Source organism: Herpailurus yagouaroundi, unplaced genomic scaffold (genome assembly GCF_014898765.1).
Source record: "Herpailurus yagouaroundi ecotype Mexico unplaced genomic scaffold, PumYag 503, whole genome shotgun sequence".
Classification (NCBI taxonomy): domain Eukaryota; kingdom Metazoa; phylum Chordata; class Mammalia; order Carnivora; family Felidae; genus Herpailurus; species Herpailurus yagouaroundi.
This window is the reverse complement of record NW_024412720.1, coordinates 6118-77838: the sequence shown is the minus strand read 5'-3', so window position 1 is coordinate 77838 and position 71721 is coordinate 6118. Positions and strand designations below refer to the sequence as shown.

General features: G+C 44.5%; 1 protein-coding gene across 25 annotated transcripts; it reads left to right on the top strand.

Annotated features, from left to right (window-relative positions):
- The first annotated feature begins 19682 nt into the window (after nt 1-19682).
- On the top strand, nt 19683-65934 carry LOC121023071 (protein FAM156A/FAM156B-like). Of its 25 annotated transcripts, XR_005787231.1 has the most exons (8): nt 19683-20001; nt 28558-28711; nt 50394-54114; nt 61074-61279; nt 61490-61575; nt 61852-61972; nt 64804-64963; nt 65476-65934. XR_005787231.1 is itself a non-coding variant. In XM_040464739.1 (5 exons), exon 5 carries the CDS (start codon nt 59697-59699, stop codon nt 60351-60353), a length of 657 nt encoding a protein of 218 aa, XP_040320673.1. In that variant the 5' UTR covers nt 25384-27225; nt 27372-27611; nt 28558-28643; nt 53851-54114; nt 59593-59696; the 3' UTR covers nt 60354-61027. The 25 variants fall into 25 exon arrangements, 16 of the variants coding, with proteins under 16 accessions (XP_040320671.1, XP_040320666.1, XP_040320667.1 ...); XR_005787232.1 differs by lacking the exon at nt 64804-64963 and having other exon boundaries at nt 19684-20001; XR_005787230.1 differs by lacking the exon at nt 65476-65934 and having other exon boundaries at nt 19684-20001; nt 64804-65120.
- The last annotated feature ends 5787 nt before the right edge of the window (nt 65935-71721 follow it).

Below are 71721 nucleotides of genomic sequence, written 5' to 3'. Positions count from 1 at the left end.
TGAAGAACAAAGTTGTTTATATTATACTATCAGTTATCAAGCATAAGTATAATTCTGTAGTAATTCAGATAGTTGTCTATCAACATAGGAATAAACAAATAGGACAGTGCAACAGAATGAAAAGTCCAGAAACACTTCTTTTTTTAAAGTATTTGAATTCCAGTTAGGTAACATACAGTGTAATATTACTTTCAGGTATACAATATATTCATTCAACAATTCCATACAACACCCAATGTTCATCACAAGTGAACTCCTTAATCCCCATCACCTATTTAACCTATCCCCCCCACCCTTCTCCCCTCTAGAAACCATCCCATTGTCCTGTATAATTAACAGTCTGTTTCTTGATTTGTCTCTCAATTTTCTTCTCTGTCCCCATTTCTTTCTTTCTTAATTCTACATTTGAATGAAATCATATGGTATTTGTTTCTCTGACTGACTTATTTCACTTAGCATGATACTCTCTACTTCCATCCACATAACTGCAAATGGCAAGATTTCATTCCTTTTTACAGCAGTGCAATATTCCATTCTCTCTATATATACCACATGTTCTTTATGCACTTATCAGTTGATAGACATTACACCTGTTTCTATTATTTGGCTAGTGTAGATAATGCTGCTATAAACATCAAAGAGCATGTACACATTTCAGTTAGTATTTTTATATTCTTGGGGTAAATACCTAGTAGTGTGATTGCTGGATCATAGGGTAGTTCTATTTTTAGTTTCTTTAGGAACCTCCATACCATTCTCCAGAGTGGCTGTACCAGTTTGCATTCCCACCAACAGGGTTGCCCTTTCCCCAAATCCTCACCAACACCTGCTGTTTCTTGTGTTGTTGCTTTTAGCCATTCTGACAGGTGTGAGGTGATACCTCATTGTGCTTTTGATTTGCATTTCCCTTATAATGAGTAATGTTGAGCATCTTTTCATGTGTTTGTTGGCTCTCTGGATCTTCTTCAGAAAAATATCTATTCATGTCTTCTGCCTATTTTTCATTGGATTATTCCTTTTTTGGGTGTTGAGTTTTAAAAGTAATTTATATATATTGTGGATATTAAACCTTTATCAGTTATGTCATTTGCAAATATGTTCTCACATTCCATAGGTTTCCCTTGAGTTTTATTGATTGTTTCCTTGACTGTGCAGAATTTTTTTGTTTTGATTTAGTCCCAAAAGTTTATTTTTCCATTTGTTTCCCTAAGGAGACATCTAGAAATACGTTGCTATGACCAATTTCAAAGAGGTTACTGCCTGTGTTCTCTTCTAGGATTTTTATGGTTTCGGGTCTCACATTTAAGTCTTTAATCCACTTTGAGTTTGTTTTTATGTATGGTGTAAGAAAGCGGTATAGTTTCATTCTTTTGTATGTAGCTGTCTAGTTTTCTCAACGCCATTTGTTGAAAAGACTGTCTTTTTCCCATCAGATATTCTTTCCTGCTTTTTCGAAGATTAATTCACCATATAATTGTGGGCTCATTGCTGGGACTTCTGTTCTATTGACCCATGTGTATATTTTTGTGCCAGTACAACACTCTTTTGCTTATTACAGCTTTGTAATGTAACTTGAAGTCCAGAATTGTGATGCCTCCAGGTTTGCGTTTCTTTTTCAAGATTGGTTTGGCTGTTCATGGTCTTTTGTGGTTGCATACAAATTTTAGGATTGTTTGTACTAACTCTGAAAAATGCTGTTTGTATTTTGATAGGGATTACACTGAATGTGTAGATTGATTTAGGTAATATAGACATTTTAACAATATTTGTTCTTCCAATCCATGATCATGGAATGTCTATTTCTTTATGTCCTCTTTGATTTCTTTAATCAGCATTTAATAGTTTTCAGAGTACAGGTCTTTCACCTTTTTGGATAGGTTTATTCCTAATTATATTATTGTTCTTGGTGCAATTCTAAATGGAATTGATTCCTTAATTTCTGTTTCTGTTGCTCCGTTATTGGTGTATAGAAATACAACAGATTTTTGTGCTTTGATTTTGTATTCTGCAATATTACTGAATTCATTTATCAGTGCTAGGAGATTTTTGGTGGACTCTTTCAGGGTTTCCACATATAGTATCATATTATATGCATATACTGAAAGCTTGACTTCTTCCTTGCTGATTTGGAAGTTTTACTTATATTTTTGTCTGATTTCTGTGGCTAGGGCTTCCTGTAATATGTTAAATAGCACTGGTAACAATGGAAATCCCTGTCTTGTTCTTGACGATGAAGGAAAATGCTCTCAGTTTTTCCTAAATGAGGATATTAGTCCTGAGTTTTTCACAAATGGCCTCTATTATGTTGAGGTATGTTCCCTCTAAACCTACTTTGTTGAGGGTTTTTATCATGAATGGATGTTGTACTTTGTCAAATGTTTTCCATGCACCTATTGAAAAGATCATATGGTTCTTATGCTTTCTTTATTAATATGATGGATCATTTTTTTTTAATTTTTTAAATGTTTATTTATTTTTGAAGGAGAGACAGTGTGAGTTGGGGAGGAGCAGAGAGAGGGGGAGACACAGAATCTGAAGCAGGCTCCAGGCTCTGAGCTGTCAGCACAGAGCATGACACAGGGCTGGAACTCACAAGCTGTGAGATCACGACCTGAGCTGAAGTCAGGTGCTTAACCGATTGAGGGACCCCAATATGGTGCATCATTTTGACTGACTGATTTAATATTGAACCACCCTTTCAACCCAGGAATAAATCCCACTTGATTGTGGTAAGTGATTCTTGTAATATACTGTTGGATTTGATTTGCTAGGATTTTATTGAGAATTTTTGCATCCATTTTCATCAAGAATACTGGCCTATTGTTTCCTTTTTTATTTTCTTTAAATATGAAATTTATTGTCAAATTGGTTTCCATACAACACCCAGTGCTCATTCCAACAGGTGCCCTCCTCAATACCCATCACCCACCCTCTCCTCCCTCCCACCCCCCATCAACCCTCAGTTTGTTCTGAGTTTTTAAGAGTCTCTTCTGCTTTGGCTTTCTCTCTCTCTAACTTTTTTTTTCCCTTCCCCTCCCCCAGGGTCTTCTGTTAAGTTTCTCAGGATCCACATAAGAGTGAAAACATATGGTATCTTTCTCTCTATGACTTAATTCACTTAGCATAACACTCTCCAGTTCCATCCACATTGCTACAAAAGACCAGATATCATTCTTTCTAATTGCCACATAGCATTGCATTGTGTATACAAACCACAGTTTCTTTATCCATTCATCAGTTGCTGGACATTTAACCTCTTTGCATAATTTGGCTATTGTTGAAAGTGCTGCTACAAACATGGGGGTCCAAGTGCCCCTCTGCATCAGCACTCCTGTATCCCTTGGGTAAATTCCTAGCAGTGCTATTGCTGGGTCATAGGGTAGATCTATTTTTAATTTTTTGAGGAACCTCCACACTATTTTCCAGAGAGGCTGCACCAATTTGCATTCCCACCAACAGTGCAAGAGGGTTTCCGTTTCTCCACATCCTCACCAGCATGTATAGTCTCCTGATTCGTTCATTTTAGCCACTCTGACAGGCGTGAGGTGGTATCTGAGTGTGGTTTTGATTTGTATTTCCCTGATGAGGAGCGACGTTGAGCATCTTTTCATGTGCCTGTTGGCCATCCAGATGTCTTCTTTAGAGAAGTGTCTATTCATGTTTTCTACCCATTTCTTCACTGGATTATTTGTTTTTCGGGTGTGGAGTTTGGTGAGCTCTTTATAGATTTCGGATACTAGCCCTTTATCCGATATGTCATTTGCAAATATCTTTTCCCAATCCATTTGTTGCCTTTTACTTTTGTTGATTATTTCTTTGGCAGTGCAGAAGCTTTTTATCTTCATGAGGTCCCAATAGTTCATTTTTGCTTTTAATTCCCTTACCTTTGGGGATATGTCAAGTAAGAAATTGCTGCAGCTGAGGTCAGAGAGGTTTTTTCCTGCTTTCTCCTCTAGGATTTTGATGGTTTCCTGTCTGACATTCAGGTCCTTTATCCATTTTGAGTTTATTTTTGTGAATGGTGTGAGAAAGTGGTCTAGTTTCATTCTTCTGCATGTTGCTGTCCAGTTCTCCCAGCACCATTTGTTAAAGAGACTGTCTTTTTTCCATTGGATATTCTTTCCTGATTTGTCAAAGATTAGTTGACCATACGTTTGTGGGTCTAGTTCTGGGGTTTCTATTCTATTGCACTAGTCTATGTGTCTGTTTTTGTGCCAATCCCATGCTGTCTTGATGATGACAGCTTTGTAGTAGAGGCTAAAGTCTGGGATTGTGATGCCTCCTGCTTTGGTCTTCTTCTTCAAAATTACTTTGGCTACTCAGGGCCTTTTGTGGTTCCATATGAATTTTAGGATTGCTTGTTCTAGTTTCGAGAAGAATGCTGGTGCAATTTTGATTGGGATTGCATTGAATGTGTAGATACCTTTGGGTAGTATTGACATTTTAACAATATTTATTCTTCCAATCCATGAGCACAGAATGTTTTTCCATTTGTTTGTATCTTCTTCAATTTCCTTCATAAACTTTCTATAGTTTTCAGCATACATATCTTTTACATCCTTGGTTAGGTTTATTCCTAGATATTTTATGCTCCTTGGTGCAATTGTGAATGGGATCAATTTCTTTATTTGTCTTTCTGTTGCTTCATTATTAGTGTATAAGAATGCAACTGATTTCTGTACATTGGTTTGTATCCTACAACTTTGCTGAATTCATGTATCAGTTCTAGCAGACTTTTGGTGGAGTCTATCGGATTTTCCATGTAAAATATCATGTCATCTGCAAAAAGTGAAAGCTTCACTTCATCTTTGCCAGTTTTGATGCCTTTTGATTTTGATGTCTGATTGCTGATGCTAGAACTTCCAGCACTATGTTAAACAACAGCGGTGAGAGTGGACATCCCTGTCGTGTTCCTGATCTCAGGGAGAAAGCTCTCAGTTTTTCCCCATTGAAGATGACATTAGCTGTGGGCTTTTCATAAATGGCTTTTGTGATGTTTAAGTATGTTCCTTCTATCCTGACTTTCTCGAGGGTTTTTATGAAGAAAGGATGCTGAATTTTGCAATTGCTTTTTCTGCATCGATCAATGGGATCATATGGTTCTTTTCTTTTCTTTTATTAATGTGATGTATCACATTGATTGATTTGAGAATGTGGAACCAGCCTGCAGCCCAGGAATGAATCCCACTTGATCATGGTGAATAATTCTTTTTATATGTTGTTGAATTCGACTTGCTAGTACCTTATTGAGAATTTTTGCATCCATATTCATCAGGGATATTGGCCTGTAGTTCTCTTTTTTTGCTGGGTCTCTGTCTGGTTTAGGAATCAAAGTACTACTGGCTTCATAGAATGAGTCTGGAAGTTTTTCTTCCCTTTCTATTTTTTGGAACAGCTTGAGAAGGATAGGTATTATCTCTGCTTTAGATGTCTGGTAGAATTCCTCTGGGAAGCCATGTGGTCCTGGACTCTTATTTGTTGGGAGATTTTTGATAACTGATTCAATTTCTTCGCTGGTTATGGGTCTGTTCAAGTTTTCTATTTCTTCCTGTTTGAGTTTTGGAAGTGCATGGGTGCTTAGGAATTTGTCCATTTCTTCCAGGTTGTCCAGTTTGTTGGCATATACTTTTTCATAGTATTCCCTGAAAATTGCTTGTATTTCTGAGGGATTGGTTGTAATAATTCCATTTTCATTCATTATTTTATCTATTTGGGTCATCTCCATTTTCTTTTTGAGAAGCCTGGCTAGAGGTTTATCAATTGTGTTTATTTTTTCAAAAAACCAACTCTTGGTTTCATTGATCAGCTCTACAGTTTTTTTAGATTCTCTATTGTTTATTTCTGCTCTGAACTTTATTATTTCTCTTCTTCTGCTGGGTTTGGGGTGCCTTTGCTGTCCTGCTTTTATTTCCTTTAGGTGTGCTGTTAGATTTTGTATTTGGGATTTTTCTTATTTCTTGAGATAGGCCTGAATTGCAAAGTATTTTCCTTTAGGACTGCCTTCGCTGCATCCCAAAGCGTTTGGATTGTTGTCTTTTCATTTTCACTTGTTTCCATATATTTCTTAATTTTTTTCTCTAATGCCTGGTTGACCCATTCATTCTTTAGTAGGGTGTTCTTTAACCTCCATGCTTTTGGAGGTTTTCCAGACTTTTTCCTGTGGTTGATTTCAAGCTTCATAGCATTGTGGTCTGAAAGTATGCATGGTATGATCTCAATTCTTGTATACTTATGAAGGGCTGTTTTGTGACCTAGTATGTGATCTATCTTGGAGAATGTTTCATGTATACTCGAGAAGAAACTATATTATGCTGCTTTGGAATGCAGAGTTCTAAATAGATCTGTCAAGTCCATCTGATCCAATGTCTCATTCAGGGCCCTTGTTTCTTTATTGATCCTGTGTCTAGATGATCTATCCATTGTTGTAAGTGGAGTATTAAAGTCCCCTGCAATTACCACATTCTTATCAATAAGGTTGCTTATGTTTGTGATCACTTGTTTTATATATTTGGGGGCTCCCATATTCGGTGCATAGACATTTATAATTGTTAGCTCTTCCTGATGGATAGACCTTGTAATTATTATATAATGCCCTTCTTCATTTCTCGTTACAGCCTTTAATTTAAAGTCTAGTTTGTCTGATATAAGTATGGCTACTCCAGCTTTCTTTTGACTTCCAGTAGCATGATAGATAGTTCTCCATCCCCTCACTTTCAATCTGAAGGTGTCTTCAGGTCTAAAATGAATCTCTTGTAGACAGCAAATAGATGGGTCTTGTTTTTTACCCATTCTGATACCCTATGTCTTTTGTTTGGAGCATTTTGTCCATTTAATATCCGTGTTGTTATAGAAAGACATGGGTTTAGAGTCATTATGATGTCTGTAATTTTCATACTTGTAGTGATGTCTCTGGTACTTGGTGGTCCTTGCAACATTTCACTCACAGGATCACCCTTAGAATCTCTTGTAGGGCTGGGTTAGTGGTGATGAATCCCTTCAGTTTTTGTTTCTTTGGGAAGACCTTTATCTCTCCTTCTATTCTGAATGACAGATTTGCTGGATAAAGGATTCTCAGCTGCATATTTTTTCTGTTCATCACACTGAAGATTTCCTGCCATTCCTTTCTGGCCTGCCAAGTTTCAGTTGATAGGTCTGTCACTAGTCTTATGGGTCTCCCTTTATATGTTAGAGCCTGTTTATCCCTAGCTGCTTTCGGAATTTTCTCTTTATCCTTGTATTTTGCCAGTTTCACTATGATATGTTGTGCAGAAGATTGATTCAAGTGACGTCTGAAGGGAGTTCTCTGTGCCTCTTGGATTTCAATGCCTGTTTCCTTCCCCAGATGAGGGAAGTTCTCAGCTATGATTTTTTCAAGTACACCTTCAGCCCCTTTCTCTCTCTCTTCCTCTTCTGGAATCCCTATTATACGGATATTGTTGCGCTTGATTGCATCACTTAGTTCTCTAATTCTCCCCTCATACTCCTGGATTTTTTTATCTCTCTTTTTCTCAGCTTCCTCTTTTTCCATAATTTTATCTTCTAATTCACCTATTCTCTCCTCTGCCTCTTCAATCTGAGCTGTGGTCACCTCCATTTTATTTTGCACCTCATTTATAGCATTTTTTAACTCCTCCTGTTTCTTAGTCCTTTGATCTCTGTAGTGATAGATTCTCTGCTGTCCTCTATACTTTTTTCAAGCCCAGCGATTAATTTTATGACTATTATTCTATATTCATGGTCTGTTATATTGCTTAAATTCGTTAGCTGTTGCTACTTCCTGGACTGTCTTTTGAAGAGAATTCTTCCGTTTCATCATTTGGGATCGTCCCTGGAGTTGCACGGAACTGCGGGGCACTTCCCCTTTGCTGTCTGGAGTAACTTGTGTTGGTGGGCGGGGCTGCAGTCAGACCTGATGTCTGTCCCCAGCCCACCACTGGGGCCACAGTCAGACTGGTGTGTACCTTATCTCCCCCTCTCCCAGGGGCAGTGCTCACTGCGGAGTGGTGTGGCCCCTGTCCTGGCTACTTGCACACTGCCAGGCTTGTGGTGCTGCTTCAATGGGATCTGGCGTATTAGCTGGGGTGGATCCGCAAGGTTCACAGGGGTGGGAGGGGCATGCTTAGCTTGCTTTGCTGTCAGTGGTCCCCTGTGGGAGGGGCCCTGCAGCACCAGGAGGGAAGCAGACCCATCGAAGGGATGGATCCACAGAAGAACAACGTTGGGTGTTTGCGCGGTGCAAGCATGTTTAGTGACAGGAACTGGTTCCCTTTGGGATTTCGGCTGGGGGATGGGCGAGGGAGATGGCACTTGCCAGCGCCTTTGTTCCCCTCCGATCTGAGCTATGTCTTCCAGGGCCCAACACCTCTCCCTCCCATTGTCGTCTCTCCCTCCCGCTCTCCGAGCAGAGCTGTTGACTTGTAACATTCCAGATGTTAAGTCCTGCTGGCTGTCAGAACTCATGCAGTCCAGCCCCTCCGCTTTTGCAAGCCAGACTCAGGGGCTCTGCCTTGTCAGGCGGGCTGCCCCTCCAGTGCCCTGGATCCCTCAAGACAGCCTGTGTAGCACACACCACCTCTGTTTCCTTTTTTATGCTGTCTTTATCTGGCTTTGGTATCAGGGTAATGCTGGCCTCCTAAAATGAATTTGGAAGTTTCCCTTCCTTTTCAATTTTTTGGAATAGTTTGAGAAGACTAGATATTAACTCTTCTTTAAATGTCTGGTGGAATTCCCCATGAAGCCATCTGTCCCTGGACTTTTGTTTGTTGGGAGTTTTTTAAATTTTTTTCTATTTCTTCTTGTTCCACTTTTGGTGGTTTATATGTTTCAAGGAATTTTTTCATTCCTACAGGTTGTCCAATTTGCTGGCATATTGTTTATCATAATATTCTCTTATAATTGTTTGTATTTCTGTGGTGTTAGTTGTTATTTCTCCTCTCTCATTTATGATTTTATTATTTTGGTTCCTCTCTCTTTTCTTTTTGATATGTCTGGCTAGAGGTTTATCAATTTTATTAATTTTTCAAAGAACCATCTCCTGATTTCATTGATCTGTTCTATTGTTTTTTAGTTTCTACATCATTTCTTTCTGCTCTAATCTTCATCGTTTCCCTCTTTCTGCTGTTCTAGGCTTTTCTATTGTTCTTTTTCTAGCTCCTTTAGGTGTAAGATTAGGTAGTTTATTTGAGATTTTTCTTGCTTTTTCAGGTAGGCCAGAACTGCTATATACTTCCTCTTTGGACCACTTTTGCTTCACTTTAACAGATTTGAACTGTTGTGTTTTCATTTTTATTTGTTTCCATGTATTTTTTATTTCTTCTTTGATCTCCTGGTTGGCCCATTACTTGCTTGGGACCATGTTGTTTAACCTCCATTTATTTGTGTTCTTTCCACATTTTTTCTTATGATTCACTTCTAGTTTCATAGCATTGTGGTCAGAAAAGTTGCATGGTATGACTTCAGAGTTTTTATATTTGTTGACACCTGATCTGTGAACTCATATGTGATTTATTCTGGAGAATGTCCTGTGTGCACTTGAAAAGAATGTGTATTCTGCTATTTTAGGATGGAATGTTCTGAATATGTCTGTTAACTCCATCTGTTCTAGTGTGTCCATCAAAGCCATTGTTTCCTTCCTTATTTCTGTTTAGATGATCTGTCCATTGAAGTAAGTAGGATATTAAAGTCCTTTACTATGATTGCATTATTATCGATTACTTCCTTTATGTTTGTTACTAAATATGTGGGCGCCTTCATGTTGGGTGCATAAATATTTACAATTGTTAGATCTTCCTGTTGGATTGTCCTTTTTATTATGATATAGTGCCCTTCTTTGACTTTTGTTACACGTTTATTATTTTTAATTTTTATTTACATTCTACTTATGTAACAAACAATACAATATTGATTTCAGGAGTAGAATTAAGTGATTCTTCCTATACATACAGTACCTCGTGCACCTCATAACAAGTGCCCTCCTTAATACCCATCACCCATCTAACCCATCCCCCACCCACCTCCCTCCATCACCCTCAGTTTGTTCTCTATCATTAAGAGTCTCTTATGGTTTGTTTCCCTCTCTCTTTTTTTCCCCCTTCCCATGTGTTCATCTGTTTTGTTTCTTAAATTCCACATATGAGTGAAATCATATGTTATTTGTCTTTCTCTGACTGACTTACTTCATGTAGCATAATACCCTCTAGCTCCATCCACATGATTGCAAATGGCAAGATTTCACTCTTTGGATGGCTACTCTGAGTAATAGTCTATTGTATATACACAACATCTTCTTTATCCATTCATCAGTTGATGGACATTTGAGCTCTTTCAATAATTTCGCTATTGTTGATAATGCTGCTTTAAACATCGGAGTGCATGTACCCCTTTGAATCTGTATTTTTGTATTCTTTGGGTAAATACCTAGTAGTGCAATTGCTGGGTTGTAAGGTAGGTCTATTTTTAACTTTTTGAGGAAACTCCATTCTGTTCTCCGGAGTGGCTGCACTAATTTGCATTCCCACCAGCAGTGCAAGAGGGTCCCCCTTTCTCCACATCCTCACCAACACCTCGTTTTCTCTGTTGTTAATTTTAGCCATTCTGACAGGTGTGAGGTGGTATCTCATTGTGCTTTTGATTTGTATTTCCCTGATGATGAGTGATGTTGAGCATCGTTTCATGTGTCTGTTAGCCATCTGGATGCCTTCTTTGGAAAAGTGTCTATTCATATCTTCACCCCATTTTTAAACTATATGTTTTTTGAGTATTGAGTTTTGTAAGTTCTTTATAGATTTTAGATATTAACCCTTAATCACATGTGCCATTTGCAAATATTTTCTCCCATTCCATAGGCTGCCTTTTAGTTTCATTGATCATTTCCCTCACTGTTCAGAAGTTTTTTATCTTGATGAAGTCCCAATAGTTCATTTTTGCTCTTATTTCCCTTGCCTCTGGCAACGTAAGAAGTTGCCGCAGCCAAGGTCAAAGAGGTTGCTGCCTGTGTTCTCCTCTGGGATTTTGATGGCTTCTTGTCAAACATTTAGGTCTTTTATCCATTTTGAATTTATTTTCCTGTATGGTGCAAGAAGTGGTCCAGTTTGGGGGCACCTGGGTGGATCAGTCGGTTAAGCATCCGACTTTGGTTCAGGTCATGATCTCACAGTTCGTGAGTTCAGGCCCCGTGTCGGGCTCTGCGCTGACAGCTCAGAGCCTGGAGCCTGCTTGGGATTCTGTGTCTCCCTCTCTCTCTGCCCCTCCCCCGCTCATTTTCTCTCTCTCTCTCTCTCTCTCTCTCTCTCTCTCCCCCTCTGTCTCTCTCTCAGAAATAAACATTAAAAAAATAAGTGGTCCAGTTTCATTCTTCTGCATGTTGCTGTCCAGTTTTCCCAACACCATTTGTTGAAGACCCTGTCCTTTTTCCATTGGATATTCTTTCCTGCTTTGTCAAAGATTAGTTGACCATATAGTTGTGAGTCTATTTCTGAGTTTTCTATCCTGTTCCGTTGATCTATTTGTCTGTTTTTGTGCCAGTACCATACTGCCTTGATGACTACAGCTTTGTAATATGGCTTGAAGTCTGGAATCATGATGCCTCCAACTTTGTTTTGCTTTTCAGGATTGCTTTGGCTTTTCTGGGTCTTTTGTGGTTCCATACAAAATTTTGGATTGTTCTAACTCTGTGAAACTGCGGGTGGTATTTTGATACAGATTGCATTAAATGTGTACATTGCTTTGGGTAGTATACATATTTTAACAATGTTTGCTCTTCCAATCCATAAGCATCAAATGTCTTTCCATTTCTTTGTGTCCTATTCTATTTTTTTCATAAGCATTCCATAGTTTTCAGAGTACAGATATTTTATATCTTTGATTAGGTTTATTCCTAGGTATCTTATGGGTTTTGGCGCAATTGTAAATGGGATCAATTCCTTGATTTATTTTTCTGCTGCTTCATTATTGGCATATGGCAATGCAACAGATTACTGTATGCTGCTTTTATATCCTGCAACTTTGCTGAATCCCTGTATCAGTTCTAGTAATTCTTGGTGGAGTATTTTGGGTTTTCTTAATAGAGTATCATGTTGTCTGCAAATAGTGGAGGTTTGACTTCTTCCTTGCTGATTTGGATGCCTTTTATTTCTTTTTGTTCTCTGATTGCTGAAGCTAAGTCTTCTTATACTATATTAAATAATAATGCTGAGAGTAGATATCCCTGTGTTATTCCTGACCATAGAGGAAAAGCTCTCAGGTTGCCTCATTGAGGATGATATTAGCTGTGGGTCTTCTGTATATGGACTTTATGATGTTGAGGTATGTTCCATCGATCCCTACTTTCTTAAGGGCTTTTATCAAGAAAGGATACTGTATTTTGTCAAATGCTTTTTCTGCATCTATTGAGAGGATCATGTGATTCTTATCCTTTCTTTTATTAATGTGGTGTATCTCGTTGGTTGATTTGCGAATATTGAACCACACCTACAGCCCAGGAATTAATCCCACTTGATTGTGGTGAATAATTCTTTTAATGTACTGTTGGATTCGATGTGCTAGCCTCTCAATGAGAAATTGTGTATCCATGCTTATTAGGGATATTCACCTGTAATTATTTTTTTTAGTGGGGTCTTAGTCTGATTTGGGGATCAAACCAAATGCTGGCCTCAGAAGGAGTTTGGAAGTTTTCCTTCCATTTCTATTGTTCGGCACAATTGAAGAAGACTAAGTATTAACTCTTCTTTAAAAAAATTTTTTTTAATGTTTATTTATTTCTGTGAGACAGGGAGAGACAGAGTGTGAGAAGGGGAGGGGCAGAGAGAGACAGGAAGACACAGACTCCGAAGCTCGCTCCAGGCACTGAGCTGTCAGCACAGAGCCCAACACGAGGCTCAAACTCACGGACAGTGATACCATGACCTGAGCTGAAGTAGAAGGCTTAACCGAATGAGCTGCCCAGGCGCCCCCCCCCCCAATAGTTTTTTATTGGATGCCAGACATTGTGAATTTTACCTGTGGGGTTCCGGTTTTTATAATAACAGTAATAATTCCTTTAAGTGATTTTGAGCTTTGTGCTGGGATGCAGATAAGTTACCTGGAAACCGTTTTACCCTTTTAAGGCTTGCTTTTAAGCATTATTATATGTGACCAGAACAGCCTTTAGTCCATGGTAAATTTTCCCAACTACTGAGGTAACAACTAGCTGTGAGATCTACCCAACCCCCTGCATATTTTGAGGTTTTCTTACCTCTGGCAGGTGAGAAGATGAACTATTTCCGTCCCTCTGTGAACTCTGGGGTTGCTCCACACATTCTTTTTTGGTGGTCCTTTTCCCTTGCTTGGGCAATTTCCTCACACATATGCACTGATCAGAATTCAGCTGGAGACTCTAGGGGAGCCCTATGCAGATCTCCAGAGCGTTCTCTCTCTCTCTCTCTCTCTCTCTCTCTCTCTCTCTCTCTCTCTCCTCTCTGCAGTTCTCTCACCCTCCACGCAACTCTCTTTTCTCTGGTCCTCTAATCTCGGAATTTTCCTTGTCTTGGCCTCCCTGAATTCTCAACTGCTTCCTCAACTCTGGGGAGACCATGGGCCTCTGTTTTGGGTTTCCTCTCCCTGCACTGATGCCTGAAAACCCTCTCCAGGCAGTAAGATGGGGGAAATTATACTACTCACCTCATTTCCCCCCTTCTGTCAGGTATCAGTGACCTGAACTGCCTGTTGTACCGGATCCAAGAATTGTCTGTTCCAGTTTTTTTAGTTATTTTAAGTGGGAGGATAAATCCAGGCCTGTTTCTCCATCATGGCCAGATCCAAATCCTAAGTCAGTCTTTAAAAAAAAAAAAAATTACTTATTTATTCTTGAGACAGAGGTGGGGGGCAGAGAGAGAGAGAGACAGAGAATGCCAAGCAGGCTTTGTGCTATAAGCGCAGAGCCCAATGTGGGGCTCAAATGCACAAACGCTGAGATCATGACCTGAGCCAAAATTAAGAGTCAGACGCCTAACTGACTGAGCCACCCAGGTGCCCCCAAATCCTAAGTCAGTCTTGAACTAATCCTTGAATGCTGTGTTAATAGGATCGGCTGTCTTTCTCATATGACCTGTGTGTGTCCTGTGATGAAGAGGTTCAAGGAAGCTCCCAGAGTTCTGTCAGTGTAAGGGTGTAACAGTTGTTGCTATCCTAACAATTACCACTATTTATGATAATGAGGATGTTACAGAATTGTGTGTAAAGCATGAGGCATGTGGGCACCATTAAAGAACATCTGCTACTAGAGGCAGAAAGGAATACTGTTTTAGGTCAGTACACCTAGAGTCACAAGGTGCAGGCTTTGCTGTGGACTAGCAAGGGGATCTAACCCGTTGGTATAGCAAGGGGATCTAACCCCTTGGTACTTAACTGGTATCAACTGGTCTACTAACAGAATCGGGGTGAATGTGGGCTACTGCACCCACTCAAAGGGGAGAGTGCCAGGAAGGAGGCTGTGAATGTTCAGCTGGGTCCAGAGGCAGAGAGTCCATAGAACACGGGGCCTCAGCATGTCCCACTCAGCAGTGCAGGGAGAGGTGCATGTTGCTTGCATCATCCCTGGGCATATCCTGCAAGTGGCTAAGAAGTCCCTGGAAAACAAGCCCACGGGACATGTATAGGGAGGAGTGACTCACTGAGATTGAGAGTACTCTGGATATCTAGTCTTTCCACTTCATGTTGTGGGGACCATATTTGTTTCAGGGTCTTTGCTCAGCTTTGGCTACTTTTATAATGCCAGCAGCTACTGCTGTCACTGACACTGCTGTGGAATAAGGCACAGCCAGGGGTTATGGGCAGGAGCTCTGGGGCCAGACATACCTGGGAGTGGGTGCTGGTATCTCCCCTCCTGGCTCTGGTGAGCTTCAGTAAGATAGTTAGCTGATACATAGTATAAGTTACTCATCTGTGAAACAGTGATTAATAATGATAACCACCTCCCAAAGATGTTATGGCTATTAACGGAGTTAACTGATGGTTAAAACAGGGCATCTGTGGAAACAATACTGACAAAAACAATAATGATCCTGGTTAATGTTTATCACAAATTTATTCTGCATCAGGCGCTATGAAAACTCCTGCTAGGGTCATCTCATTTGCTTTTCACTACAACCTATGAGGATTGACACTATTTCATGGTGGAGAAGACTGAGGCACAGAGACAGTAAGGGAAAATCCCCAGTCACACAGCTGATATGAAGAGAACAAGCTGAGATTGGCACTCAGGAAAACACCAGAACCCAAATTCCCGACCACTGCTGGGGATGGGGTATGGCATGGGGTGGTCCATTCCAGAGGGGCCTCGGCTGGGGCTGAAAACTCAGAGAAGGAATCAGAGAGGGCTGCTGTGGGCAGTGAATACTGGGAACACACACGAAGAGGGCAAAGGGGCCAGAAGGAAGGCAAGTGATGATGCCCTCCAGATGGTGGGAATCAAAAACTCCTAAGAAGTGCTCCAGTGGCTGTCCTTATGGGCTTTGGCCTCTGCTTGGGCTGTCCAGTAGCCTTGGGACACAGCTGGCCAGAGGCCAAATCCCATGAGGACAGCCACTGGAGCACTCCTGCGATCATGCTCCCCCAGTCCCCCCGAGGGTCCCTTCTCTGGGCTCACAGACCCAGACCTGCACAGTGTCATCCCACCTCCTGATGGGACACTCATCCCAGCTCCTCTTCTCAGAAAACCTTCCCTTTACCTCCAGCCCTGGGGGACTGCCCTGGATCCCCAGTCCAGGGCTGGAGTTTCACCTGAATCCTGGAGAATTTTCTGTTCCTCCCTAACAGGGACATTATTACAGACCCTTACATGGTGGCAGGAAGACCTCTGTCCTGCACAATGTTGTGCGTTTGCAGGGAGCAGGAAAGGCTCTGGGTGGGTCCTCTGAGGTAGAACTGGGGTGCTGGTTAACAGGACAAAAACAGGAGGGACAGGGTGTAACTGAGGCCCAAGACTAGGGCTGGAGGAGGGGGCTAAAGAGGCTCCTGGGGGAGAAGGGGACACCTGGTGGCTGGCAAGGGGAGCAGAGAGATTTCAGCAGAGGGAAGGGGTGAAGCAGCTGCCACCAGGAGAGGGGGTTTAGGGAAAGGACAGGGATGATCAGAGGGATTTAAGGGGGTTGCCAGAGGCAGTGATACAGTATCCCTCTCTCCGGGATACAGTATCCCACAGTGGGCGCGGAGAGATGGCAGAGATGACAGGATCCACGACCTCCATTTGTGGATCTGGGATTCACCTTAACACCCCGTGGGGCAGGATGCAGAAGTCGCTATGATCAGAGGTGACCAGGGTGGGTCAGACGATGGTCATTCCCAGGATCCAGACGTGAGATGTCTCTCAGAATCCTTCAGTCTAAGAGACCTCCGCATCCCTGGGGTGAACCTGCCTTCCCGATGACGTGGTGGTGACTGCAGACAGCGAGGGCTGCAAGAGCCCAGGCCTCTCCCCCATAGGGTGGACTGAACAGAGACTCACTGTCACGGCCCACACAGCAGCCCTGAGCTGAAGATTTGTGGCTCTGTGTCACAGGGTGCAGCCTGTAGTCTCTGTGAGTGGGTGTGTGAGGCCTCTGAGCTGAAAGGGAGCCATTACCTCAACTAGGAATCCTCTCAGCTGGCTGGAGTCTAGTTGTCACATGTGACATCTTTGAGCTGTTTGTGGTTGGGGTCTAGGATGAGAGGCCTCTGAATGATTTGTGAGCCTCTATCCCAGGGTATGAGGTCTCTGAACTATTTGGGGGAGTCTTTGTCCAGAGGGGTGGGTCTCTGAAATGTTCATGTATCTGCATCTGAGAATGATTTTGAGAGGAAGGCAGGATGCACCTTACCCTCACAGGGCTTAGCACTAGGTCTGAGATTTCACATTTGCTGTGCTTTCCCCCATGCCTGCCCTGCTAGGGATGAGGGCTTAGGGCCCCCATCCTCAGGGAGGGCCTTTCCTCAGCCATACACAGCCCCTAGGAGCCCATGGTAACAATACAGATCAAAGGAATATCTGTTTAGCATTACTCCCATCCTTGCTAGGGGCCAACCACTGTGACAAACCTATGGACATGTACTAACTCAGCTGATCTGCCCAATCCTCAAGGAGAAGGTCGCTATTTGCAGGTGAGGAGCCTGAGGCCCAGCAAGGGAGGCCAATCTAAGCTCCTGAGGAGGGAGGAACTGGATGTAACTTAAGCTTTTTGAAGGAGGCAGGGAGACGTCAGCACAGCAAGGCCAGGTAGGAGGTGACCAGGAAGGGGGAAAGCTGAGGTTAGTGCATGGCCACAAGGACCCTGTAACTGACTCACTTTCAGGATGTCTGTCCCTCTCTGGCGCTCACTCACATGCCCCGTTCCCGGGCACAATACTTGATGCACAAATGTAGAGGTGGTGGTAGAAGGGTAGACAGGTGAGGGAAGCACCTCAAATGCACCAATTTTCACAAAGCCTCAAGCAAACCTAGAGATTCCTGCCTCCACTTCCCTCCTTGCAGCATTTTTGGGCACTGAGATCGGAAGGAGGGCAGTCAAGGTCATGAGGGGGTGTGGGCAACCCTGTGTACAGCATAAGCCTCCCCATACCTGAAATGTGTCCTTGTCCTTATAGGCAGAGGGCCCTGATGTATGTCAAAGCAGTGGGACTGAGACCAAGACCACAGGCTGCTGAGGTATTTCCTAGATACCCCTGGGGAGGGGCGTCTTTTCCTCTGGAGAGACAGGCACATCATCCAGTAGCAGAGCTGGGAGCCCATAGGTGGGTACTAATTCAGTGGGGACAGTGGTGCTGCCAGATGGTCTCTCTGTCTCAGTCTCTCTAATGCTATCTTCCTTTCTGTCTTCTCTGTGCCTGAAACTTTGTCTCTGTTGCCCACCCACGTGGGTGGGACCTCACTCACCCAAGAGGACCCTTGCTTGGCCTCTCCTGAGGCTATCATCCTTTGACATGGATACTCATGGGGAACTGTTAGGGGGTTGCTCACGAGTCTATGGAACCGTCCAAGAAGGCATGTTCAGCTGCAGATGGGTAGAAAAAAGGTTCTCCCTTAGGGCAAGCAAGGAGCTGATCCCCATGTATTGGGTGGCCTGGGCCTCTGGCCTCTGAAAGGGGGCTTCTGAAATAGGGGCTTCTCTGCTAAAAAACCGACCGACCGACCGACCAACCAACCAACCAACCAACCAACAAAAAGCCTCCATGGCTCAAACACGATAGTCAAACTCCTCACCATGGCCCTGAAGGTGCTTCACTATCTGGCCCCCATTACCTCTCTCACCTTGTCTCCTACCTCTCTCCCTCAACCATACTTAGCCAGCCACAGTGGCCTCCTCACTGTACCTCATACACCCTGCACTGAGTTCCACTCCTGCGTTTTTCTACTGGCTCCTACCTCTGTCTGGGATTGTTTTCTAGCAGATATTCATCTCCAGGTGTCTGCTCAAGGATCACATTCTTTGAAAGACCTTCCTTGACCTGATTCTAAAAATTGTCCCCCTCTATTTCATTATTCCGATTTAATTTTAATCGCAATTGCCAAATTACTTACATTTTTGTGCTGTATGATCCCAATAGAATGTAAGCTCCATGAGAGCAAGGGGTTTTTTTGTTGTTGTCGTTTCCACGCGGTCGTATTCCTAACACCCATAATAGTGCCTGACACATAATTTGGAGGGAATTAATGAATGAATGAGAGAATGAATAAGTAAGTACAAGGCTGTGGTGAGACGCATAGCTACGCAGGCCAAAGGATTCTCCTAGGGAACATGTTCACGGGTGACAGGATGCTGACAAAGTCCGCAGTCTTTATATCACTTTCTCAGTGTCCTTGGGGCCCCTGGAAGATGGCCCTTTCCCTAACAGAAACAAATGACTTATTACTGACAGTCAATCACAAAGGCCTGACACACAGCAGACCTCTAACACCATCCCCGTGCTCTACCCCTCCTGCCCCTGTTCCCCCACTAGACCTAGTTTGCATTGCCCACGGAGGCATAAGCCAGCACAACGCCTACCACATAAAAAAAAAAAAAAAATCACTTTTAACGCTCCCTATTACACTGGCGGCCACCGGAGAGAGGTAAATTTCAGCTCAGGAAGACTTTCTCCCGAGTCCACCACTGCAGCAAGCTGGGGTTTACACCCTGGCTTTGCCCTCCCTCCCTTTGGGACCAGCCTGGAATGGTCCGTGGGCATCTGCATCGACCAGCCATTCCAGGTACGCGCCACTAAGGGGCGCGCGAGCTGGAACGGTAAGCGTCACTGGACACACCTCTCAGGGCCACGGAGGCAGGACCGTCCACTCCGGGAGGTACCACTAGAGAGGGGACTCCGATTTTGGAATAATCCATTGTGTATGTGACAGTACTAAGGGTCTGCTTATACAGCGTGTGGCATCAGCCACAGGTCGCAGCGGAGGCGCTAATGGCGCCGCCAGGTCCTTCCCCACTCGCTCCACTCCGTTCTTCCTGCCCATGTGAGCCTATGTGAACACCGGGTCTCAGGCCGCTTTATTCAGTTGCACTTCGCCGACTCCACCCCTCCGTTTCTACATGGTTACGTCCAGCTGGGCAGCAACGAGGTGAGAGATTGGCTCTCCGATATATAGGGGGCGAGGTCAGAGGCTTTCTGGGTGATGATTGGTCCGGGAGAGAGTGTGCCAGAGTAAGCCCTTCCCGGGGCGCAAAATGGCTCCGGAAAGACTCCCTACTCCCCGCCCCTGTCTTCGTCTACCGCGTTCCCATTGGCTATCTAGCGGGGTCAGGCACAACGAGGGCAGGAGCTCTGGGCGAGGGGTGTGTGTGTGTGTGTGTGTTTGTGTGGGTGTGGGTGTGGGTGTGTTTGTTTGTGTGTGTGGCTTTTCAGAGGGCACAGTTTTTCTCCGAGTTGAACTGCTCACCGACTGACTGCCCCGAGGGGCTGAAGATGCTGCCCCAGTCGGTGGCGAGGTTCGGCGCAACAGCTCGCTTGTAGCCAGAGTCTGGCACTGGACGCGCGCCGTGACTGTGCAACTGTCTTCACGTGAGCTCTTTCAGTCTTGTTCAGCCCTAACTCGGTCACAAGCCTAGTCGGGCGCATTTGGCACGGCGCCATCAATTAAGTCCAGGGCGAGGTCTGTGCGCTTGTTTGGCGTCCCTGCCTGGGAAGTAGAGTGTGTCAAGCAGTTTGGGGATGTGTGTGGCTAGAGAGGACATCACAGGCACAGTTTGAGTATATTTGATCTTTCTGAGCCTTTTAGGAGATTGTGAGTGAATGGGATATTTTATCTGAGTGGATTTTGTACGGCACGGGATAAGGACTTTAGGCCGTGCGTGTCTGTCTATCTGGGGGTGCATTTTCTGAGCTTTTTGCGCATTTATGTCCGTGGGGTTGAGATCTGTGTGGGCGTCTGCACCCCAGGTGTGAGGTCTCTGAGCTGTTTGTGATTCTGTTTCAAGTTGTGATATCTCTGAGCTACGTGGGGTGGGGGGGTATTATCTTAAGGTGTAAAGGATCTGTGCTGTTTGGGAGTCCAAGGTGTGGGTTCTCTGAAATGTCTGGGGACTTTAAAGATAAAGGTTATGTGATGTTTCTGAGTGATTTGAGCTTCTGTCTTTCCCTTTTTATTTTGAGGTCCTTGTAATAGCTTGGGAGGTGTCTGCAGGGTTTGGGAGTCTTCTCTAGGATGTGAGGTCTCTGAGCAGATTAAATTTGTTTCCTGGAGTGAACACGTTGATCTGTTGCGGGGGGGGGGGGCCAGGAGTTGTTTCAGTGTGTATGGTCTCTGTTGTTTTTTTTGTATTCTGTGACTCAAGTTGCAAGCTCTTTGTGCAGAGATTTTTGGAATCTTTTTTAGGGTGTGTTCAGGGATCTGTTTTTGGTGTCCCTGGGTATCTGAGCTGTTTGGGGTCTGTGTCTGAGAAGTAAAATCTTTTATCTTTGTGGTTGTGAGGTCTCTTTCCAGGAACTGAGGGGTTTGGAAGCTGGCAGATATGATTCCAAAGTCCGGACCCCCAAATCCTGGTTGTGTGTCATCGGGAAAGTCATTTGTTTCCTGAGGATTAAATATGTGTCAGCATCAATAAAATGGGGCCAGTGCGTGTCTTGGAGGGTACCTGTGCAACTTAGAAGTGTGTGTAAAGGTCCTGACTCCCAGCCATCCTTCCACAAGAATTTTCTGATCACCGGCTGTGTGCCTGAGTACTTTCCTTGGAAGTTGGAAGTACAACACAGGATAAAACTGACAAAGTGTCTTATTCCCTAGAGTTAGCCAGTAAATGTATTGACTGTCGGAGGATGTCAAGTGCTACATAGAAAGAGAAGGCGGGTTGGAGGAAGGAGTATGTGGGGATCATGTTGGTATTTATGCAGGGTGATGAGGGAATGACTCCCTCAGAAGGTAATGACTGAGCAGATTCCTGAGGAAGTGAAGGAGCAGGCTGTGGAACTACCTGCAATTGTTAGAACGTTACAGGCAGAAGGTACAGCAGGTGCAACAGTACTGAGGGGAAATCCACTGAGTGTGTTCCTGGATATCAAGGAGTCCTGTAATGCTGGCAAAAGCCCTCAAAACTGGTTTGACACATAGAGCGCAGTGAAAGGTGTCTGGTGTTGCTGTCTCTATTTTTCCCACAACCTGTGAGGGAGGTGGTCTTCATCCCCATTTCATAGAGGACCCGAGGCTCCAAGAAGTGCCCAGAATCTTCTCTCCTGTTTACACCTGAAATTGCTAAGAGGAGTGAAACCTTGTGCTCCATCATGAAAGACTTGAGACATGAGAGGCTTGAGTGTCAGAGCTGCAGGGCCCACACCATCCAGTTTGGATGTCAGCCAGCCAGCAGATATAAGCGATAATATGGGAATCATGCCCCTCATTACATTTCTACACTTGATGGAGGTCCGGACTGAGAAAGAAATGGGGCAGAGAAGAGAGGCAGGAAGGGGAAGCTGGAGAGCAATGAGAAAAAAAAAAACAAAAACAAAAACCCAACACACTGGCTTCATGATGTTGCCTGGATTTGCCCCAATTCCCTTTAATTAATTGATTGTATTGAGATATATTCACCTCTCCCCCTCCCTTTTCTTTCCCTTCCCTTCCCCCCTGTTGTGCCTGAGCAGTTCAGCCCTAAAGCCATTAGGTGCTACAGAGCAAGGCAAGTGTGTGCATGTAGGGGCATCCCACACTTGGAGTCAGAGCCCAGGCACAGTGAGAAGGGCATCCATACATAGGGGCAGACTGCATTGGGGACAGAGCCCAAGGTAGTAAGGAGGATGTCCCTGGGGGTTGGATGGGGAGAAGGCTAACTGGCTCAAGGGTTCAAACTTCAGTGGAGTGTGGAGGTCAAGGTCAGGGATTGGTTCAGCAGAGCATGTGAGGGTGGGCCTCTGTGTGCAACTGGGATGCCTTATATACTTTAGGATTCGTCAACTCACTAAATGTGGAAGACCCGACTCTCACTTTTGGAAGAGGAAATTTCAAATACAGAAAGGAAGAAAACAAATTCTGAGGTGTTCTATTGGGATTGGAGGTCTCCATGTGAACTCATGCTTTATGATATGTATGTGTGCGTATGTGCATATGTTGATAGATACAGATGTACATATGTATGCGTGTGTGTTTGAATGTGTACATACATGTATTCCAAACTTTCTGGAAACAGCAACATCCCAATAGTAATAAGTACACCTAGCCCCGATGTCCTGGCTTCTAAATAGTATTCTGCATTCAGTGATGGGTTCCCAGGCTGGGAGAGCGAAAGGACAAATGAGCCTGGCTCAACTTGTGGTACCAATCATAAGGGACAGTTCAAGGAAACTTGTGGTACCAACAATAAGGGACAGTTCAAAGACTGATTTGGTGATGTCAGAAGGACACAGAAAATAGCCTGAAGGGGCTCCCACTGGACATTCTGGGGATGATTTTATTTTTTCAGCTTTAATGAGATACTATTGATATATAACATAAGTAAGCTTAAGGTATACACGGTGATGATATATCTATATCTATATCTATATCTATATCTATATCTATATATAAATTGTGTGTGTGTGTGTGTGTGTGTGTGTGTGAGATCCCCATAACTTACTCTTCTTATGGCTGGAAATTTGTACCCAAGACCACCGTTTTCCCCAACCCCTGGCAAACACCATTCTAATCTCTTTTTCTATGAGTTTGGCTTTTTAAATTTCCACATATGTGAGAACATACAGTATTTGTCTTTCTCTGTCTTCTTTCAGTGTAAAGCATTCAGGGTCCATCCATTTAGTTGCAAAAAGTCAGGATTTTCTTTTTATGGCCAATTAATATTCCGTTGTGTATTTATAGCACATTTTCTTGATCCATTCATCCCTCCATGGACACTTACATTGTTTCCATATCTTGGCTGTTGCTGCACAGTAAATCATAAAATCGGTGTTACTCCTCCAATTTTGTTTTTCATTTTCAAAATTATTTGACTATTCTAGTTCCTTTACCTTTCCACATAAACTTCATAATCAGTCTATATGTCCAAAAAGTCCTACTGGGATTTTTTATTGGAATTGTATTAAAATGTTGCATTCCTTTGAGGCCTATTGACGCCTACATTATTTTGATTTGATCAACCCAAGAACACAGTATGTGTCTCCATTCATTTAGGTCTTCTATTTCTTTCCTCAGCTTTTTGTGGTTTTGAGCATATACATCCTGTGTATGTTTCGATAGACTGGAACGGGGGAAGCGATTGTAAATGGTACCTGCGGGTGGTTTCTGTATTTTGTCCTGTTATGTAATTGTTCATTGCTAGCATGCAGAAAGTTGCTTGATTTCTTTGTGTTCAGCTTCTATGTTGTGACAACATTGAATTCACGTATTGGTTCTAGGAGGTTTTTTTCTGTAATTTCATGGGATTTTCTACATACATAATCATGTCATTGTGAATTGGAAGTTTTATTTCCTCCTTCCTGACCTTTCTTTTTTCTTTCCTTACTGGAGTGACTAGGACTTCTAGCAAAATACTGACTAACAGAGGGGAGAGTGGATATCGTAGCCTCATTCCTGGTCTTAGGGAGAAAGCATGTAGTCTTTCCTCATTAAGCAGGATGGAGGGTGTAGGTATTTTTGTAAGATGCTCTGTATTGTGGAGTTGTTTCTAGAGAAAGTATTGTAAGTCCTGGAGGGTGAACGGGGCAATAACGTCAGCAGTGTTCTGGTCTCAAGGCTGTCGAACGTGGTAGCATTATGAGCTACAGAGCCCCATGATCCCCCAGAGGACAGTTAAGATACAAAACCTGCCGTAATTCCCTGACGCTCCTTAAAACTTCACGTACTCCTGCATGCCTTCACGTAGCCACCAAATGTATGTCTGGCTAATGTCTAAAGGTCCATTGTGCTCTCTATCCATGCTTTGATATTCTTTGATCCTCTATCTAATGAAATATGAAATAAGGGCTATATGCAGTCTGCTGCTCTCTCACAGAGGCAGCCCTGCACACCCGCTCGGTCTGGTGTCTGAGAACTTCTTCAGTGCGTGGCCACGCTATATCCAGGTTAGGAAAGTTCCCTTCTGGTTATAGTTTGCTGAATGTTTTTTATCATGAATGGCTGTTGAATTTGGTCAGATGCTTTCTCTGCATCAATTGATATGATCATGTGGGTCTTTTTTTTTTTTTTGATACACTAATATGATTTCTTAACTGATTTTTGAATTCTGCACCAGCTTTGTATTTCCAGGGTAAATCCAACTTGCTCATGTTGTATTATTCTTTTTATATATTATTGAATGATTTGCTAGTAGTGTCTTTGTCTGATTTTGATATCAGGGTAATGCCAGTCTGATGAAATGATTCAAGAAGTGGTCCCTCTCTTCTATTTCTTTGAAGAGGTTGTAGAATTGCTGTTATTTCTTATTATATTTCTACTACTTTTGTAGAATTGTTTAAAATTTAAATTCAAGTTAGTGTATAGTGTAGTAATGGTTTCAGGAGTAGAATTTAGTGATTCATCACTTACATATAACACCCAGTGCTCATCCCAACAAGTGTCCTCCTTAATGCCCATGATGCATTTAAGCTCACTCCCCCCCCCCCCCCCCACACACAAAACACCTCTCCAGCAACCTTCCGTTTGTTCTCTGTATTTAAGAATCTCTTATGGTTTGCCTCCCTCTCTGTTCTTATCTTATTTTTGCTTCCCTTCCTCTGTGTTCATCTGTTATGTTTTTTAAATTTGACATAGGGGTGAAATTGTATGGTATTTGTCTTTCTCTGACTGACTTATTTTGCTTAGGATAATACGATCTACTTCCATCCACATTGTTGCAAATGGCAAGATTTCATTCTTTTTAATCCCCGAGTAGTATTCCATTGTATATATATGTACCACTTCTTCTTTATCCATTCATCAGTCAATGGACATATGGGCTTTTCCCATAATTTGGCTGTTGTTGATAGCACACTGTTACTTGTTCATAAGTGTGTGGTACAGTTTTCCAGAGAAACCGTCTGGGCCTGGAGACTTCTTTCCTGAAAGTTTTTAACAATGATATTTTAGAAATATATGTATGTTTTTCAGATTACCTGGGTGGTGGTTTTTTGGTTTTTTGGTTTTGTTTGGTTTTGTTTTGTTTGGGTTGAGCTTTAATAGTTTGTGTCTTTCAAGCAATTGTTCTGTTCCATCTCAATTACCAAATGTAAGTGCATAGATTATTTGTTAGAATCCATTCAGATTCTCTGGATTCTGTAACCTATTTCATTCTGGATATTGGTAAGTTGTGTCTTTATTTTACTTATCTTTCTTTTTGTGTCAGTCTGGATAGAAATTTATGAATTTTATTGACCTTTTCGAAGAACCAGCTTTTGGTTTCATTGACTATCTCTATTCTTTTCCTGATATTTGCTCTAAATCCTGTTTTTCTTATTTGCTTGCTTTATTTTTATGTCCTGTTTCTAGTTTCTTAAGGTGGAAGCTTTCATTATTAACGTGGGTCCTTTCTTCTTTCTAATACAAACATTTGATGCGGTACATTTAACACTAAGTACTGCTGTAGCTGCATCCTGCAAATTTGGATATGTTGTATTTTCATTTGCATTCAGTTCATCTGATAAAGGGTTAGTATCCAAAATATTTTCTAATTTCCCTTGAGCCTTGCCATTTGCACCATGGGATTATTTAGACATGTATCGTGTAATTTCCTTGTGTTTGGAGATTTTCCTCTTCACATTTTCTTACATATTGGGTTTTTTTTTTTCTTTTGCTCAGGCAACATTCTCTGTATGATTTCAACTATTTTATAACTTCTAATATGTGTTTCGTGACCCAAGATGCAGTCCACCTTGGTGAAACTTCCATATGTGAAGGGTTCTATACTTGTCAGTTACATCCAGGTAGTTCACAGTGTTCAGTTCATCCGCATATTGCTAATTTTCCTTCTATTCCTTCTGCATATGACTGAGAGAGTGTTGACTTCTATAACTGTTACTTGTAGATTTGTTCATTTATCCTTCAGTTCTGTCTGACTTGGTTATATATTTCGAAGCTTTGTTATTGGGTGTTGTGCAGAGAAGAGTTAACATAGTAGGCCTGAAACTACTGTGCTTACAAACATCAGCATGTTGGCCCTTATCTTGCATCCGGGAACTTGAATTTCAGAAGGTTTCCCACCATTCCCTACCTGAGCAGGGTGCTTTATTCTTCCTAAACTGTCCAAACAATATGTTTCATGTTAAACATCTATGAAACATCTCAACACATAGACATCTATGAAAATACCTTTCCTTCTGGGAATCTGAAATCTTGGTCTGTGCTGGGCAGACAGTGCCTACGTGACCAGCCTCCATCCCAAACCTCTGACGCTGTGTTACTCACGAGGTACCCTTGGTAGACAGCATTTCACATGAGTTATCATGATTTGTTGCTGAAGGCACAAATTGTGTGACTCTCCTGGGAAAGGACTCTTGGAAGCTTGCACTGGTTTCCTCCAGATGTTACCCAGGGCACCATTTCCCCTGGGCAATTTTGCTTTCTGTCCTTTTGCTGTAATAAATCTTAGCCCTGAGGATGACCTTCACGTCCTCCTGGGGATGCAGCAGAAGCAAGGGTGGTCTTGGGACCTCCGAAACCATGGTGGCAGCCATGGGACTCACTAGCAGGAAAACCCTGACTCACTAAAATATGGTGGAAGACTTTGCGTAAAGAAAGGATGGCACGGTAGAGATGATAAGCTGCTTGTGCCTCAGTGACTATGGATGTGCCCACGATATGAAAGAGCAGCTGAGCTGTTCTGAAAGGTAAATGTTACACACGGAATGCAAAAATAAAAGGTCCAAGTCCAAGAGTGTTGGCTCACTGCATGCCTTGGCTGCTTTAGCCATGCTGGATGATACGAGGTGAACAAGTGTAGCCAACTTATGACTTGGGTCTTTATTCTCTGGAGGCCAGGGAAAAGGATCCAGACCTTCCCAAAGGTGAACAAAAATGTTGAAAGTTTAACTTGCTGTCTCCTGCACGTGGGAGAAGACAAATTTAATTGGTTGCCTGGGCTAGAAAAAGCTTTACATAAACTAGAGGCAAAGACGGAGGGGAAGGCATTCCAGCCTTTTCTTCAGCTGGCTTACTGCTGCTGTGGCTGTGCCTCCCAGCATTCCAACCAGGATGTCCCCTGTATGGTCACCCGGTAAGTGTCCACTTACTGCTAGGAGTTTCAGTAAACTTGCAGTGAGAGCGAAAAGGGAGGATTTAAAAGTGGCTTTGTACGTTGTGGCTGTTGGTGCCTGGATGTCTGAGAAAGCTGATGTAAGATGTTAGGCAGGGCCACTGTTCAAAGCAGCTGCCCCCAGCAAGGGTATGACCTGTTCTAGCCTGGCTGCTGGATAAAGGAGAGAGACAAAAGGGACAGGAGGTGATGTAAACCCGTTTTGAAAATTTTGAAAATTCAGAATTTCATCCTGAACAATTCCTAATGATCATGAGTCTTTCTCGTTATGTAATAGAGTTTTCTATGAAAATATTTTGGTCCCTTTTGCTAACAGGCCCTCCTTACAAAAGGTTTGGAGGAGAGCAGGGGATAAATAAAGACACGGAAAGGTTCAGTTTCAGAATTGTACGCACTGATTTTGTAACAGTGGAGAAAACAAACCTGGCACCTGGGGAGAAGCAGAGGGAAGAGGCGAGGACATTAATGGCCTGTGTCTGTCCAGACTATTCTTGGAAATTTTCTATTTTTTGTTAAGGAAACACTCTCAGTGCAGCCTTTGCAAGCCTTTGTGAGCACTGCGAATGCAAATTGACTCCTGAGCCTCGAGCCATACCTGCCAGAGCTCTGACTGTGGGACAGCAGGGGTGGCCCCAGCTCCTGGGCGTTGCACGCATGGCACCTCCACGTGACCTCCACCCTCAGAGAGAGGATGAACTGGTGTCATGGACAGACACAACTTTGGGAAATAACTGCCTCCAGGCATCCCTCTAAAACCAAGGGCTCAAATGAATATTCCAAGTGGACAGGGAGTCCTAGAGGGGAAGGCCTGTGGCGGGAGGCCACATTGAGGCCCCGGTGAGCCGTGTTGCCGGATTCGGTGTATGTCCAGCTCTGGGCTCCCTAACGATTGTAAACTCTGTTTCAGGAGAATCACGTGTGCCTGCTAGGATTACCCTTCCTGTGTGTGTGCCCTGACCAGCCCGACACTGCCTCAGCCTGGAAGACTTTCAGGTCAGGTTCTGCTTCTCGACCGGTGTGTGCTGTGCCTGAATTTGTGCGTCAGGCCAGCTAAAAAGAAGGTTCGTACAAAAAACTAAGCAGTAAGTTACCTGTTTTTCTACATTAGACCTTTGTGGTTAGTGCAAATTGTTTTAACTGGTTAAATCTAGGACCCCTGAGGGATGTGATGGAGATCAGTCCTGCAGGCTGGTCTTACCCTACCGCATTGGTCCTAAGACCTCTGAGACCTGTGGCACGTCCCTCCTGCCCTCTGCAGACCGGCATCTGTGTGGTTCATCATCATGACACTAGGTCCGTTCATTCCCATTTGACTTCGATTCCACAAGTGTGGACTGGCCTTCTGCCGAGTGTCAGGTCCTCTGGCCTGAAGACACCAAGAGGTGTGTTTCCAACCTTCCACGAGGCAGACACGAGGGAGACAGATACGGAAACAAAGTGGCAATGTTCAGTGACCGCTGGCAGATCACATTGTGAACATCTCCCACTTAATTCCTCCGGTCCTTTCACAGCATAACCTGGAGAAGACCCATCCGGTCAGTACACTTGGGTTCCCCTCATTCTATTTCCTGCACGCACAGCCACAGATATCAAGTGATACTGGCATGTTGTATGAGACGCAAAGCCATGAACAGAATTGCTTTCATTGATGTATTTTACAAAACAGTCAAGGATTATTGGTACCTTCCCAGGTAAAACAACATGCAAGTATCCCTCAATTTACAGGGAAGTTAACATTTATGGAAAATCCACCTTATGTAAGTCTCTGTCAAAAAGATTTGCCTCCCTGAAACTTTCCCTTTTTAAATACTGATACTTCCCTTTAATCACTTCAGCAATCACAGTCTCCCTCTGAAATTTTCAAAATGTGCCATTGTGGTTATAACCCACATAATATGCTGGTCCTTGCCTGGATTTGGTGAGAGGAAATACCATGGCAGCATGGTACTCCCAGGAAGTACTCCCTGGGAAGGATTCCGGGCACCCTCATCCTCTGCCTGCTTTCTGTGATAAGAACGTGTTTCAGGGACAGCTGAGATGTGAGGTAAAGCTTCATTTCAGAGGTCACCACTGCCGTGGAATGTCCACGCCCGGATGGTTTTGTGCTCGTCTTGGCTCTTAGCTCCTGGGACTGGGGTTCTCCTCCTCATTGATGACAAGCCTTTCTAGGTATGGGCACCAGAGTAAGGGGCTGGGCAAGGGCTTTAAGCTTCCGTCCTGTTCGGGACAGCAGATGATGTCACAGGACAGCTGAAAGGACAAGAGGGAGATGGTCTCCTAAGGTCAAAGGCAGGTTTTTGATAGGTGAAGGGAAGACATGCGCCCAAGTTCTGGTTGCGCCAGGCTGACGTGGAGTGGAGTGTGGGTGTAAGAATGAACCAAAGGCTGCGAGGACATGGGGAGAATAGATTGCATAACCTCACATCATATGGTTTACGTGGTCCTCAAAAAAAGCCCGTGCCATCATGAGAACTTAATGTCATCTTCTGTCACCAACCCTACCCACTGGCCACGAAGAGAATGGATTTGAGATAGACCGAAGCTTTCATGGAGAACGTCCAGTGGGGTCGTGATGTCCTCTCAGAAAATCTGCCCTGCCCTTGGTTTGAGTCTCAGGCTGTGCTCATTATGTTCTGCTTTCTGTGTGCTTTCAGATTGGTCTCTCATGTGTGTGTTTGTCTGGAAAGAGTCAGTACATTGAAGTCAGGCTTGCTGCCACAGGGATTTAATAAAGTTCTTGAGAGTTTCCTAGGCAGAGTTAAAAATCACAGATTCTAGGGTGCGTGGGTGGCTCAGTTGGTTAAGTATCCGACTCTTGATTTCGGCTCAGGACATGATCTCACAGTTCATGAGAATGAGCTCCGCATTGGGCTCCATGCTAACAGTGCAGAGCCTACTTGGGATTCTCTCTCTTCCTCTGTCTCTGCTGCTACCCGATTCACGTGCATGTTCGCTCTCGTGCGCGCGCTCTCTCTCTCTCGATAAATAAACATTTTTTTAAAAATCACAGATTCTTAACATTGTGACCACGCTAAATGAGATTCACTGGGTATGGATCATAGCATGTGCATTTTTAAAAACTTCTTGGGTTCTGACTTAGGAGGACTCCTTGTCTGGGAACTACTGGAGCAGGGCAGTCAGTGGTCCCGTTTTTCTGCTGCCTGGCTTCTCTCTCCATTGTTGTGAGGGTGCAGAAGTGACAACAGTTTGGTGCCTTCTCTGATGCACAAACCCAAGAACTTCAGCTAGGAGACTGATGTGCTGTCTGCTGTACTAACAAGGCTCGGAGAGTATTGTTTCCACAGAGTATCCTGAATCCAGTCCCTGTCAAGCTTCCATCTAAGTGATTGCTGTTGAAATCAAATTTCTGTATACCATGCAGTTCCGTGCTATAAAATCAGTTTGTGTTATATGTTAGGTGTAACTCTAAATATTTTGCAGTGGCCCTTGGATCCTAATATTGACTGAACAAGTACACAGTACAGTGACTTTTCTGCAACGTGGGCCTGCACCACTTACGGCCCGATGCCACTGAGCAAGTTACTTAACATCTGTGTGCCTCGTTTCCATTAGCAACGTGGAAACACTAGTTAGTAGTAAGTGTAGCTACTTCTTGGGGGCAGTTTAGAGTACTGACTGTGTTAAGACGAAAAAAGTCATCAGGACAGTGCCCGGCATGTGGCAAATTGCCGATCAATTCTAGCCGTTGTTGTTACTGTTGTTGTTCCCACATTTCCGGGAAGCATGTTCTGGACAGATGGTGTCAAGACTACCTTTGACTCACTGGAAGGACTTAGCACTATCACTTCGGCTCCTTGGGGACTCAGGAATTGAGTCTGTGGGGCATGGTGGAGGGCGTGTTTTTATTAGCATAACGAGTATTCAGCTCTCCTTATGGGCCATTGGGAAGCCTAAATGCAATGCTTGGTTCCGTCATCGTGGGCTCCTATGGAAAACTTGAATGGACACTTCTCTAGGAAATTAGAACGAATGACCTGTTTGCACATTTTGTACAGTGTTTGGAAAATGAAGTGGTCACTGGATGATGATAGAACACGAGTGTATAAATTTGCGTAAACATTTCAAAGAGTGAAATGTAAAGGCCAAGGACCTCATCATGTGGTGGCTTCTACAGCCATTAGTTGTATTGAACTCCTATTGGGAGTTCAGTCTGTTGGGAAGATGTGAGTCTGGTAAAGATACGAAGCTGTTAACAGTCCAGTTTTCATCAGTAACATTTGTTTTTCTTCCACTCATATTCATTATTCATTTAACAAAAGGCTGGTGTATTAGTATCTTCTGAACTGAGTCATGAGGAGGTGGTAAACAGTGTGTTTGGAGAGTCTTAGGAAAGGTGCAGTGAGGAGAGAATGGGAGTGGAGGATGAGGTGAAAGTGTGCAGGGGGCAGGCAGAGAGAAGGAGTAGCAAACAGGAGGGAAGGATAATGGATACAAGCAGAAGGAAAGAGACAGGAATACAAGCTCACACTTCAGGAGGCTTACTACAGGCCTGGATTTGTTTTTAGCTCTTTCCCTACAGCAATGACTTTAAAATTCATGGAGTATCCACTGCAGCACTGTGAGGTAAGTGTTTTTAAGGGTATCGTCCCTTGTTCCATCCAGATGAGGAAACTGAGACCCGTAGAGGTTAAGGGGTGAAGTAACTTACCCAGAGCCACCTACTCAGCAAGGGCAAGGTCAGGGTTAAATCCAGGTCAGAGAAAAACATACAGAGACATGGGATTTGGCCATAAACTGCAGTGCACCGCAGTGTCCAGTGTCCTTTGGTTCAAAAGACAGGTGAATGTGTAAGACAGCTTATCCTGATTACACTGGATCAGTGCTTGGATAGAACATGATGTCTCAGGTGCACGAGAGACTGTGAGGTGACGAGTCAATACAGGCACATCACTAAGTCGGGATCTGGTTCATATCAAGGTCTATACACGCGTTTGCTGCGGCAGATTTCAGCGTTGGTATCCTCATCATGATCATTATGGACAGTAGTTTATGGTATATATAATGTTTGGAAACAAAACAACAGATAAAATCCTATAGATTTTAAAGTCGTTTTTCTAAAGACTCGATCTCTTTGGCATCTTGACATTTCAAGATAATGAATTGCTTTGATATCCTTGCCAGCTGAAAACCCAGTCAGTGCATTTAAAGTGGAGGAGAGCTATGTGGGACAGTAGAGCAGAGCAGTGAGGGAAGCAGAGAGGTTTGGATGGAAGGTTAGCTAAGTCTGCAAGGGCTATGAAAATGCCACAGACGATGCAGGCCAAAACCAAACCAAATCAGACAGCAACTTGCTTGTCCCTAAGAAGAGACAGTTGTGCTATTGAGATAAGTATCTCTATTAAAATTTCTTAGACTTTTGCTCTCTTTTGGCCCCCAGGGTGCAGTGTGTGGTTCTTACAAGGTAGCACTGCTTTGGTCACGCTGTGGGTGAGAGTGGCAGCCTCACCTGAAGCATTCTCCGTTTGTGGGCCACCCGGAGCACGTTACTTGAAGTCTGGAGGCCTACGGATTCATAAGAGAAAACAGAAAGCAAATGCATAGTACAATAGTTAGATCCAGCCACCTCCAGTAGAGCCCTACATAGCAAGTGAGATGCAGGCACAGGTGTTGTAGTCATTCGTTGGGAAGTAGCAGGGTTGGGTTGGGTGACTCAAAGAAGAAGCATGGAAGTGAGTACAAGGTGAGAAAACACATTAAGAGGGGACAAACAGCGAAAATCCCGTTTTCTGGCCTTGCTTTTCTGCTATGAAAATAGAGTGCTCTAGTATTGTGGGGAGAGGTTACCCTGGTCCGAGGTCCGGGAGGGAATCACTGCACTTAGTGATGAGCGTTCTGATGACCCACCGTGAACAGTAACGAGGGGACACTGAGTGTGTGAAGGCACAAAGGTCTCAGCCTTTACCATAGACAGACTCATAAAGTTTCTTAGCCTTGCTGAGAGTAACGCTGCCTCACCTTACAGAAGCTCGAAGCCGCCATCTGGCAACACCACTGGTGCTCCTCCATCTCCTGATCCAGCTGGGGGGTGGCTGCCCAGGCACTGTTCCCTGAGCTGCATAAGTATGATGGTAACTGTGTGTGTGTGTGTGTGTGTGTGTGTGTGTGTGTGTGTGTGTGGCAAATATAGGGTGAGAGACTCTATTCATTTGACTATGATTCACTAAATAAGCTTCAGCTCTTACCTAGACACTGTAGACACTGTGTTGGGTGCCTGGGCGATACAGTAAACAAAGACACATCACTGCCTTCATGGAGTGAGTTTAAGCCAAATCATTCGAGAATAGTTAATCTAACAATCATATAAGTCAATGTAAAAATTACTACCGTGACTAGTGGTACCAAAGAGGTGTGTTTTATTGAGGTCTGATTGATAGGTAAAGCTATAGGTAAAGGTATTCACATGTACAACCCTTTCTTCTTGTTGGTGTGGTTGTTATTATATGATTATCATTAGCGGTAAGAACACTTTTAACATAAGATAATCTCTTAGCAATTTTAAGTATATAACACAGTATTGTTAGGTAAAGGCACTACGCTCTGTAGGTCTCCAGAACATACTTCTCTTTCATAGTTGTAACTTTGTACCTTTGACCATCACCTCACCATTTACCCCTCCCCTTACCCCTGGCAGCCATTGTTCTACCCTCAGCTTCTAGGAGTCTGACTATTTTAGATTGCACGTAGAAGGGAGATGGCCCAGTATTTGTCTTTCTGTGTCTGGTTTATTTTAGTAGCCATCAAGTCCTCCACGTCCAGATGACATGCTCTTATCTGTGTAAAACCCTGAAGATTCTGACAAAAAGAAATTGTTATACCTAAGGAACCAATTCAGTAACATTACTTTCATTTTTAAAAATAGCTTACCAGGGGCGCCTGGGTGGCGCAGTCGGTTAAGCGTCCGACTTCAGCCAGGTCACGATCTCGCGGTCCGTGAGTTCGAGCCCCGCGTCAGGCTCTGGGCTGATGGCTCAGAGCCTGGAGCCTGTTTCCCATTCTGTGTCTCCCTCTCTCTCTGCCCCTCCCCCGTTCATGCTCTGTCTCTCTCTGTCCCAAAAATAAATAAACGTTGAAAAAAAAAATTTAAAAATAGCTTACTGGATATGAGATTCTTGGTTGTTGAGCATTTTTTAATTTTTTAATTACCCAGTTAGTTCCTTCTGGCCTCCATATTTTCTGCTGAGTAAACTGCTATTAATTGTATTTCCCTCATAAGTGACTAGTCATTTTCTCTTGTTGTTTTCACAATTTTCTCCTTGCCTTTGGCTTTCGGCATGTTTACTGTGATGTGTCTATGAATCTCTCATTTATCCTACTTGGAGTTCATTGAGTTGCTTTCAGGCACTGTTTCTTTGAATATTTTTTTCTGCTCCTTTCTGTCTCTGTTCTGGTACTCTCCTGCATCTGTGTTGGTGTTAAGAGTGTTCCATATGTTTGTGCAGCTCAGTTTATTGCCTTCATTTGTTTCCCTCACTTTCTTCAGACTGTATAATCGCTGTCCATCTGTCTTCAAGATTGCTAAGTCTTTCTCTGGTAGTTCAACTAGTGTCGATCTCCTCGAGTGAATTTTTCACTTTAGTTACCGCACTTTTCAACTGCAGAACTTGTATTTGGTCCTTTTTTAAATAATTTTTCTCACTTTATTGTTATTCTGTCTTTGATGTGACATTTTCATCATACCTTCCTTTACTTTTTTGATTGTGGTTTTCTTTGTTCTTTGGACCTGATTATAACAGCTACTTTGAATTCTTTATCAAATCTGACATCTGGTTGCAAGCACCGGCAGTTTCTGTTGCTTATTCATGCTTTCCTGTTTTTTGAATTATCATAATTTTTTTCTTGTCTAACTATCTAAAATATTGGAGCAGTACTGGGTACTGATCCATCCCACCCCTTCCTGGGTTTGTTACCTCTGTTTCCTTGTCTAGTTGTTTAGTGTCTAGCTGGTTTATTTTAGTGGAGTCTGTTTTCTCTCCTTACTCTCGCCCACCCCCACCCTTGTGTTAGGCTTCAGATTTTAGTCCTCAGGGAGAGACGACTTGGGGATGCCTACTGTCCCCTTGGGATGACTGGTTGCGGCAGGCTTCTCTCTGATTGTCTCTTTGCCTGACCACACCCAGCTGTTCCGGTTCACTGACTGTGGGCTACTTGTTCAACTGTTTTCAGCGATACCCTGGATATATTGCTTCATAATCTAAACCAGTGAAATCCATGCTCCTTTGAAGGGCTAGCTGCTGAAGTTACTGTTTCAGAGTTTTTCTGACCCTAGGCAGGCTCCTTGCAGCTGTCTCTTCTCCCTGATTGTCTCAGGTAATCCGGCCAGCCTACAGTTGATCCTCTATGTCCAAGACTTCTACCGGTCTCCTACCGTTTGCCTTGTACCACAACCTCCACTGTTTTGCAAGTGCCCTTAGGCTTGCTTGACCTTCTCCTCAACACCCCTTTGCAAAATGAACTTTGTTCCTCTGAGAGGAGCTATCTGCTTCAAAACCTCTGAGCCACAACTCTGTAGTTGGGGAGTGGGGACAATGGCAGCACATTCTTTCTCCTGTTTTTCAGCATTACACTATGTAGCGTTGCTTTTGAAAATTTCCATTTTTAATTGTTTATGGCTGGTATATGGAAGCAGAATTTACTTTTACATACTGACTATGTGTCTCTTCACGTTGCTAAACTTGCTTCTTAATTCAAGTAATGTTTTATGGGTTTTTCTTACAGATTCAGGTGTTGCCAGTGAATAATGACTGTTTTACTTCTTTATTTCTTTACTTCTTTATTTCTGCTTGACTTTTTTATTGGCTAGAACAGCCAGGAAAATATTGACTAGAAGTGGTGAAAGTATGCATACTTACCTTGTTCCCTGTGTCAGGAGGGAAACGTTCAGACCTTCAGGATTAACGATAACAGTAGCTTTAGATATTTTTGTAGATGCCAGTTATCGGTTTAAGGATGTTGCCAGTAAACTGAATGAATCTTGCCATCTCCCCAACATTCATGTTGAAACCTTTCTCCAGTATGATGGTGATTGGAGGTAGGGCCTTTGGGAGGTGATCAGGTCATTCAGGTGAAGCCCACATGAATGGCATTAGTGCCCTTATAAAAGAGACCCACCCCTGAGAGCTCCCTCGGCCCTCCTGCCATGTGAGGACAAGAAGTCAGCAGTCCGTGAAGCAGGAAGCAGGGCCTCACATCCCAAATCTGCTGGCACCTTGATCTTGGGCTTCCTGGCATCTGGAAATATGAGAAATAGATTTCTCTTGTTTTTAGAAGTCATCCAGTCTGTGGTAGTTTTGTTGCAGCAGCCCTAGGAGACTAAGCTAGAAATCCTTCTTTATTCCTAGTTTGCTAGGAGTTTTTATCAAGTAAATGTATCAAATAAATACTCTTTATGCATCTATTGAGATGCTTATATATTTTTAGTCTGTTATTATGGTCAGTTAGCGTGAGTGATTCTGAAACATTGAACCACTCTCAAAGCTGTGGAACCATTTCACTATGGTATTTTGTCTTTTTTCTATATTGCTGGTTTCAAACAGCCGATATTTTATTTTGGATTATTGCATCTGTGTTCATGAGTGCTATTGCTCTTGTTAGCCTCAAAAGTAGAACAGCCAGTTATTTTACCAGCAAAAATGAGTTTATTCAGGAATAGCAGAGAATTACAGTTTGGAACAAGCAACCTAAGGCAAAATCCTAGGCAAGTCCAATAAGCAAAGTAGAGGAACGTTATTTTATGGAGAAGAAGGAGGAAGTTGGAAGGGTTGTTTTGAATGAAAGTCCATCGAAGAAAAGCAAGAGTTCAGGGTAATGACAGTTTCTCATTGGCTGAGTTGGAGGCGTAGTCAGTATCTTACAGGACATGCAATGTAACATCTTTTCCTGTTGGGGCCTACATGATTCTTTCATGTTGATTATTCTTCTGTTGGGTCTATAACTGACAGTTCTTCCTGTAATTGACGTTGAAGTGGTATGGTTCTCCCTTCTAGGCTCTGGACTCTAGTGAGGTTTCTCTTTTTTTTTTTTTTTCCAGAGTCTGTTATTTATTTTCTTAATTTTTTGTCTTGCTTTCATATCAGGATATTGCTGGCTCTATAACATGTGTTAGGAAGTGTGACCTCATCTTCAGTTGCCTGGAAGACTTTGTTCAAACCTGCATTATTTCTTTCAGATGTGTTTGATAGAATTTAAACAGTGAAACCATTCAAGCCTTGAGTTTTATGTGAGGGAAGGGTTTTTGTTTTCTGTTTGATTTAGTGAATTCAATCTCTGACAGATATAAGGCTAGTGGTGTTATTTTCTTGACTGGGGCCTGCGAGCCAGGGCCTTTCAAGGGGTTTTCCCATTTCATCTTTTTTTTGGATAATATTTTCAATAATATTTTCTCATCCACTTCATGTCTGAAAGGTCTGTATTGATGTCTCCTCTGGCAGTAGTGATATTAGTAATCCATGTCACTCTGCCCTCATTCCTTATTATCAGTCTGGCTAAACCTATTTAGATTTACTGGTCCTGGGGCGCCTGGGTGGCGCAGTCGGTTAAGCGTCCGACTTCAGCCAGGTCACGATCTCGCAGTCCGTGAGTTCGAGCCCCGCGTCGGGCTCTGGGCTGATGGCTCAGAGCCTGGAGCCTGTTTCTGATTCTGTGTCTCCCTCTCTCTGCCCCTCCCCCGTTCATGCTCTGCCTCTCTCTGTCGCAAAAATAAATAAACGTTGAAAAAAAAAATTTAGATTTACTGGTCCTGTCACAGAACCAGCTCTTAGTTTCACTGATTCCTTTGTATCGATTTTATGATTTCTAGTAGGTCAATTTCTGTTCAAACCTTCATTATACTTTTTCTGCTTCCCTTAGGTTTAAATTGATTTTGCTTTTCTAATTTCTTAAGGTGACAGTTTAGACAGTTGATTTCAGACAGTTCGTCTTTTCTTTTTTTTTTTTTTTGAGTTCGTCTTTTCTAATGTAAATATTTAATGATAAAAATTCCCCTCAATGCATTGTTGTAGATTCACCTTACAGATTTTGATATACTGTGTTTTGGTTTTCTACTTCTTGCAGGTTCTTCTTTGATCCCTGCGTTATTGAGAAATGCCATTTAATTTCAAAATATTCTGTGGTTTTCCAGACACCTTGCTGCAATTAATTTCTGTTTAATTCTTTGCGGTCAGAGAACCCAGTTTGTATGATTTCAGCCCTTTAGAAGTTGTTGAGATTTACTTTATGGCACAGAATATGGCCTGTCTTGTGAACCTTGTGTGTGCACTTCAGAAGATGGTGTCTTGTGCTGTCCTTCTGTAAGCATCCGTTAGGTCATGGCTGTTGATAGTGTTGCTCCACTGCTCCATATAGTTTCTGATTGTGTTGTCCACTTGTACTGTCAGTTGTGGATGGGGGAATGTTGAAGGCTTCAGCTAACTAATTTCTCTGTTTTTCCTTTTAGTTTTATCAGTTTTTAGCTCTTGTATCAGTTTTTACTAATGCATGCACATTCATGATTTTTGGATCTTCTCGATGACTGGACCTCTTTTATTAAGTAACATCTGTCTTTTCCCCTTGTGATAATCCTCATTCTGAAGTATATTCTCTGTAATATTAATTTAGCCCTTCCAGCTTTTCCTGTGATTCACGTTTGCTGGGTGTATGTGTCTTAGTGTGTTCGGGGTGCAGGAACAAAATACCACAGACTGGGCGGCTTATAAACAAACTTGGTATCTCACAGTTTTGGAGGCTGGAAGTCCAAGATCAGGGTGCCGGCATAGTTGGGTTCTAGTGAGGACCCTCTTCAAAGTCACAGATTTGTGGTTGTGTCCTCACATAGTGGAAGGACAAAGGATCTCTGGAACCTCTTTCATAAGGGCCCTAATCCTATTCATGAGGGCTCTGCCCCAGGGCCTCATCACCTTCCAAAGGCCACACCTCCTAGGTTAGGAGGTATGGGGGTTAGGATTTAACATAGGAATTTTGGAGGAGACATCTTCAAACCATAGCATTATCGATAAATTTTCCTTTCAGTTACTTTTAACTTAATTTATGTATTCATATTTAAAGTGAGATTCCTTTTGACAGTACATAGTTGGGTCTTTCTATTTTTATCTAAAGTGACAAATTAGGTCTTTTAATTGATGTGTAGGCAGTGTACAATTAGTGTGTTAACAGTTTACATTTAAGTCTGCCATCTGGCTGTATATTTTATCCTATGGATATTTTATTCACATTTTCCTTTCCTATTCCCTCTATAATTTTGGATCAGTTGAACATTTGGTGTTATTCCATTTTGTCTCCACAATTGGCTTACTAGTTATATATCTTTAAACATTTTTTCGAAACGGTTGCTCTAGGGTTCTAATATATATTGTTGCTTTTCACACTGTGCCTTCAAACGATATTATACCACTTCCTGTACACTGTCAGAATCGTAGGACTATGTACCTTCATGTCCTTTCTCCCAGCCTTAGTGCTATTGTTTTCTTGCATTTTATTTCTACCAAGGTCGTAAACCCCACAATACATTGTTACTATTATTTAGATGGTTTTCTTTTACTGAGATTAAATATAAGGAAAAAATTCATATACGCCCGCAACTTTACCACATCCAGCACTATTCAGTTCTTTGTATAGATCCAGATTTTCTTTGGATTTCATTTGCCTTCTTCCTGAGGAACTCCCTTTAACGTGTTGTGTAGGGCAGATCTTCTGGCAATGAATTTTCTCAGCTTTTTTATTTCTTTGAAAGTTTTTGTTTCACCTTCATTTTCAAGAAACATTTGCATTAATCAGAAAATTCTGGCTTGCATGGATTCTGATCAGTCGTCTGCCCATTCTGTCCTGTTTGTTCCCTTGTATGTAATGTGTCTCTTCTTTTCCTTTTCTGTCACAGGATGTCAGTGTTGGTGTTTGAATCAGTCTTTCCATTAGTTGATTGGGCTTGAGTCCTGTGTTGCTATAATCACTTTAAATATAAAATAGACTTGGGAACCTGGGTGGCTCAGTCAGTTGAGCGTCTGACTTCTGCTCAGGTCATGATCTCCTGGTTCGTGAGTTTGAGTCCTGCATTGGGCTCCCTGCTGTCAGCACAGAACCCACTTCAGATCCTTTGTACCCTTCTCTCTCTGCCACTCGTCCCTGCTTGTGCTCGCTCTTGCGCGCGCGTGCTCTCTCTCTCTCTCTCTCTCTCTCTCTCAAAAATTAAATAAACATTTAAAAATAAATAAAAATAAATATAAAATAGACTTCAGGTTCGGGGTGCAAGATAGATCAGTATACAAAAATCAATTGTATTTCTGTACATTAGCAGTGAATAATCCAAATAAGTAAGTAAGAAAACAACTTCAGTTACGATAGAGTAAGAAGAATATTTAGGAATTAATTTAACCAAGCAGGTGTGAGAGTTACACACTGAAAATTACAAAACACAGTTGAAAGAGATTAAAGCAGATTTTAAAAAATGGGAAGACTGTGTGTGTTCATCGACTGGGAGACTTGATATTGTTAAGATGGCAACATTCCCCAAATTGATCCAAGCATTCAGTGTAATTCCTATTGATATTCTAACTGCAGCTTTTTAGAAATTGAGAGACTGCTCCTGAAATTTATGTGGAAATTTCATGGACCCAGAATTAATTTAAACAATCTTGCAGGAGACAGCCAAAAGTGGAAGACTCGTGCATTCCCATTTCAAACATTATTTCAAAACTCCAGTAATGAATACAATGTAGTACTGATTTAAGGATACACTCAGAGATAAACAGAATGGAATTGAGAGTCTGGAAATAACCCGTCTATCTATGGTGAGTTAATTGTTGACAACAGTGCCAAGACAATTAAATGGGGAAGGAGCAGTCATTTTAGTAAATGGTGCTGGGACAACTGGATAGTCAACATTTAAAAGAATCAGTTTGAGTCCAAACCTCATACCACAGATAAAAATCAAGTCAAAATGGATCCAAGTCCATATGTAAGAACTAACACTATAAAACTTCTTCTGTAACAGCGTGTAGGAGTAAATCTTTGTGACATTGGGTTAGGTGATGGATTCTTAGCTAGGACATCAAAAGCACAGATAATAAATGAAAAGTTAGGTAAAAATGGCTTCATCAAAATGAGAAAAAGTTTTTGCTTTAAAGGACACCATAAGAAAGTGAAAAAGCCAAAAGAATGGGAAGAAGTATTTGTATATCTGATAAGGGCCCAGTAGTCAGAATGTAAAAAGAACTCTTGCAAGATGAGAGTAAAAAGACAACCCAATTAATAATGGGATAAGGGAGGCACCTGGGGTCTCAGTCAGTGAAGTGACCGACTCTTGATTCTGGCTTAGGTCATGATCTCACGGTTCATGAGAGTAAGCCCCAAATCAGTCTCTGGGCCAACAGCATGGAGCCTGCTTGGGATTCTCTTTCTCGACCCCTCCCCCTGTTTGAGCGTGTGCGCGCGCTCTCTCTCTCGCTCGCTCTCTCTGTCTCTCTCTGTCTCTCTCAATTAAAAAAATGGGCTAGGCATTTGAATAGACATTTCTATTAAAAAAGATCTGCAGATGCCAAATAAGCACATGAAAAGATGCCCAAAAATATTAGTCGTTAGGAAAACAAAAATTGAAAGCCCTATGAATTATAACTTTCCACCCTCTAATATGGATATAATTTAAAAAGCGAAAATAACAAGTGTTGGGGAAGGTGTGGAATAATTGAAATCCTCATACATTGCTGGTGAGAATTCAAAATGGCACAGCTGCTGTGGAAAACAGTTTGGCAGCTCCTCAAAAAGTTAAACAGAGCTGCTGTATGACACAGTTATGCCATCGTAGGTATATATATCCAAGACAAATAAAGAATAAGCCCCCACAAAAACTTGTACACGAGTGTTCCTAGCAGCATTAATCACAACAAAGTGCCAACAACCCAGTGCCAACCAAATAATGAATATATCACCTGTGGTGATGTATCCATATAGTAGAATATTATCCAGCCATAAAAAGAATGGAGTAGTGATACTTGCTGCAACATGGACGAAAACTGGACACATTATGCTAAGTGAAAGAAGCCAGACTCAAAGGCCACATAATGTAGGATCCTATTTAGTGGATATGTCCAGAATGGACAAATCTGTAGAGACATAAAGCTGCTAGTAAATGTCCAGGGCTCCTGGGAGGGGGGATTGGGCAGGGACTGCTAATGGCGTAGGGTTTCTTCTGGAATTAGATGTTGGTGATGGTTGGCACAACCGTATGTACATAGTAAAAGCCAACAAAAAAAAAGGGTGAATTTTACGGAATGTGACTTACAGCTTAACAAAATGAAAAAAATATTGTAAAGGAAAGCATTTGCTTTTGAATATGATTTTGGCCATTTTAGAAGTACAGTTGCCTACCCCAGAAGATGTAATACGCTGTCCAGGTCTTGCCTTCACCAGTTTGATCATCAGAGGTGACCACTGTAGTCTGATAGGTGTTTCCGTCTTGTCCCTGTTATCAGTATTTGCAAATTGCACCTGCACATGCGTATACACTTACAGACACTGGTTGAGTTAGGATTACCACTGATCTGCTACTCCCCATTTGAAAAAAAAAATAATAATAATAAAATAAAAATCTCTGGTCAGTACAAATTTGCTCCTCTTATTCTGTCTCAAGGCCAGTGGGTGCTCCATTGTAGGATAGGAACACTTCATCTTTCATTTACCATCTTTCATTTCATTGACTACCAATGGCCATTTGGAGCCCACCCCCACTCCCTGAAATTTGCTATTCTCATTGTACACATACTTCTGTGGCTGTGTACATGTTTCTTTAAGACAAGTTCGTAGCAATGGAAATTGCTGGATCAAGGAAACCTTTTGCTAAGGAAACATCTCTGAAGTACCTTCTTGTGTGCCTGATACTACTGTAAGTGCTGGGGAGACATTAGAGAAGACCCACATATGTTCCTCTTTTCATGAAGCTGAAATTCTACTGAGGGTAGGGGCACAGTAGAATCAAATTTTGATAGACGCCGTCAGAGAGCCCTGCAAAGTTCTTTTACCAAGTCACACTACCCTCGGTGTGACTGGAGTAACAAATGCCCCTTTGCTGGCACCCTAAGCACCCCATTCGTGACGTAGGAGATGTAGACAGGAGGCTGGACACTTTATCTCAGGCTCTCTACAAGATCTTGGCGTATGCAAGTGGAATGATCCCTGTGGGGAGTTTAAGAGTAGTGAGACTATGATGGAAGGATGCAGCGCCCATTAGTTTTATTCCTGGGGAGGAGTGGAGCTGGAGGTGATGTGACCCCATCTGGGCAAATTACCAGGGTGTGGGGTGGCAGGAAAGGGTGAAAGGTTGCTAGAGGAGCAGCAGGTTGTACTTTCCTGTAATAGGATGTACCACTGAAGTCCCAGATGAAGCAGTCTCCTCTGGGAGGTACAGCTGGAGTGAGGGAGTCTTGTGTTCCCAAAGAAACCATTGCGGGCAGGGTGCAGGGGAGCTCACCACCATGCAAGGACCTCCACCTCTCCGGAGGTCACCATCGTCCCACTTCTGGCCCCAGCCCGTCAGCTGTACAGATTCTAACCAAGTGGGGACCAGGGAACATGGAAGAGGAGCACATGAATGGTTTCCTCATGGGTGAGCAGAGCAGAGATTAAGGACCACACTAGACTGGTTAGTCTAGATGGGATTGCCTGCCAGGATCTTCCAAGGAAAAGAACCCCATTGGCTGGAGGTGGGGTGTCCTTCTCAGGGAGTTTATGGGTGCACAGGTGGGGCTTTGAAGAGTGGAGGTGGAAGTGGAGGGTTTGGAATCATGCCGTGGAACCTCAGGCTGCTCACCAGCAAAAGAGGCTGAAGATGCTACCCAGGTCAGTGGGATCACTGGCTTCTCTTAGTCTGTCCTTTAGTCAGTCTTCCTGCAACTTCTTTTTTTAACAGTGCTTCCAGGATCCCACTATAGTGAAATGAGCCCAATAACAAATCACTAAATCTTTCTCCAGTGTCCTGTTATGTGTCCACCAGACTGTAAGTCTTAGATGGGCAGAGATATTTCAAAGAGGGGCTCATGACCTACTCCAAGCCAGTTTCTCGAGGGAAACAAGGTGCCCTACTCAACCCAGAGAAGTGAACACTTAGAGGATAGGATTTTAAGCATGAGACAGGAGAGATGTTTGAGTGAGGGCAGGCAAGTAAGAGATAGGTGGGTTCTCATGTCCGTGAACTTCTCCCCAGTCGTTCCTTAAGCCCTGACTGTATTCACACCTGTGCCTGAAAGGCTGCAGATGCAAGACTGTGTTCCTGGGGGAGGGAAATTCACAATGGCATGAGAGATGGGCCAGTGTGTGTGTCCCCTGAGGAGGACAAGGTGCATGCACCAGGCAGGCCCACGTCCGCCTCGCCGTGGATTCTGCCCGTGAGCAAATAGGCCTGCTCTGGTGTTGGCTTCGTGGTGGGAGATCAGGGGGGGAAACGTATGCGCCTCACAGTTTGCACAAAGCCCCACGGGAACTGTGGACACCCTCATACCACCTTCCCCTTTAAAGCAGAATTAGGCATTGAGAGAAGGGGACAGGTTTCCTTTGGGTGGATGGGGAGATGATAAGGTAGAGAAGCGGGTGGAACAGGGGCACCCCCAGTGGTCAGGTAAGTGGTCTGTGGCAGGTCATCCTGGCACGGCAATGTGAACCCCTTCACCATCTCCTTCCCCCACTGGTGTTCACTGGCTTGCAACAGACCTGCTGACTGAAGGTGTCCTTGTGTTTGGGGCTCACATGGACACTGGGAAAATTGGGTGGCTGCAGTGCCTCCAAGGGTTAGGAGCTGAGAAGGCTGAAGCGAGCAGTGTGTTCAGGGTGAATGGGATGAGGGACAGGCCTTCCACAAGACTGAGAGGGCGTGGATCTACCCTGAGCAGCGTGGGACTGTCCTGTTCTGCCTTCCCCACAGGTTCCGATCCCCACAATGAGGCAACGGCTCCTCAGCAGGAGGGCTCTGGGGCCTTAAGGACAGTGGGAGTCTCCTGAAGATGGCATGAACCCTTCCAACCTAGAAGGTCTCCCCATTTTGATGGGTGGAGGGCTCTACTGTCTGTCAGACGTGTGAGCGGGGGCTTCCCTCCTAGTTGTGGCCTGGGACCAGTGCAGCTGAGTTATTGTCCAGAAACAGCCAATGATGGCCAAACCTGGGGTCATTTATCCCTGGGAAAAGAGGCTCCTCACGTGCCTGGACGGGTGCACTGGGATGGGGGCTAATACTGTGGAGACAGCGGTTTCCCAGAAAGGCTGTCTGTAATTCTGTATTTCAGTCTCTCTGTGCTATTCACTCATGGGGCTGGGTGAGACCTCATTGTGTCTCTAATTGACAAGTGTCCTGTATGGAGTGACTTTTTGTGTTCAAAAACAAGATGTCGTTTTACGAGCCATTTTGGGGTCCAGGATTTGAGATGTATGAGCTGTGAGAGGGTCTGTGTCCAGTATGGGAGATCACTGAGCTGTGGAGGGTTGTGTGTCCAAGTGAGAGTTGTCTGGGCTATTAGGGGTCTCTCCTGGTGAGTGAGGTATGTGATCTGTTTTAGGTGCAGCGTGCAGAATGTAAGTTGTCTGGGGCTGTTCCCATTATGTATTTCAGGAATTAGGGTTTGAGCTCTCCTGAGGGTCTCTGTTGAGGTTGGCATATTTGAGCTCCTGGGGGCCCATATTCTAGGTTGTGAGATTGCAAAGGTTATTTGTCATGGGACAGGAGGTATCTGAGCAAGCTTGTGTTCACGGTACAGGTGTTTTGTGCTGTTTGTGTGCCTGCATGCAAGGTTGTCAGCTCTGTGATTGTATGGCATCTGTGTGCAAGGTGTAAGGTCTATGAGCTATTAAGTTTCTATGTTGCAGGTTGCCAGGTTGCTAAAATGCATGTGGATCTGTATTATAGAATTTATCGCCTCTGAGCTGTTTTGTGTCTCTCCTCATATCTCGAGTTCCATAGGGGTTTGAATTCTGTGGGTGGTTTGATATTGTATGTCCAATGCATTGAGGTCTCCTAGCTGCCTTCTCTTGGGTCTGTATCTCATCCACTCCAGCTTCGAACAACCTGGCTTCCTAGTCTAGGCCATTGAGTCAATGTGGTTGGCTTCCCTCAGTGTGTCAATGGGATATTTTGGGTTTTGAGAGCCATAGTGGGAGGCCCATGAAGTATCTGGGAGTCTGTGTCTAGGGTATGATGCTTCAGAGATCTGGGTCCCAGGGTGAGGAAACTCGCCTCTGTCTTCAGTGCTTTCTTCCAGGGATTGACACTTCTGAGCCACATGAGTGTTTATACCCTGATTAGAGAGCCTTTGTCACATACTGAAGTTCATACTTGAGGTATTTGTGGCCTCTTCCTGATGTTTCAGTCTGACAGCTGTCCAGAAAGACAGAGCTTGATCTGAGTTGACTGACTGAACTCGTCTGTTCCAGCTCGTAACAACCTGTCTTCCTTGTCTAGACCATTGACTCTGTGTGGTTAGCTTCCCTGAGACCCTTCCCTAGGGTTGGGTTCTCCCAATCTCGAGCTTTAGCTTACCTATTTCATACAATCTCAAGTACAGTTTTAAGTGTAGTCCATATTCAACTAAAAACAGTAGAACCAGTGCTTCCCTAAAAAAAACTATTCACAAAACATTCTGCTGAATCCCAGGAGGTTCCAGGTAAGACACTCCAGTAGGAACTTGTTCACAATCTGCTCCTTACAATATGGAATTTTAAAAAATCTTTTCTCTCTGTTACTGGTACCTTGAGAGGCTCGGGCAAGACAGGCCATTCACTTTTCGGTTTTTGACAAAACACCCTAACACTCACACGCGTGTGCACATACACACACACACACACACACACACACACACACACACGACCCACCCAATACACACATTAGTAGTCAATATAAGGAAATTGTATGGGAAATGTAAATGGAATTCTGTGATTAATTATAAAGCCAAGTTTCTCATCACACTTATATGTCTGCTGCCCAGGATTGGCTGTTTTTCAGCAAACTGGACAACCAAACATGCCTTCTTTTTGTAAATATTATATATTGGAGCTTGTAATCTGATTACAACAGTCTAAATAATTGTATACCAGTGTAGGAATGACAGAGCCTATTTTTTGTATGTCACCTCCTAGACAGAATTCCTCAGATGGTTTAATACAGGAGGTGATGCCAAGGAAACAGACTGTTTCTGAACCCGTGGAACACGGACTGGAGCCCAGTTATGGCCTGGGGGCCGGGAGGGGGGGGGTGTCTAGCAATGCCCATGGGAAGTGTCAATCTCATCTCCACTAAATATGGCATCCCCAATTAGAGAAAGAGAAACATGCCACACACAGGTTGTCAAACCTCAGTTCTGACACTGCAGAGGCAGGCTTCTGAGAAAAACAGCTGTTCTTTCAGAGAGCACTGCTCTTGTGTGGCGCAGAAAGAACGGTGGTCCTGTGACACGAATGCACACCCGGCTTGTTCTAGGGAGATTCTCCCTCTTTTATTCTTAGGTTCCCGCTTTTGCTCTCATGCATGTTCTTTCCCGGGATCCTGTTCTTTCCATCCCTGCGCCAGCGCACCCCCTCCTATCCTCAGCCCCAGGTCTGAACCCCCACCTCCCCAGAAGAGAAGGGCTAAGACCACCGAGAGGGGAAGTCCTCCCGACTTCCTAGAGAGACCAGCCACAGGAGGAGGGGCTGCGGGACTGCGTGTGACATCACAGACACGGGACACTATGGAGAAGCCGGGTGCTCTTTAACCTTCCTCCGGCTGCACGGGACAGGGAGGGACAACGGGGTGCCCCGGGGCGAAGTGGCTTCCTCTCCGTGGGCCATGGCGTGGGTACTTGGGATCCGGGACTTGTAACCACGCAGGGAGTAGAGAAGGTTGAACCCACCCCAGAGTGACTGTGGCGCACCTGAGTGACTGCACAGGATACATATTTCCCGAGGTGGCAGGGAGAGTTTCCAGGCGCTGCGAGTGACGAGTGACGTTGGGTTACTTCCTTTGTAGGGCGCACGCGTGGCAGGAAGTACCACTTTCAGATCTTTGTGTTCTTACCGGTCGTTTTTGCATGCGTGCATACTAGGAAAGACAAAAACCAAACTAGTACAGCACCTCACTATTCAGGTTGTTGCAATGCTGAGAGCAGCCCAGATGTGAACATCACACGGTCTCCGCAGGGTGGTTTTGCCTTTTTTCCCCTAAGGATTGAGTAGACCCATTATAGTGGGGGAGACTTAAGGTAGGATGTTTCTGCATTCAGGATTAGTCTCCACGAACAAGAAATGTTTCTCTCTGTGTCTAGCTAGTTTCAGGAGGGCTGACTTCTGATCTCAGTTACATCAGGGAGCTGGAGGGACTGTGTGTCTGGCCCAATCAGCAAAAGGAGAAAGGTCTGTGTTTGGCCTTGTCGCATGTAAACCCAGGAGCCACCCGACAGACATATGGTAGGGCGTGACAAAGCGTGAGAAGCAGCCTTCTACCCAGCTGCCTTGGCCAGCGACTCTTAGAGCCGTCCTTCCTTGCTGCCTCTCTCTCACCACCCCCTCAAACACCAAGTCCGTCCAGTCCAACCTCCTACGTCCTTCAAAATAAGATCTTGACACTTACTTCCATCACTACAGTTAGTTCCCTAGGCCACATGACCCTCCCGTCTGCTTGATAACTACCACCAATATTAACCCTTGGCCACAAATTTCTTCATCCCGCTACCTGAGGGACCATTCTTAAATCCTAATCTGGTCTTGTGTACCCTGCTCAAAACTCTGCAGGGTCTTCCTGCTGTTCTTGGGATAACGTCCAGCCTCCTGGACCAGGCACAGCAGGCCTTGCCTACCCTCAAATGCCTCATCTTCAGCAGATGGCCCCCTCCACCCCCACTTCATATTCCAGCCAACTTAAACCTCTTTCTGTTCAGTAGATGGCCACTGGGCTTGGGCACTCTCTCTCCTCCCTGAGTCTCCTGTCCCCAGCCTTCATTTGCCTGATTCCTCCTGATGTTCAAGCTATCAGGTTAAGTAGAGAGCGATTTCCATTTAACCCTAGGAATCCCTGGATGAAACGGCACTGTTAATAAAACTTTTTACTTAAAAGTGATGGAGATTTCGTTATAAATTCTCCCAAATAGATGTTTTACCCTGGTTCACAGTGAGTTAATTGGAGATGCAATCTGACAGCACAGTTGTTCTGGAAAGGGCTTCCTTGCTAGGAATAGGATGACACACAGCAAAGATCTCATCTCCTTTCATATGGATCCTTTGATGCACTTGGACACAGAGTTTGGAATGTGTCACAAACTTTCCCAATGTGAAGGGGCCCTGCCTTCCAGTGAGGAGGGATAAGCAGAAACGTGGAAAGAATATGTCACTTTATGGCACCTTTGACCCAAGAAATGAAATGCCTTCCACTACCTCCCTTGGACTTTGTTTTGATAATGTTTCACTCGGAGTTGCAGTCTGAGTTTCTGTTGGGACAAGAGAAAGTGTACTAACTAATCTTCCCTCTACAAGGGGTTTGGTCTGTTAGTCCCTGTGGCCATCAAGGAGGCAAAGATCAGCTGCTGCTCACTATTGGAGCCCTCTAAGGGATCCTGACAGTGCCTTCATAGAACTCCTTAGGGGTCCCTACCAGGTGCCAGAAACCCCTGGAGGAAAGTTTGTCAGTTCCTGTGGGGTCCAGTGGGCAGCAGCACCCCCTGCTGGTTCTGTCTTGTCATAGACTCAACTGTGAGCATTAACCTCATTCACTATAACTCCTCTGCCTAGGCATGAAATGAAGTGTGTCCCTTGGACAAGAGAAAAGATGGAACCACCAGTCCAGCCACCACCACAACCCCCAAACCTGAACCTCAGCCAGAGGCGTGGACTAGAGTCCCAGGGTCCTGGCATACTTGCTCCATGCTGACATGTCCCTAACACAGGGCACGGTGTGACTGTCTCTTCTGCAGCCTGGCTGTTGAGGAGCTCAGCTGTGCTGGTATATACAGTTTTATTACCCAAACACTCAGGTAAGTGTCAAAGCCCACTGTCTGTAGACAAGGAAACAAATGGAAAGGTTTAGGTCGCTGGTGCAGGAAAGGGTGGATCTGGGCATCACACCTCCGTTTCGCCTGACTCCAAAGCCCGACTTTGCACTCGCAGTGATATTCCTGGATTGTGCTTCAGCTGCTGAAATGCATATATTGTTCCAGTATTGTATAGTCATCATGGTCCCAACACCTGTCCACCTTGAAATGGAGGTACTCAGCAACCTTGAAAGGTTCTAAGATTTTGTGTCTGTCCTCTGATGAGCTGCCCTGAAGCCAACAGACCTGGAGTCCCTTGGCATGGAAGGCTTGCCTCAGAACCAACAGCCAAGCAGGACTTCAATGTCCAGGGCTCCCCCCGTGGAGTGGTACTTTGTCATGTTAGAGAGCCTTTGCAAGCAACCCCACCACCCAAATTAGGTCTCTACCTGTCTCACTGGTGACCAGGTATTACGAATTGAGAGGCAAGCAGAGGAAGTGCTTTTAGTAGCTGCATCACAGCCGTAGCACTGACCAGACCCCACTGGTGATTTGAAGCCCAGTAGCCCAAGGACTGCAGTCCGACTCTAACTAGGTGTCTCTCTGTTCTTCGGCGTGCACGTCTGTACACTGTGGGTGAGCAAAGTGCCTGTGTCATCAGCCTCCCCAGCCTTGAGAGGTGTGTCCTGACCAAACACACACACATACACTTAAGTAGGGGTAAGAGGCCCTGCTCTGTGTCCCTAAGGTACTGTGATTTCAATTCTGCCACCGCTCTTCTCACACAATGTGCAGTGGTCATCTGCTTGCAGACTACACCCTGTGTGATCCCTGTGTCCCCACTGAGTCCAGTGAACTGACACATGAATTCGGGTGGTGCTTAGAGAACATGTTTCTTCAGCGGAGGAGGGACCTTCACCCAAGGTCCTTCATCCCAAAGGGCAGCTCGTGTACCGGTTATGACACAGGAGGATGGAGTAAACAGGACATCTCTGTACTCAGATTCTCTGTGAGGAGGAGGAAGATTGGATTTTTTGTACCATCTCTAATTCCAGAAACTTAAAGAGGCTATAAGGGGATTTTCAACGTGTGGGTCACTGTTGCCCCGTCGGCCACAGTTCTGGTCTCACAGTGGAACTTGGGTCAAGATCCTTGGAGCTCCAGGCAACTCAGAGAATGTTTTCCAAGTCCCGAGCGACTGGTGCACAGAGTAGGTGCCCACAGTGATCTGTCCAGTAGGTGGATTGTTGAGTGAATTAAGGCTGCTAGTTAAATATGGGATGCTCTGGCAAGAGCACAAATCCCCTTGGGGGACGGGACATGAGCACACGGGTGAAGGCTGTGTCAATCCAGGTGACTGCTGTCAGCCTCACAAGAAGGCGCTCCTCCTCACTGTCCTTCCAGCTCTTTGTCCAAACCTGCCTCTTCTCTAAGTGGTCCTCTCCATGTCCCTTCTCTGCCTAACTTACAGCCCGATACAGGCTGTCATTCGGCATCTGTGATCCTTGGGTGTCCTTTGCAGTCCAGCTGACTGAACAGAAGCTGACTCAGCACAGCAGGATCTAGTGCCTGTCACCCGTTGTTCTCCCCTGCTTTCTGTTAGGCTCTCACTCCCTTCCCCTACCCCCCAGCTGCTCCAGCCTTCTGGCAGTATCTGCACTGTTTCTGGAAGCCTCTGCCTCAGACACTTCTTCCCAACTGTTCCCTCTTGACAGGAAAGTCCTGACCCCAGAAATGTGCTTGTCAGATTCCTCTCCCTGTTCACAATGTTTGTTGAAAGGTCACCTCTTCGTGAACCCTGAATTCACACCCTTGGGGATACTTTCTAGGTTCTGCTTTTGGGGCTGACAGATCATCTGGAGAGGCATTGCCAGCAAACGTGCGGGCGCCTGGGTCTAAGAGCCAAAGAGTTTGTCTAGAACCAAAGAGAAGAGCCTGGAGAATGTCCTAATATTCTGACTAAAAGGCAGAGGGGCACCCAAGAAAACGGGAGGTCAAATTATCACCGAAGGCAGGCCAGCCCCTGAGCAGCTCCTCAAATGAGTGGAATTGTGTTCATGCATCACTTATAGCCTGAACCATGGGCCCTGAATGCTGAGGGAAGATCCCTGTTCTCCAGTAGCCATAGTCTGACCAGAAACTCAGAGGATAAGGCCCTGCCTGCAATAGCTGAGTGCCTGTTGTCTTTGGGGCCACTATGTCCAGACCTGGTCGGTCATGCAGCTTCTGTTGTTCTAAGATGGGGATGGCAGTACCTGCCTTCCTTGCTTCCAGGGCTCTTCTGACAAACACAGGACGGAGAGCGCGCAAGCGCGCGCGCGCACACACACACACACACACACACACACACACACACACAGATCAGAGAACTGGAAAGAGCCTAGGTCCTTGATGGCGTCACCAGACCCCAGAATATGCCCTGCCTGCACCCACCCTTACTTCTGATTTCATTGTGTGATTGTGAATTGCCTTTGTGATTAGACCTGTTTGAGGAGGGGTTTCCTCTTTACTCACAGCACAAAGCAGACTTCTGGATATGGGGAGCATCGTGGGGTTTGGTTTTCTTTTCTGTGGGAGCCATGTCGTGTCGTGGGTAAGGACACAAGCTCTGTTCCTAAACAACCTTCCTTCCAACTCAGTTCTGCCACTTGCAGTCCTGTCATTTTGAGAAATGTACCTGGCCCTGTGCCTTACTATCCTCACCTGTGAAATGGGCTTATTATTCTTAATAGTGACAATACCAAGCAGAGAGGGTTGCATTTGTGAATACATAATGAGGTAATGCAAGTATGGTTCACAGAATTGCATCTGCCACATTCCCTATCTTTACACCTACTGATGCTGCCATGGGAGAGGTGGCAGGTCAGGCTTTACACCACGTGAGCTAGAGCAGAGAACATAAAGATCACGTTACACGTCTGTGTTCAGCCCTAGAAACTCTCCTCCTCTGCCATACATTCTCATCCTTTGCGTCATGCACGGACGATCCGTCACCAGAGGGCTGACTCTCCCACCTGGGGACCACAAATACACACCGTCTTACACTGTGTGCATCAATTCAGTACACTCCAGTTATGTCCTCAGATAGCCTGCCCTGGTCCTGGTGCCAGGGTGGGGGTGGGGGGTACCCCAGGGCAGGTAACGGAGCACATGATGTTCCCTTACACCCACACGGCATCGGAAGCTGTCTGCATCCTAGTGCCTGCCTTTCTTTCCAGACTCGCCTCCCTCCGCCCTAAAATTCGGATTACACTCACGCTGGATTCCAGGGCAGACCCTGCCACTTCAGTCTCTCTCCTTCAGCCTCAAATTCCTCCTGGTTAAAGGCAATAATCCTGCCTACTCAAGGTTTGTTGGGAGACCTCCAGGAGACAACAAATGTAAAACACCTAGCTGACATTAGCTGGCACATGGAAGGCGCTGGATAAGAAACAGCATTATCTGTTTCGCTTCTTTAATCCACAGCACCTGGAATGCAAAGGGTAAGATTTCCTCCTTTTATACAGCTGAATAATATCCCATTGTATAGATGTGTCACACTTCCTTTATCCATTCCACTGTCGATTGACAGGATTGTTGTTTCCATTATCCTGGCTACTGCGATTAATGCTGCAGTAAATATGGGAATGCAGACATCTCTGTGAGAGGCTGGCTTGAGTTCTTTTGGATATATGCCCAGGAGTGGGATGCTGGATCAGATGATGGGTTTTTGGGGGGTTGGTTTGTGGTTTGTTTGTTTTTAGTTGTTTTGGAGGGGACATCTGGATACGAACAAGATCATATGATAGTTTTAATTTTTTGAGGAGCCTCCATACTGTTTTCCATTGTGGCTGCACCAGTTGCGTTCCCACCGACAGCGTACGACGGTTCCAGTTTTCTGCATACTCTCCAACACTTGTGATCTGCTCTCTGTTAGTTTGTTTGACAATAACCATCCTCACGTGTCACACGTGTGACATGACATCTCATTGTGGTTTTGATTTGCCTTTCCCTAATGCTTAGTGAAGGGGAGCATCATTTCATATACCTTTTGGCCATTTGTATGTCTTCTTTGGAGAAATGTCTATTCAGATACTTTGTATATTTTTAAATTGGTTCGTTTGTTTTAACTATTGAGTTAGAAAAGTTTGTTATAAATATTGAAAATTAACCCTTATCAGATGCATGGTTTGCACATCTCTGCCCATTTTGTAGATTGCCTTTTCGGTTTGTTGATGCTTTTCCTTTGCTGTGCAGAAGCTTTTAAGTTTGATGTAGTCCCACTTGGCCGTTTTTGCTTTTTCATGACTGCTTTTGGTGTCGCTTCCATGAAATCACTTGCCAAGACCCGTGTCACACAGATGTTCCTTTATGTTTTCTTCCAGGAGTTTTACAGTGTCACGTCTTATACTTAATCTTCAATCCCTTTGGGGTTGATTTTTGTGTGTGGTGTAACGTAGGGTCCAATATCGTCCTTTTTGTACGTGGGTGTCCAGGTTTCCCAGCACCATTTGTCCAAGAGACTGTCCTTTCCCCATTGCGTATTATTGGCACCCTTGTCAAGATCAGCTGACTGTACATGCGTGGGTCTATTTCTGGGTTCTCTTCTGTCCCATTGGCCAGTGTCTGTCTTTCTGTCACTACCATACTGATTTACTTACTGTAGCCTTGAAATATGTTTTGAAATGAGGAGGGTGGGTACCTCCAACTTTGTTCTTCCTCCAGGTTGCCTTGGCTATTCTGGGTCTTCTGTTGTTTCATATGCATTGTAGGATTGTTTTTCTAAAATTGTTTTTCTAAAATTGTTTACTGAAAAATGCCATTTGGTTTTGAGAGGAATAGCATTGAGGCTATCATTTTTCTTTTTAATCTTTCATCTTCAACTATAGATTACATTGATTGATTAATCAATTATATTCTAAATCTGAGGATTGCATTAGTTGGTTTTCAATTATTGAACCACCTTTGCTTTCCTGAGCTAACCCACTTGATCATGCTGTTTTTCCTTTGAATATATTGCTGGATTCCATCTGCTAGTATTTTGTTGAGGAATTTTGTGCTTGTGCTAAGGAAGAATATTGGTATTGGTCAGTACTTTTCTTGGTATCAGTGAAATGCTAGCCTCATAAAATCGCTTGCAAGCATTTCCCCCACTTCTGTTTCCTGAAGGACATTGTGTAGAATTTGTGTGTGGGTGTTTTTATTCCTGTCGATATTTGGTAGAATTCACTGGTGATACCATGTGGGATTTTCATCATAGGCTTTTATTTTTTTTTTATTATTTTTTTTTTATAAATTTTTTTTCAACGTTTATTTATTTTTGGGACAGAGAGAGACAGAGCATGAACGGGGGAGGGGCAGAGAGAGAGGGAGACACAGAATCGGAAACAGGCTCCAGGCTCTGAGCCATCAGCCCAGAGCCCGACGCGGGGCTCGAACTCACGGACCGCGAGATCGTGACCTGGCTGAAGTCGGACGCTTAACCGACTGCGCCACCCAGGCGCCCCCATCATAGGCTTTTAACAACTGATTCAATTTCTGTAAATGGTTCTGAAATATGCATGTTCTTTCACCTTGGGTAAGTTTTGGTGGTTTATGGTTTTTGAGTAATCAATCCATTTGCACATTGTTGCATTTATGTATGGAGATTTTCATGTAATATTAATAATATCGTTTCTCTCATATTTCCTGGGTCTCTAGTGAAGTCTCCTCTTTCATTCCTGTTGTTAGTAACTAATTTCTTCTCTCTCTCTCTCTCTCTCTCTCTCTCTCTCTTTCCAGTTTTATTGAGATATAATTGACAGCACTGGATAAGGTATAAAGGATAATAATCAGACTCACATATATCATGAAATGGTTACCATAGTAAGTTTAGTTGACATCCACCATCTCAGAGACACAAAAAGAAGAAAAAGAAACCAATGTTTTCCTTGTGAAGGGAACTCTTAGGATTTACTCTCTTAACAGCTTTCATTTATATCACATAGCAGTGTTAACTATAGTCATCATGTTGTACATTATATTTCGTTATTTATCTTATTTTTCTTATACCTGGAAGTTTGTTTCTTTTGGCCATCACCCTCCAATTTTCTTCTCCCTCCCCAAATCACCACCTCTGACAACCACAAATCTGATAGCTTTTTCTGTACATTTGGGAGTTTCCTTTTCAATTCCATACATAAGTGAGATAATGCCCTCAAGGTCCAACTATGTTGTCACAAATAGCAGGATTTCCTCCTTTTTATGGCCAGATAATAGTGTGTGTGTGTGTGTGTGTGTGTGGGTGTGTGTGTGGGTGTGTGTGTGGGGTGTGTGTGTGTGTGTGTGTGTGTGTGTGTGTGTGTCTGCGTGCCTGTGTATTTACTTGATCCATTTATCCATCAAAGACGCTTAGGCTGTGTCGATATCTTGGCTATTGTAAATAATACTGCTGTGGACATGGGGGTAAAGATATATCTTTGACATTGTGGTTTCATTTCCTTCAGATATACTATCAGAAGTGGAATGTCTGCATCATATGGTAGTTCTATTTTTAATTTTTTGAGAAACCTCCATACTGTTTTCCATAGTGGCTGCACCAATTTACATTCCCACCAACAGTACACAAGTATTCTTTATTCTGCACATGGAAGCTGGCATTTTTATCTCTTGTATTTTTGATGCTAGCCATTCTAACAGGTGTGAGGTGATAGCCCATTGTGCTTTTTATTTGCATTTCCCTGATGATTGGTGGTTTGCAGCAGCTTTTCCTGTACCCATTGGCCATTTGTACGTCATCTTTAGAAAAATGTCTGTTCATAGCCTTTACCCATTTTTATTTTATTTTATTTTATTTTATTTTATTTTATTTTATTATTTTAATGTTTATTTATTTTTGACACACAGAGAGAGGCAGAGCACGAGCAGGGGCAAGGACAGAGAGGGAGAGGGAGACACAGAATCAGAAGAAGGCCCCAGGCTCTGCGCTGTCAGCACAGAGCCCGACGCGGGGCTCGAACTCACAGACCGCGAGATCATGACCTGAGCTGAAGTTGGATGCTCAACCGACTAAGCCACCCAGGCACCCCACCTTTACCCATTTTTAAATTCGATGATTAGTTGTTGTTTTTTTTCATTTTATTTTGTTTTGTTTTTGCTGTGGAGATGTATGAGGTCTTTATATTTTGGATATTAAATCCCTGTCAGATATACGGTTTGCAAATATTTTCTCCCATTCCATATGTTGTCTTTTCACCTTGGTGGTTTCCTTAGTGTGTAGCTTTTTAGTTAGATGTAGCCCCACTTGTTTTTGATTTTGTTGTTTGTGCCTTGGGTGGTATATCCAAAAATCCATTGCCAAGACCCGTGTCAGGGAGCTTTGTCGTTATGTATTCTTCTAGCAGTTTTAGTTTCCATCTTACATTTAAGCCTTTAATCCATTTCAAGTTAACTTTTGTGAGTGTAAGATAGGAATGCAGCTTTATTCTTTTGCATGTGAATAGTCCATTCTCCCAGCAGCATTTACTGAAGAGACTGTCTTTTATCCATTGAGTATTCTTGACTCTGTTGTCAAATATTAGTTGGCCATACATGCATGGGGTTACTTCTAGGCTCTCGATTCTGTTCCGTTAGCCCACGTGTCAGTTCTTTTGCCAGTAACACACTGTTCTTATTACTCTAGCTGTGTAGTATGGCTAGAAGTCAGAAGTGTGATGTGTCTTCTTTGCTCTTCTCCTTTTTTTTCTTCTTCAGTCCTGTAGAGGTTTATCAATTTTATTGATTATTTCAAAGAAGCAACTCTTTAAAAAAAAACGTTTACTTATTTATTTTGGGAGATAAAGAGCGTGTGAGTGGGGAAGGGGCAGAGAGAGAGGGAGAGAGACAATCCCAAGCAGGCTCTACAATGTCAGCACAGAGCCTGACATGTGGCTCAATCCCACGAACCTCGAGATCATGACCTGAGCTGAAATCAAGTGTCAGACGCCTGACTGAGCCCGCCAGGCGCCCCGTCAAAGAAGCAACTTTTTTTTTAACGTTTATTTATTTCTGAGACAGAGAGAGACAGAGCATGAACAGGAGAGGGTCAGAGAGAGAGGGAGACACAGAATCTGAAACAGGCTCCAGGCTCCGAGCTGTCAGCACAGAGCCCGATGGGGGGCTCGAACTCACGGACCGCGAGATCATGACCTGAGCCGAAGTCGGACGCCTAACCGACTGAACCACCCAGGCGCCCCAAAGAAGCAACTTTTAATTTGAGTTTCTCTAATCTGTCTTGTTAGAAATTTCATTGATCTCTGTTCTTGTATTTTAGTAAAATTCTTATTGCTGCTTACTGAGGATTATGAAATGACTTCCATAGGTTTGAACATCCTTTTTACCTAGATGAAAGCCAGTGAATATTCAAAAGAATGTGTCACCATGGTGGAAATTTTAGCCATTGTCTCCTTTTGGAAAGTACATGGACACTTATGAGTATAGCAGATGCTGGTCACACATGGAGTGTTCTTAAAATTATGCTTGAATGGTTATAAAAAGTCGGCAGGGTCGACTGAGCTTGCGCCATGCTTCAGGCTCCCTGTTCATTCATTCTGTCTCTGTCGTCTGTCTCTGTCTCTCTGTCTCTGTCTCTCTCTCTGTCTCTCTCTCTCTCTCTCCCCCTCTCACCCTCCCCCCTTTGCTCACTCGCGCCCTCTGTCTCTCTCTTTCAACAACAACAACAACAAAAAAAGTGGGCAGGGGATTCACATGGTTGACTGCAGGGCACCATTTTTCATTACCTATGATGTGGTTTTGATGATTAATCTCACGCCTGAGATCCTGATTATATGCCATCCGAATTCTGAGCTTGGAAATGTATACTCTTATTTAAAGCCCAGAACCATCATAGGGAGTAGGGCTCATTATTACCCCCATTTAACAGATAGGAAGCTGAGGCTCAGAAACGTTAAGTCAGGTGAATAATAACGGAGTTTTCTTTCTTCTTTTATCACCATTTGATGTAGTCTGGGTCCTTCTGGCCACACACCTCCCTTGCTAGCTTCCAGCTCTTTGACAACCTTTGTCTTCAGCTTGCTGTCTAGACCAAGGGCCAGGTGGAGCTGTGAGCATGGACCACACCTCCATGGATCCGCTCCGGAAATGCAGCTCAACACTGATTTCTGAGTCTTCCCCGATGATCTCTGAAGAGACCTCCCGGGAAGTCACGGCAGCCTCCTCTCCTTCCTTCTCGGAACTGCTTATGATGGGCCTGGGTGACCTCAAAACCAGTCCTGGCACCAAATACCCTGCCCCTCTTCCAGAGGGGCTGCTCCAGCAGCGCTACAGAGATGAGAAAACCCTACAAGAGAGGCGGTGGGAAAGGTCAGCGTCCCCTCAGAGGAAGAAAACCCTTCTGGGGCACATGAGACGGCGGCACCTCGATCAGGTGGCACCTTATCGGGTGGAGAGGAAAGCCAGGATCTCCTCCTCAGGTGATAGAGATCAGAACAGATTCAGATGCGAATGTCGATACTGCCAGAGCCATAGGCCAAACGTCTCTGGGATGTCTGCAGAGAGGAAAGGGGCCCCCCATGCTTCCTCCTGGGAGACACTGGTACAGGGCCTCAGCGGCTTGACCCTCAGCCTGAGCACCAGCCGACCTGGCCTGCTGCCCGAAGGGGTGCTCCAACAGCAGGAAAGAGACGAGAAGCTCCAACTGGAGATGCAGCAGGAAAGCAAAAGGATGTTTCAGAGGCTCCTAAAGCAGTGGTTGAAAGAAAACTGAGGCTCTCATCCTCACGTGACACAGGTCTGAATGGCTCCAGACATGATCCTGAGCGTGGATTTCTTTTGGGGACCAACCAGTAAGCAGTCGTCAGAGAAGTGACAAGAGCAGCGTTGATGACTGAAAATTCGATCGGCGTGAGCCCTCATCCAATCCCAGGAAGGTTCTGTCTTTCCTACCTTGAATTTGTGGATCCCTGTGGGGCTTTCTATGGGACACCGCATACCCCAGGGGTCCGTAACTTCCTTATTATGGCTCCCGTGATGCATGTTGTCACTTTCCCACCCCGAACTCTGCCTCTCCTCTCTGCCTTGTTGTCAGTACGGTAGAGAGCTTCTCTGTAGCACGAATGCCCCGTTGATGATGGCCATGTGCTTTTGTGCCATTTCACGGACTGCCTCCCAGCAGCAGCACTGGTCTGCTGGAATGGACGTGTGCTGAACGGAGATCCACTTTCAAGAGACTGACGCTAAAGGAGGTGCAGAAAGGGACATGGAACTGGAACTTGGTGGTTCACTATTGTGTTGTCTGTGTAGGCCGTTATGAGTATGCTGAGCTAAATGTAGAACATTGTTTCCTTGCTTTATAACACGGATGGTATTCCCCTCGAATGAATTTCTGACCCGTTACCTCATCATCCTTGCCAAATAAATATACATATAAAAAAAACCTAACTTTTGCATTCAGGTTCTTTATCCATATTGGGTTGTTCTTTGTCAGGTGTGAGGTCACCGCATTTAAATTCTAGAGCAGCAGATCACAGTTTATCAGGAGGTTTGGAGCCAGGCCCGGAGGGCACCAGGGAACACCATCGAGTCACCGTTTGCAGCCCCGCAGCACGAGCAGCCTTCGGATCATCCGGGCAGAGCAAGTGGAAGAGAGTCTTCCTGCCCACAGAGAGCTGGAAGCACAGCCCACCGCCCACGGTATGAGGTCCTGGGGGATGGTGCCGGCCCCCCTGGCGTAGCATCTCCAGGGGCTGTACCTTGTTGCCCGGTGTCCCTGGGGTGGGGAATGCGAACAGCAGTTTTATGCCTGCATCACGGAGTCATTTCAGAGTTGTTTTGGGATTTACATGTGTGCCTTTTCATTTCAGGAGGCATTAATGAGGCATCATCCTTCTTCCTCCCCCACAGATCCAGTGCTGTGTAACCCAGGAAGTGCCCGTGCAGTCCCTCTGAACTACAGAGAAAGTCTGCTTGCGCTCAGTCTCCGTAATTAGGTAATGTCCAGAGCTGTGTTGCTGCAAACATCTGTGAGTCTTCTGCAGACAGAAGTGGCTTCAGAGCAGGTGTGTTTATTATGTTCTGAACGTGTGATCTCTCCAGAGAGCTTGGTGCTCAGGTGACCCTGCCAGGCTCGTGTCCCACTTGACAGGAGAAAGTAAACAAAGCAGGGATTTTCTTCCTTGAAACTCTGAGGCCTAAATCTACACTGGTCATTTGGGGTGTGGTTAGCAGGATAACATGCGCATTTCACTTTATTGATCTTGTCCTAGGTATCAGACAGTATTCTACATATCTCCATATATCAGCTTATGGAATCCACTCCCAGAACCCATCATTGAGCAAGACTTCGATCTCACTTTGTGTGTGAAAAGCAGAGTACAGAGAGGTCAGGTGAGTTGCTCAGTGTCGCAGAGGCACTGAAGGAGAGGGCGACAGGCAAACCTAGGCGGACTGAATTCAGAACATGACTCCTAACCAGCTCACCAACGTTAACCTCTATAGAGGCCAGGGGTGAAGTGCGGAGAACCAATGACTTTGGTGGACGTTTCCCAGCTGGAAGCCTCAGGTCTGATAAGATACCTCCTTGAATCCTCCCCATAATGCACTAGGGCAGGGGCACTCCTACCCACCTGGCAGAGTTCAAGGAAGTCATAAAGAGATGTCTTTACCGCAGCAGCCACACCAACCACAGACAGATGTTTAGCCACTCGTTAAGGTTTCATCGTCTCACCCTTGCCTCCCCCACTCCACGCAAGGCTGGCTGCTGGGGTGGGGAAGTTTGGAGTAATCACAAGACAATGCTGGCCCTCGGGATTGAGCCTTTAATCAGGGAGACCTGTAACGCCCATACATGTGGCAAAGAGCCGTCATGGAGCCCCTCTGTGGCTCTGTGGCCAGGAGACGAGAGGGGTGAGAAGGAACGGGGTGGGGCAGTGTGGATGTGGGGCTTGCTGAAGGTGCTCCTGACCACACTTACTCATGGCCTGCACTGGGGCACATGGGGAATGGGTGGGCAGGTGTGACTGACAGACCCAGTGGTACCATCCCACCCCTGCCTCAAAGTCATTGTCCCCTTGCCCACATATCAAGTGTATGTGGGTATCTGGGGGTCCCATCTGAGTCAGCACATGGTCCCAAGATATAGACTAGGAGATAGAATCCACTAATGTCCAGAGATGTTCAGCATGTCAAATTCTGCATTTTTTTAAATGTTTATTTTTGAGAGAGAGAGAGAGAGAGGATACAAAGTGGGAGTGGGGGGGGAGGGGCAGAGAGAGAGGGAGACACAGAATCTGAAGCATCAGCATGTCACATTCTAGGCAAGAGGCAGAGGGAGAACCACCAGGAGGCAAGAAATACAGGGAGAGCATAGGGGTAGAGTGGAATGCTCAAATCAGAAATCTCAATGTACCTATCATAAGTAAAGAAATTGAATTTGTTATTTAACAACCTTCCCACTGGGGCACCTGGGTGGCTCAGTCAGTTGAGTGTCTGACTCATGGGATCGAGCCCTACTGTCAGTGCAGAGCCTGCTTGGGATTCTCTCTTTCCCTCTCTCTGACCCTGCTCCACATTCTCTCTCTGTCTCTGTCTCTGTCTCTGTCTCTGTCTGTCTGTCTCTCTCTCTCTCAAAATGAATACATTTTAAAACTTGATTTAAAAACCTTCCCACAGAGAAAAGCCCTGGGCCTGCTGGCCTCATTGCTAAGTTCTGTTAAACTATAGGAAGAGATAATATCCATCCCTCATAGGCTGTTCCAGATAGAGAGGAGGAAGGAACATTTCCTAACTCATCCATTAGGACAATACTACCCTGCACCAAAGCCATACATGACAACACAAGAAACTATACACCAATATCTATCATTAACATCCATACATAAATCCTCAACAGAACAGCATATCAAATCCAACAACATTTGCAAGGGGAAAACCAACTAACCAAGTGAGATTTATCCCAGGGTTGCAATATCGCTTTAACATTCAAAATACAGTTCGGGTCAACCAGCATAGTAATATATTGAGGACAGAAACCATGTGATCATCTTGATAGACAAAGACATTTGACAAAATTCGAGGCCCATTCGTGATAAAAATGCTCGTCCAACTAGGGACAGAAGGGGACGTCCTCATTCTGATAGGGCTATCTACAAGAAAAATATGTCTCCTGTCACATATTTATTAGTGAATGAATGCTTTCCCGCTGAGATCCAGACCAAGGCAAGGATGGCGGTTCCCACCATTTCTGCCCGACATGGACTGAAAGTTTCAGCCAGCGCAATCATGCAAGGCAAAGAAACGAAAACATGGAGAAACTGGACACAAAAACTATGTCCAAGCAAAGACTTGTACTCAGATGTTCACAGCAGCATTATTCATAATCGCCAGAGAGCAAAACAGTGTAAAAAAGTCTGTCAGCTGGTCAATAGATAATCGAAATGTGGCAACCCATGCAGGAAGATGCCACTGATCTATGAAAAGGGATGAACTTCTGATTTCTGCTACAACATGGATGAGCCCCCAGAGTGTTCAGCTACATGAAAGACACAGACACAAGAGTCCACTTAAAACAGGAGTCAGTTTCTAGGAAATGCCCAGAAAGTGCAAACCTACAGAGATAGAAATTACATTAGACTCTGCCTCAGCCTGGAGGTAGTAGTGGGAAGTGAGCGCTGATGGGTACACAGGGTCTTTCTGGAGAGAAGGAAATGTTCTAAAACTGAACTGTGGCAATGGCTGCACGACTCTGTACATTTACTACAAGTCACTGCATTGGACTGTCTAACTGGGTGACACTGGTGTGTAATTAGAGCCCAATAAAGCCCTTTGGAAAACGTAATGCAAATGTCTAAGTAAGTCATGGTGGAAAAGGTATGCCATTGATTTTATAACACTAAGGAACTGTCCCGTCTCCCTTTCCATGTTCTGGGTCCTGCCTGCACGACCCATCATCACCTGCCTCCTCCCTGTGGGTGAGGTGCTCCCACCAGAATGAGTCACTGTGCACATCACAAAGGAATGCTGCTGAGTGCACACGTCTGTGCGTGTGTGTGTGTGTGTGTGTGTGTGTCTGTGTGTGTGTGTGTCTGTGTGTGTGTGCGCTCATGCGCAGGCACCCGCTGGGTGAACTTAATGGTTGGCTCAGAAATCCGTGGCTGGGGTCAGGCTCCTAGGGTCCATCCTGCATCTGAAAACCCACTTAGGAGTTTTCCTTTCTTCAGGAATCCCATGGACCTGGCTGCAGTTTCCCTGGTAACCAGCCTCATCCTTAGCTTTAACTTCTGGCCACAGGAAGATGTGTAGAATGGGGAGGGGTGTTGTCCGCCCCCCACTGGGCCCCCTGCGGCACTCAGCAGCCCAGTGTGGAGACACAGCAGAGAGGTAACCAAGACAATGGAAATCCCACTGCCTCGAGGCCCTTCCCTCTCCCCTCTGCCTGCCTGAGTGTCATGTAAAGAAGGGGACGCAGATGCATAAACACACTCCTCTGTCCTGTAATTGTTCTAAGTGTGGCTGTAAAATAAATGTGTCACAAACAGCTCCTGACTAATAAATACAGAAAGCAAACTGATGGCTGCTGCAGGGAAGGGGGTGGGTGGATGGGACAAATGGGTGAAGGGGAGTGGGAGATACAGGCCTTCAGAGAAGGAGGAATGAATAAGTCATTGCATCAGAGGCATAACACAGGGAATGTCGTCAGTTGCTGTCATAGCATTGTATGGTGACAGATAGTGGCTACGCTTGTGGTGAGCAGAGCATAACACTAGACATGTTAAGTCCCTGTGATATACACCTGTGACTAATGTAACATTGTGTGTCAACTTTACTCATGTAAAAAAAAAATAGCTCTTGAAAGAAGACACATAAGGATTTTTTTTTTTTTTTAATTTCAGTGGTAACACACATGGCTCTAAAGTTCAAGATTCTATTTAAACCAGGACAGGTGAAGCTCAGAGATGCTTCTCAACATCATCTGTGCATCAGATCTTTCCTGGAGCAGTTTAGAATGACTCAACACCTAAAAAACAGACAATCCAGTTAAATATGGGCAGAAGTCATGAACACACATTTCTGCAAAGAAGACACACTGACGGTTAATGGACATATGAATAGATAATAGGTACCGATCATCATAGGGAAATGCAAATCAAAACCACAATGAGCTATCACCTCACACCTGTCAGAATGGCTAAATTCAAACACACAAGAGACAACAGGTGTCAGCGAGTGTCTGGAGAAAGGACCCCTCCTGCACTGTTGCTGGGAATGCAAACTGGTGCGTCTACTGTGGAAAAGTATGGAGGTTCCTGAAAAAGTTAAAAATAGAACTACCCTAAGATCCAGCTATCGCCTACTGGGCATTTATCCCCCGAGATACAAAAGCATTGAGGCGCCTGGGTGGCTCAGTCGGTTAGGTGTCCAACTTCGGTTCAGGTCATGATCTCGCAGTTTGTGAGTTCGAGCCCAGTGTGGGGCTCTGTGCTGACAGCTCAGAACCTGGAGCCTGCTTCGGATTCTGTCTCCCTCTCTGCCCCTCCCCTGTTCGTGCTCTCTCTCTTTCCCTCCCACTTCCCTCCCTCTCTCTCAAAAATAAACATTTAAAAAATTGTTAGCAGCACCTGGGTGGCTCAGTCGGTTAACTGTCCAACTCTTGGTTTTGGCTCAGGTCATGAACTTGCAGTTTGTTAGTTCAAGCCCCACATCAGGCTTTGTGCTGACAGTGTGGAGCCTGCTTGGGATTCTCTCTCTGCCCCTAAACCGCTTGCTGTCTCTCTCTCAAAATAAATAAATACGCTTAAAAATAAAAAAAAAAATTTTTAATGCAAAACACTACTTCAAATGGGATGCATTAACTCCTATGTTTTAGCAGCATCATTTGTTATAACCAAATTACAGAGGCAACCCAAATGTCCATCGAAGGATGAATGGATAAACAAGATGTATATATATGTACAATGGAATATTATTCAGCTATAAAGAGAATGAACTCTTTCCATTTGCAACGACATGCAAGGAGCTGGAGAGTATTAGAAATAAGTCAGTCAGAAAAAGACAAATAGCATATGATTTCACTCATAAGCAGAATTTAACAAACAACCACAAAGAATGAGCAAAGGAAAGAAGAGACAAACCAGGAAACATACTCGTAACGATAGAAAACAAAGGGATGAAGGGGATCCTGAGTGGCTCAGTCGGTTAAGCATCGGACTTCGTCTCAGGTCATGATCTCAAGGTTCAGGAGTTCAAGCCCCACGTGGTGCTGTGTGCTGACAGCATGGAGCCTGCTTCAAGATCCTCTGTCCCTCTCTGTCTCTCAAAAATAAAAATTAAAAAAAAATTTAAACAAGAAAACAAAGGGATGGTTACCAGAGGGGGCATGAAGTGGTGGGGGGGTGGGGTGCGGGATGGGTAAAATAGGGGATGGGGATTAAGGAGTGCACTTGTCCTGATGAGCACTGGGTGTTGTATGGAAGTGTTGAATCACTGTATTGTACACCTGAAATTAATATTGTATGTTAACTGTACTGGATTTAAAATAAACTTTGTAATAAAAAAAAAAAAAAGAAAGAAAGAAAAAAAAGAAACCAGGGACAGATGCTAGTGCTCCATCCCTGGAGAGCCTGATTTAGCGAGTCTGGAATGTGGCCCCCACATAAGCAGTATTTGGAAATGTCTCCTATGAAAACTTAGATTGCAGCTGTGCAAATAGAACCATCCTTAAGGAGAAAACCTAAAATCAGAAATGTGAGACTCCTTTGCAAGGAAAGCAGGTTTCCATCATTACCTGCTGTGGTTGGCAGATCTCACAGGCTTGAGGAGAGGAAAAACATGCCATGTAAATGCGGGTTTTAAAACTGACATTGTATCTGCTGTTCTCGATGTTGGCGAAAACCAAAGTTTGAAGTTAAAACCCTGGATTTGCTGTTGAAGCGTGTGACTTGTTATTGCTCGTCAAGATCCCTTGTGCTTACTTACTTTAAACTTTGCATTGCATAGATAACTTCTCCAGACAGATCACAATCATTCTTTGAAGATGGATTGGCTGAGATTTGTATCAGTTGATGTAGATGGATCAGCGGTCAGGCTTATCTGCCAAGTTATGGAGTTTCCTTTTTTAACTTTTTATTATAATTTAATAATTTTTATATGATAATTTTATTATATAATTTTTATATAATAATTTAATAATAATTTTATTATAATTTAATAACTTTTTATTATAATTTAAATGTTTAAATGAATTCACATGCTCAGATAAGAGACCAACTAGGTCCAGGTATTTACGATGAAAAATAAAATTGAGCAGTCCCTTGTTTCATGCTCATGCATGGACACGTCCCTCCCCAAACTTTCTCTTTTAGCGATTCCTTCTGGATATTCAAGTCCATATTCCAAATCATGGGCTCACTGCTATGCCTAATCCATTGAGGTTAGACATTGTGAGTTCTTACAGAAGATGAGGAGTGCAGTCTCCCAGATATATTACAGGGCCCAGGTCTTCTGCTCGGAATTCCTGTGTGGAACCACCCAAACCAGGGGAAATCTCTGCTCAGGATGCGATCAGAGTGCATCTGCCGAGGAGGATCCCTCCTGGGGGACTTTACACACACCTGTGGCAAGGTGAGGATCATGGCTTAGCCTTTTCCAGAGCAGGTCCCAGAGAGTCATTGGACAATGGAGAACACACCTAGCAGTATCTCTAGGATTTTGCCTTCGGGAATTGGGTGGATGGCAGTGTCCAGCCATGAGACAGGGAATAGAGGTCGGGGGTCCTGTGCAGATTTGTAGGGCTTGTGGGATTTGCACCTGAGTAGAGGTGTCCTGTAGGTTCAGCCCATGGGGTCCTGGGGCCCAGCAGACATTTCTTAGGTAGACTTGTTGATGGGAAAAGCCATCAGCATACAAGGGGAAATAGATGAAATCAAGTTAGATGCATGGAGCTCTGGATGGCCATGTGGTCACCCACGAATCATGTATTAGGATGAGGAGAGCACAGGGAAGAAGTTGGAACCCTGGGAGAACAAAGAAAAAGATTTAGGAGGGGATCAAATGAAATGGGCCAACAAGGAGACTTACAATTAACGACTGAGAAGTAGGAAGAAAGCTTGGGTGGGCTGCTGTCACAGATGCTGAGGAAAGACAGCATTTTGAAAAAAGAATGTTCAGGCTGCCAAGACAGCATCGGGTACTTTGGTTTTGCAACATGGAGCTCTTTGGAGAATTTAGCAAAGGAATGTTCCACGGGTGGGGGACACGGTAGAGGGAAATCCAGAGGTAAAAAGTACTGTCCTCAGTCTACACTTTGAAGAAGCCTGGCTTGAAGAGAATCAAGGCCAGGGTGGTAGAGACAACTGGCTGTGTGCTTTCAGGGGATGTTCTTTTCTGTCCCCAAAAGCAAGACAGAAAACAAGATGCAGGTTCTGGAACCTCCTCTGGATGGTGAGCACTGTTGAACAGATGACCGAGTTGAGAGTTGGATGAGTCTCACAGGTGTTTCTTTCAGGGCAGAGCAGTGGGATTGGGCAGCAGTGGGGTTACAGGAAGTCTTCCATCATCTCCCATGCCATCCTTAGCCCTGTGACCCATGCAGATGTGGCTACAGAGACTCAACATCTTCCAGGTAAAAGCCTCAGTGGATGGTGTCCGGGGAGAGTCCAACATTGAGTTGTCAGACTAGAGAGGAACGGAGGGGGAGAGATTGGGAAGTTCTGGCAGAGGTGACATCAGAGGACAGGAGTCCTGTTGGGGGTGCTCAGAGCAGTGATGCCATTGATAGCAGTGGATGTAAGGGGCTTGGGTTTGGGGTGATGGCAGGGCTGGGGATGTGGGCATTAGGCCACCACATTCAGACCCAGTATCTGCAAAAAAGATGTTTCTTGGTTTGGTGCAACCTTGTCTGTGGCCTGTGCCTGGATAGACTTGAGTCTTCTGTAAAACTAAGGCCTCTTCAAGAGATTGGCCTCAACATGTCCTATCTGGTGGTGAGGGTGCTTTGGGGGTCCTTCCGATGAGGAACAGAGAGGCTGGGCCGTAGAGCAGCAGAACAGAACTCCCATGTGATTCCCGCCACCACAAAGTGTATCCTCGGATCCCCATGAAGGGGGTGCAGGGTGCAGGTTGCAGTGGGTCTTTGGAAGTACAGCGAGTGGCCCAGCTCTAAGATCACACACCAGGGCCACCTGGCAAGCCACCATGAAATAACTCAGGCGAATGCTCTCAGGCGAAGGGCCAAGGTCCAATCCCAAAGCAAATTCTGCCATTGCTACATGGCCACAGCCCAGGCACTGTCAGAGCTCAAGGTCTTTGGGATGGAAACCCCATCTTTCCAAAGCTCCTTCTCACTGCTTGATGGGGGAGGGAGGGACAGGCCATTATCTGAGAGGAGCCCCGATGAGGAATGGAGGCCAGGTGGACCATGGCTGGAAGAAGAGACCAAGACCTTGCTCCAGGTCTTTCCATCCCCAGAGTGACACAAGGGGGTGTAGGCTTCTTCAGGACTAGTCCCTGGCTTCCATTTGAGAGACTCTAGGGCCTCAGGGCACCACTGTCCCATGAAGATGAAGGGTGGGAGAAAGCATGACTTTTTGAATTCCAAGAACCAAGTGGGACAATGGATATATCAATGTGTTCCAAGTCCTACAGCCTCCTGTAAAGAAAGCCTGTTGAATGGAGTACTGTTCCTGCTGCATAACTGTGTTATTGTTACCTAATGGGCTCTCCTTCATGGAAAGCACACTCAGGGGGCCAATGACAGCAACTGTAGACGTGAGACATGTCCTTTAGGGGAAGTTTGATTGCTGGTCTCTCAGAACAAAAGGCAGTGTCCTACCTGAGGCCATGTCAGGTATAGTGGACATGGGGAGGATCTACCTTGGAGATTAGATATGCTGAGGACCCAACAGAGGGGGAAAAGAACTTGGGAGATATTGCCAGGTCTGACAGCAACCACTGGGATTGTCACCCCTGCCTCTCAACTCTCAGGAGGAAACTCACATGGTTTACCATCCAAGGACACAAGAAAGGAAAACCTCTACCTCTTCTAATAAAAACTGGTGGCCTTGGACACGGTCCTCCAGGCTTTCTCCTCTGGTTCTGGGAACATTTATGAAACCCAACAACACAACACAGGCACTGAAGTGAGTGTCTGTGTAGCAAAGGAGAAATTGCCCGTGGAGGGCAAGGAGGCCATCAGGAGGCCCTGCTCACCTCGGTGACAGCCCTTGTCACTGAGTCCACTCTGCGTCCGGGGGGGGGGGGGCTCCCTTCCTTCATCTGTTCTGGGGGTCTGTTTGTGGATGTTTGAAGCTTCCTGAGTTAAAGGACAGGACAAGACAAGGACCGCTGATCTCTCACATGGACGGCTTGGCCAGTGGGCAGAGGAAGAGCAGGTGGGGATGGTGAGCTGAGATCACAGAGCCACTCATGCTCCTCAGACCCCATGGGCACGTTGGCTTATTTAGTCCCTGACTGATCTGATCTACACCATGAGAGCTGACCCTCTGGACTATGGAATGCAAGGGGAGGGGGGAGGAAGAGCCATTAATTTACATCCACTATGATAGCTACGTGTGGTCAGATGTAATCAGTGAATTGTCCAAATATACAAATGCTCAGTCTCTTTAAGTGAAAGTGTTCTCACATTTCCACCCCCTGCATCCTCCTCCCAAGATGAGGAGGGGGTATGTGTGGCTACAAATCTGTGTGATGATGTGAGTAGCGGGTCTATGACACACTTATGTGGCTCACAGTGCCCTCGTGGTCTCTGAGGGAAGGACAACACTTGTCTCCCAGGTCCAGCTGGTGATGCCGTGCATGGGGCTGGTGTAACTTGCACTTTTGTCCCTCTCTTCTTGGTCGGGTCCTGGTAGTCCCTGACTGACTCAGATTTACCTCACTTTGCTGGCATCTGCCAGTGCCTCTGAATCTGGGTTGCATCCTCCACCCCACCCCTGGGCAAGAGCGTCCAGTCCACAGGCTCAGCTGCAGAGGCATCTAAGTCTCCAGCCAGGTTAAAGCCTCCTTCATGAACCTCTGGCTAGGAGCTCAGCCACATTCTACATCCCCCAGGGTGGAGTACAGCTTCCCTCACCCCCCCACCCCCAGGTCACACCTACACCACAGCAAGAACTAATTTCAGC

Excerpts from the sequence above, each read along its gene's own strand:
- LOC121023071 (XM_040464737.1), top strand. The coding sequence starts at position 59,697 with ATGGACCACACCTCCATGGATCCGCTCCGGAAATGCAGCTCAACACTG.